The 72,089-nt window shown below is 33.3% G+C and overlaps 5 protein-coding genes across 9 annotated transcripts in view; all 5 read right to left on the reverse strand.

The window, feature by feature from the left end:
* LOC108903430 overlaps positions 1-3,563 on the reverse strand; it is an 11,253-nt gene extending 7,690 nt beyond the window's left edge. Inside the window, exons 1-2 of the mRNA XM_018705603.1 lie at positions 3,408-3,563; positions 1-59 (exon numbers count right to left, since the gene is read on the reverse strand). The exon at positions 1-59 is cut by the window's left edge and continues 73 nt beyond it. Of these exons, the coding sequence (XP_018561119.1) occupies positions 1-59; positions 3,408-3,524 (176 nt within the window). The 5' untranslated portion in view covers positions 3,525-3,563. The remainder of the gene's footprint in view (positions 60-3,407) is intronic.
* A 7,980-nt stretch (positions 3,564-11,543) lies between these two features.
* LOC108903418 (protein yellow) lies at positions 11,544-36,839 on the reverse strand. Its single transcript, XM_018705587.1, has 3 exons — positions 36,570-36,839; positions 19,542-19,809; positions 11,544-13,284 (listed from the first exon to the last, which is right to left on the reverse strand). The coding sequence occupies exons 2-3, from the start codon at positions 19,801-19,803 to the stop codon at positions 12,173-12,175; spliced, it is 1,374 nt and encodes a 457-aa protein (XP_018561103.1). The 5' UTR covers positions 19,804-19,809; positions 36,570-36,839; the 3' UTR covers positions 11,544-12,172.
* A 3,912-nt stretch (positions 36,840-40,751) lies between these two features.
* On the reverse strand, positions 40,752-48,309 carry LOC108903417. Of its 3 annotated transcripts, XM_018705586.2 has the most exons (11): positions 48,165-48,309; positions 44,581-45,585; positions 44,375-44,511; positions 44,053-44,154; positions 43,940-43,993; positions 43,789-43,884; positions 43,563-43,733; positions 43,232-43,405; positions 43,064-43,138; positions 41,562-41,621; positions 40,752-41,043 (listed from the first exon to the last, which is right to left on the reverse strand). In XM_018705586.2, the coding sequence occupies exons 2-11, from the start codon at positions 45,564-45,566 to the stop codon at positions 40,880-40,882; spliced, it is 2,019 nt and encodes a 672-aa protein (XP_018561102.1). In that variant the 5' UTR covers positions 45,567-45,585; positions 48,165-48,309; the 3' UTR covers positions 40,752-40,879. The 3 variants fall into 3 exon arrangements, with proteins under 3 accessions (XP_018561102.1, XP_018561100.1, XP_018561101.1); XM_018705584.2 differs by having other exon boundaries at positions 44,375-45,585; XM_018705585.2 differs by having other exon boundaries at positions 44,375-45,585; positions 48,138-48,309.
* Positions 48,310-52,674: 4,365 nt separating this feature from the next.
* Positions 52,675-68,910, reverse strand: LOC108903475 (BUB3-interacting and GLEBS motif-containing protein ZNF207). Of its 3 annotated transcripts, none has more exons than XM_018705675.1 (7): positions 68,734-68,910; positions 68,404-68,612; positions 68,011-68,266; positions 66,750-66,898; positions 61,675-61,898; positions 61,383-61,620; positions 52,675-54,300 (listed from the first exon to the last, which is right to left on the reverse strand). In XM_018705675.1, exons 1-7 carry the CDS (start codon positions 68,772-68,774, stop codon positions 54,215-54,217), a joined length of 1,203 nt encoding a protein of 400 aa, XP_018561191.1. In that variant the 5' UTR covers positions 68,775-68,910; the 3' UTR covers positions 52,675-54,214. The 3 variants fall into 3 exon arrangements, with proteins under 3 accessions (XP_018561191.1, XP_018561190.1, XP_023310520.1); XM_018705674.1 differs by having other exon boundaries at positions 66,750-66,913; XM_023454752.1 differs by having other exon boundaries at positions 61,383-61,898; positions 66,750-66,913.
* A 441-nt stretch (positions 68,911-69,351) lies between these two features.
* Positions 69,352-72,089, reverse strand: part of LOC108903440 — a 10,992-nt gene continuing 8,254 nt past the window's right edge. The window contains exons 2-3 of the mRNA XM_018705619.1: positions 70,087-70,492; positions 69,352-70,031 (exon numbers count right to left, since the gene is read on the reverse strand). Of these exons, the coding sequence (XP_018561135.1) occupies positions 69,356-70,031; positions 70,087-70,492 (1,082 nt within the window). The 3' untranslated portion in view covers positions 69,352-69,355. The remainder of the gene's footprint in view (positions 70,032-70,086; positions 70,493-72,089) is intronic.

The raw sequence follows: 72,089 nt of genomic DNA on the forward strand, positions 1-72,089 counted from the left end.
TAGAAATTGTAGTGTGTTGATATTGGGGGGTGGATGATCTTACGAACGCACTCAGCCAACTGAAACGTGGTACAAACAACTGAAATATGGATTTATAACGTATGAATTTGTGGCTTAGTTGTCGTTTTTGCCAATTATAAAAAAAATAAAAATAAATAAAATAAATCCTTGCCCCAAAGAAGGCTTTTCCAAAAATTTCACAATGAAAAAAGCGAACAAATACCAGATACACTTCAAGAAGCTGTTGAGAAATCAAAAGATTATATTTTGGCGAAATGCCATTTTCAATCTACTAAAAACTATATCCGTGATAAACCCATGGAAAAATGTATTCATTTTTGTTTTTTTATGTATTTAAAAGCTTTCCGTGTAAAATGGATTAGTGTCAGTCCGAAGTGAACTAATTAAAAATGAAGTGTATTAACCGTATATCCTTAAATAAATTTCATTATTTAATATCTGTTATCTCGTGATTTACACATAATTTTGTTGGCACCATAACAAAAAAAGTACAAACATTGCAATTATACATAGATGTAACAAAATTATACCAGTTCATTGTGGGACATTGAAAATAAACATTCTTAAAGATTTCTGTTTTGATTTAGAAAATGTGTTGTTTAGTTGAAAATTACGGTTATGTTAACACAAAAATAAAAACCAGCCACATTTTCCATTGGTATGCGTTTTGCTGTCAGGAATTTTGATAAAATCACCACCGAACCTTTGTTTTTTATAAATTAATATAATCAGAGAAACGTACAGAAATGCGTTTTCATACAAAGTAATTGCTCGTCAGGGGCTTCTTGGTTAAGGTTTGGAATTCTCCTAATGTCAAAATTTAAAAGTTAAATATTTTTTCAATGTTTTTGCGTCTTTGTTCATTCAAACATCAAAAAAAGTACAGTACAAATTACAAACAAATATTATAATAATAATAATACGAGCCCAGGCTCATAATAGTTCGGCCGGTCAACGTTTTCAACTAAATACTTTAATAATCTATGTGTTATGCAGAAATAACAAAATATTTCTGAAAATCCCTTTAACTACAGTAAAATATAAACTTTTTAGTTACAAAAATGAACATTTTATTCAATACATATATCGACTAATGGTTACACAATAGAAAACTTTATCCGTCTCAGGGGTCATAAAAGTTCGGCCACTCTTTAATATTGAGTTACATCGCCTTTGTTCTTAATAACTGCTTTAATTCTGCTAGACATTGTATTTACNATTGCATTTTTGTTAACTACGTTTTCCTCAATTTGAATTTTGTCAAAAGTGATTAAATTTAGCAAATTGATAGTCTATATTTTATTACAGTGAGGTAGTTTTAAGGAAATCTTTCATCATTTTGGTAGAATGTGTAATTTATTCAAGTATTTAATTAAAAACGTTGGCCGGCCGAACTATTATGAGCCTGGGCTCGTAAATGGTCTTTATTCATTGTCAGTAAGTGTACAATGAAAAGGTGAAGTATCAGCTAAGGCTGCTTTTCAACTTAACCTTATGTTACTAGCTAGAAAATATAGCGTTTGGTTCTGTTGTGAAAATAATCAATTAATTGTTATTTGTTCAATTAATAGAATACATAACTAGTTTCTGTATTACTTCTATGCATGAGCACAGATGGGAAAAAGTACAAATATGGCCTTACTCTAGAAATTAAAAAGAAATATAAACAAAAAAGAAGTAGCTCCTATAAAAGTTGCAACGTACTTTATCTGTTGTATTACTAGGCCAATCAAATTATCAAAAAAAACTTGTTTTTTACTGAAATTTAGTTCAATAAACAAAAACACGTAACAATTAGAAAAAATTTCGTAGAATCGTTTAGTGAGAAATAGTATCCTCACTCAACGGTAGAAATGAATGAACTACTTTATCACAGCTGAATGTTAGGGTTTCATTTTCCAAATGGTGTCCAAAGTTCGCAAAAACGGTTTTTTTCATTTTCATTTTTCATCAAAAAGAAAATTAAACATTTTAGAAAAAAATCTCCTAGACAAAAGTTGTAGAACTTTTTATAACAAAAGTCTGATGTCAACTGATAAAGGAATGTAGTAGTTATTGCAAAAAAACTAGTAAAAATCGTATTTTTTAAAACTTCTATATCTTTAAAAAGAAAAAATATTTTTTTACGAATCTTTCAGAATAAGTAGTCCTTTTGGCAAGTAAAATAAGTGTATTTCTGTAAAATCGCAAAATATTTCATAGTTTTTGCTAAAATTGAGTTTTTCGGAAAATTTACATTTTTTTCAAGTTTCAATAAATCATACAGTAATAATTTACGTCACCCATGTTAGGCTTAAAATTTTCTCTAAGAGATGTACATTCCTGTGCAAATTGTGCGCGTATTGCAAAATGATGTCAAAATATGCGAAAAATCTACCGAAACTTTGACTTCTTTTTTCGAGCTCCTGTTGGTCGTAGGACAATTTTTTTCTAATTCGAAAAAAGAAGTTAGTTTCGGTAGATTTTTCGCATATTTCCAATTATTTTGAAATACGCGCACAAACTGCAGAGAAAAGTACAATTCTTAGAGAAAATTTTAAGTCCAATAAGTGTATAATTTACAGAAACTTGAAAAAAAAAATATTTTTTTCGAAAAACTTAATTTTTGCTAAAACTATCAAATATTCTGCAATTTTACAAAAATGCACTTATTTTACTTGCCAAGGACTACATATTCTGAAAGTTTTATAAAGAAATCTTTTTTCGTTTTAAAGATAAGAAGTTTTAAACAAATGCGATTTTAGCCGTTTTTTTGCAATAATGAATACATTTGTTTATCAATCGATATCGGGCTAGGCTCAAAATTTTTGTTGTAAAAAGTTCTACAACTTTTACCAAACATTTTTTTCTTAAATGTTTGTTTTTTTTTAATGAAAAAGCTGTTTTTTGCGAACTTTAGAAGCCATTTTGGAAATGAAGCCCTAATACTTATTCAGCAGGGGTAAAGTAGTTCAATCAATTTTTCGGAATTTTTCCGGATTTTTACGTGTCTTTGTTTACTGAACTAAATTTTGGCATGTAATTTTTTTTTATCCTTCCCCCAGATTTTTCCGGCAGCAAATCTTCTGTTGTTACTTTCATACAACACGACACAACAATATTGTTAGTACGTACGCTGTGCAACAATAAATTGGACACGAGAAGCTAGGGAATACCCGCATCCCGTTTCTTTTCCGACATACGGACGAAAATTCACCGACTGTGATCGCGAAACTCAAAAAAAAACTTACTTTTCTTTGTATTTAATTAACTAAAGCTATTTCAGCACAAAAATTTCAGTTTTATTAACGCCACTGTAATAATTTTGTCAAAAATATGTTTAATAAACCCGTACTTTGATCGCGACTTATAAAATGTGAAACTAAGCTACACAACTTCTAACATACCTGGTAAATAGTGAACACGACGCACGCCAACAGAACGACGAATTTTATGATCTGCTTGGGCTCTGTCAGGAACTTCTTCTTGAGCACAAGAGCCATGTTTTTATTTCGCGTGACCATAAAACTAATAATCCTTTTCAGATTTCGCTGTTTATCTACGGTTGTCATGATCGTAAATTTTTTAGTTCATTAGATCGGCGGGTAACTTTATCTGCCATCGTTTTATTGCACAGCGCTAATAAACCGGCGAATTTATTGGTATCTATGTACAGACGCAGATAATAAGTGATTTACTGGGAATCCGAGAATTAGGATGCGTTTCGTTAACGAGTTTTTCCCTTGTTGACGCCGTATTAGCTAACTTTGCGAAAAGCGGCCGACCAAATACCGTTTGTCTGCTGAAAAATTCGAAATTAACTGGAATCGATCATGTTCCTGGTAAAACTTGTAGATTAGTGTTACTGAGAATATACAGGGTGAATAAATACTCACCTATACGTGGTGTCCCAATATTCCGTTTACAGTTTCCTGTAAATAAGCTCCTTTTTTTTTGAAAGTTGAAAGTTGTTTGTTTAACTATTAAATTATTCTTAATCTTCTTTTTTCTTGGTCGTAAAGTTTAACGTTTAAATTCATAGCCAACTTTTGAATTTTCGATGATTTTAACACAACTACAATACGTATTATTAGTTATTCGTGTTTTTAAAATGACAACGTTTTTTGAAAACTAACAAGAGTAAGAGAAGTTTTAGAATTAAATTCCCCATAAAATAAAGTAATAATTTTTACCTGCTCCCACTATAGTAAATGGACTATTACTGCATTGTTTTTAAAGAGGTAAGTGGATTTTACCGTAGAAGTGGAAGTTGAAGAGAGGTACCTTACCTCCCTAGGGAAAAAAGCGATTTCGAGTTATAAATGCATATTTTATGAACAAATAAATAGAAATATTTGAAGAATTTTATTATTTTATTATAAATAAATATTTCTAGTAATTGTAGAGTTATTACATTTAGTAACATTTATAAAATCTGGATAATTATTCCCCTCGCGTTTATTAATTATTGTCACTTTTTTCTCAAAATGTTTTAGCCGCTCCATTTCAGTCACCGGAGTCTCAATATTATCTGACTGATGCGACGTACTACTAGAACCTGCAGTTGAAGTGTCATTGTAAAGAATCCTGTTGGCTATTTCATTTTTATTACTTAAACTGTCAGCAACACAACTTTCTGCAATTGCGGCTGATTTCCACCCACCATGTCTCTTGATTGCTAATACATCAACTCCTGTACTAGCCAGTAACGTTGCCGATGTTCTTCGCAATGAATGGCCTGTATATGTTTCAGGATGTTCTAGTTTCAAAAACTGTGCAATCTTATTAGGAATCATAGAAAGGTAAGAAAGTCCCAGACGAGAAGTAATCGTAAACGTACGTGACATACCACTTTCAGAATTTGGAAAAGTAACTGCTCTGTGTTGGTTCTTTTGCGAAACACCCTGTTTTTTGCCATCTTTGATAGCCTAAACAGAGGTTGAGGTGAGTTTAGTTAGTTACTTGCTTATTTTGATCGCAGGAAACTGCGGACACTTTGTATAAGAAATGACGTGTCAAATAATGATTCCTTAAGTTATTCGCAGTTGAAAATAAAAATCATTTAAGTAATTCATTTATTCATGTTCATTTAATTTACGTTATAACTATGCAATTTTAATATTTTACTTAATCAATTTTTGTATTGTCCAAATTATTCTCAAATAATTTGATGAATTCTTAAAAATTGTCCTTAATCGGCAAAGTAACTCTAGAAGAGTGAAACAGTAAGATGCATTGGGTAAATGGGAATATGAACTGAAAAAAAAACAGCTTATGAATTATTATAAAATAAGCACAGCTCGACTATGAGCTAAATATTTAGTTAGGCAGCCTTGCATTTTCTATTTTCATCAGAAGAATCGGGTGACGTCAGAATGTCAAAATACGCTGTGTTGCCAAATGTAATTGCACCTATCTCTTAAATTGTTTTTGATTTCCTCAAGCAACTGCGAAGTTGTAGTGGCACGAGTCAAATAGTATTTTAATACGTCACCTTTGTTCTTATTTGCATTAAACTGATTTTGTCTAGATTAAAACTTGTTTTAGGTATATTTATTAATTTTTGGACCAATAAATTGTTCGACTAATTCAAAATCAATTATATTTGTGGCACTCTTTTTACACGTTGCAATATTTGGACAATTGTTGTTGTTTCTGATGTTGTTGGTGTCGCTGTTGTTGCTGTTGTTGTTGTCGGTGCTGCTGCTGTCAAATCCTGTTCGACAAAACATTGAAGTTTCAATCTATTAGGCCAGTCAAATTGTCGAAAATACCTCGTTTTTTGCCCAAATGTAGTTCAATAAACAAACATACGTAAAAATTAGGAAAAATTCCCTATAATTGAATGAATTACTTTACCCCAGCTCAATGCTAGGGCTTCATTTTCAAAATGGCGTCCAAAGTTCGCAAAAAACACAACAAACGTTAAACTAAACATTTTAGAAAAAATTTTTAAGACAAACGGTGGAGAACAAAATTTTTGAGCCCAACCCATATCTATTGATAAACAAATCGTAAAAATCTAATTTGATCAGATTATATGTATAAGCTTATGCATAAATGATATGGTGGGGCATTTTCAGTATTTGCTATAACATAAGGAAAGCAAATCTTCAAAGACTTTAAACCTTTGCTAATTCGATATATAACGTTTCACAACAATTATATCTATTTCAACTACGTCGTTCATCCTTCTCGATAGTGTCATTAAATCCAAATTACTGCCCCTATCTGATAACAGGTGATTGTAAGGTGTGTCTGTTGTGTCAACACAATAAACATGCAGCCGATAGATGATTATTAAAACTAAATAGGAAATAATGACAGCTCTGCCTAAAAAGTACGTATTTATTTCGTAAAGCAAACATCATTACTACACCGTTTGTAATGGGCACAAAAATTCCTTCATTTGGTACAAAATGTATCTCAGCGCTTGTATATTTTTGGCATTGCTCATCAAACGCAGCACAGAATTGTGCCCAGTGAACGAGACTATCGCCGGAATAATACCGGAACATGTGAAGAAAGGCTTTATATGCCTGGTGAATACAAACTTGACGTTCCAGTTTCCCACTTGTCGGTTTTATGGAAAAAAAAGACTGTTCTGGAACAATCCAGGTAACGTACATTTCATGCCAGATTTGTATATCATCGACTTATCCCAAGGAGACGATTTAGAAGAGGTACTGTTCGATTTGCACAGAAACACTTTGTTCGATCCGAGAGCGACACATCTGCTTGTAGCGAATGAAGTCAATAAACAGTCACTATTGCACGCTTTGAAAAAATTTTATATAGTCGAAACTTTCGTTGTGAATCCAAAAGGAAAGACGTATCATTTCAACAGAAAGCTCTCCAAAATGTCTCCTGTTCGAAAGCAGGAGGTAATATTCCAACAATCGACGAAGGCGCGACTCAGTGACACCACGAATATCACCCTTAGGGTGGGTTATCTGAAGAAACCCCCTTTCGTGATATGCCCAGAATGTCCCACGAACAAAGGCATAGAAGCAGAGGTGTTTGACCTAGCAGCGAACTACTTGGATGTGAAGGTTGAGTACATTCAATACAGAACTACGTACTGGGGAGATAAACTCGACGGCAGTTACAATTTTTTATATAAAGGAATCTTCGATCGCACGTTCGACGTCGGATTTGGTCAAATGTTTGATTACGACGATTACCACCTCGATTTCGATTTGACTCCGATCCACGTCATCGATCCCATCCAATTCGTCGTGCCCAAAGCTAAAAGAATTAACCAGTTCAATATTTTCAACTACATATTTAAAAAAGAAACTGTTTTGATACACCTATTGGCTTTAGCTCTGGTTTTCCTCACGATGTGCATCTTAAATCGTTGGAAGAACAAGTTGGACAAGTTCCTGGAGTTCCTACAAATAAATTTCGAAGTACCTTTTGACATGCGTCGAGTTAATCGACCTTCTACTAGGTGCTTGTACTTTTTTTTAATGTTTTCCATCATTGCTTTCAACACGGCATACAAGAGCAAATTATTCTCGACCCTCACCATGGAACACTTCGAGTACCAGATCGACTCCTTAGAAGACATCGTCCATTCTAATCTGGTGCCGATGTTTAACAATCGCACGGAAGGGTACTTCGACAGGGACAACCCCATTGACAAATTTTTGGACACCAACAGTCCTAGAACGTGCGGTTTTGAGTTAGATTGCGTGGATATGGTAGCTTTTCACAGGAACGTCACCACCATGAAGTTGAAGAAGACTTTGGAATACTACACTCCGAGGAAATACGTGGACAAGAAAGGACGAGCACTCATGCATATTATAAACGAGGACGTCCAGAAGTTTTATTTCAGATTTTTTTTCGTCAAGGGTCATCCCGTTTTTCCCAGGTTTAGTAAGATCGTGAACACTTTGCTCGAGAATGGGATTAATGAATACATCAGCGAAAAACTTCGGGAAGACAATCGAAAGGCACAAATCAAGGCGGAGGGGAATTATCACCAGATATTCGTTCGCAAATTGAAAATTACGCAGTTGTTAAATGTGGTCTACATCTATATCGGTGGAATTATTTTGAGTTTATTGGTTTTCTGTGCCGAGCTTCTGTGGCATTAGATTAAAATACAAAAAAAAATGGATCCCAAATAATATACTGTGGGAAATATCTTTTAGCCTTAAGTAATATAGAAAATGATTAGTTTATACTCCAATTGAATTAGAGTTTGAACTTGAAATAATTATTAGTAGGCATTTTATTGCACTTTATAACGGGGAAAGGTAGGTAGAATGACAATATCAAAAAAGTAACTCGGAAGAAGTGTGGCAAATTAACGCTGTTTTGCACATCCTACTTTATAATTTTGATGACAATAGCGTGTCCCTTATCGAGTCTTATCTATCGAACAGAAAGTTTTTTATATTTCTTGTTCTTCACACCTAACAAAAATAGTTCGTGGAGTTCCCCAAGGCTCAGTATTGGGCCCTATTCTATTTCTTATCTATATCAATGATTTTCCAAATTGTGATATAACTACTGATTTTATTTTATTTGCCGATGATACTACCGCTTTAAAGTCAAATAATAACTTAATTAAACTCACAGAGGATTCGGTGGATACGCCGCCGCTGATAAAGGACTGGTTTATTGCTAATAGATTGACAAAACTCAATCTTTGCTTTTTACACTTCGCCATATCAATACTTGTGATAACTCAAATAGCATTCAATTTCTTGGAGTTCACCTTGACACTAAATTGAGTTGGGAAAAACATGTCAATGATTTATCCGCACGTTTATCTAAGAATATTTTCCTACTGCGTAATTTGGATCGTGTAGTATGGAAGCCTGTACTCATATCTGCATATTATGGTACTTTTCATGCCACCATGACTTATGCAATTTTGAATTGGGGTCATTCGTCTCACAGTGATAAAATTTTTGGTTTACAACGTAAATAACGAGCGTTCAAATAAAAACGTGGTCGAAGTTGGCTCTGACACATTGGATTTGGGGAGTAGCTTATAGCGACCAACTTAACCTCATTTCTCAACGAGCTGTATAGCAGCTGTCAGTTTCAATAACGTTAATGACTATATAACTTTATTTTAAAGAATAATCGTGATAACAATAACAAACAATTAAAGGAGCTGCGGAAAGTGTCCCCCTTCTTGTTCCAAGCACTTTTCACACCTGTTCCTCAAAGAATTAAAGACATTTTCTAAGATGCTCGGGGTATTGTTAATTTCACGAATCTTGTCTATTGTCTAAGTCGAGCCAACAGCTGGTTTAAATCAGGAATAGGCAGTTCAAAAATAGTGTTTTTAAGGTAAGGCCACAAAAAGAAATCACACGGCGTAATATCACATGACCTCGGTGGAAATTCATGTTCAGCATTGAGACTTATTAGTCGATTTTGGAAAACTTCCCTCAACATATTCATCGTCTCGCCTGCCTATGTGCCCTTGCGCCATCTTGTTGAAAGTAAAAGTTTGTAATTTCGTTTTCTTCCAGCTTCATCAGAAAAAAAGGTGATATTATGAAGTTCACCGTAGTTGTTTAAAAACCATTCACAAAATACAGCCCGTCGCGGTAAATCAACTTCTGAAGTTCTTGCTGACAAGTTAAACGTAAATCTTTTTTTAACACTGTGTGGCAGGTACCGACTCATACTCCCACCATTTGTGATAAAATACGTACATAAGTTCTTGGCGCATTTTCCATTATTTGTTGGACATTTTCTTTTAATTCTTCAGTCCGCATTTTAGGTCGGCCGCTTCCTTCTTTTCTTGTTACACTGCCCGTTTCACGAAAAACATTAACACAACGCTGAACTGCACTTTGAAAAATTTTGTACTCAACAACGCCGGGAAATTGATTTTGAAATTCTATGAAACATTCCTCAATAGAATACTTCCATATTCCATCAATCTTGCGTCCATTTCTAAAGTAGAACTCTATGACAAACACTATTTGTTCTTGAGGAAACACTATTTTAAACGCTTTTTAAAACGAAAATATATTAAAATTGATAGCGGCGATATAGCGCTTTGACAGATGACGTTTAAGTTCATTTGCTATACGCTACGCCCTACGTCCAAATTTTCAGAACCAACTTGACCACGTTTTTATTTGAACGCTCGTTATATTAGAATTATGGCTGGAATAAAATACAGAGATGATTGTCGGGAGCACTTCAAACTGCTAAATATTCTTACAATGCCGTAAATTCACATATTTGAATGTCTCATTTATATAAAAAATAATCAGAATAGATTTATTCGACAAGAAAATTTTCATTTTCATCTTACAAGAGAGCGACACAATATTAGGCCTACATCTCATAGATTAGCGAAATTCAGAGATGGCACAAATTATTTTTGCATTAAATTCTTTAATAGACTTCCATCTGAGATTCGATCACTAAATTCAGACTGTTTTAAGGCCAGAATTAGAAAATATCTTAAGAGAAAAACATTTTACAATTTTAATGAGTTTCTTGCTGACCAGTTTTTAGATATTCATTGTATGTTCGTAATATTCACTTTTTTATGCTGTTTACGTTATAGGTATTTATCTGAATGTGTTTTTAGCTTTAGTGTAGTACTGCTTATATGACTGTATCTTTCGTGTTTTTCTTTCTTTGACTTGTGTAAACATTTTAATGTATAGACACCAGTAAATGATTTGATTTGATTTGATTTTTACCAGTTTTTGAAATTTTTCTTTTTCGATTCTATTTGTAAAAAAAACAAAATTAATTAACAAACAGCTGGAGCAACAATTTCACGGACAATTGAATCGACACACTTGTTGGTCATTGGACTGACCGTCTTTTCCATAAATTTCATCAACATCCATCGCTTTTTGCAATAATGCGCAGTTTTCGAAAACTGATATTTCCGCGTTCGGATTTTACAGTTGACAAATTGATGAAATATGACTTTAGATACCTTAAATTGTAGATAATTTAATTGCCTACAACATAAAATGACTAATTATCCGATAGGTTATTTAGATTTTCGTGGGCAGTAAAAAAAGTGAAAAAACACGTAAATATGCCACTCAAGTTTTCAGATTTTATGGTCTAATTCGACTGGAGTATTAACAAGCTTTAAATAATCTAGAAAGGTTAGCTGCTTTCATAACCCAAAATATTTTTATATCACAATTATTGTGACATGTTCTTTTTGTCTTTGAATAGCTTTGATCATACAATTACGAATTTAGAAGGAATATGAAAATGATGAAAAATTAGTTTAAACTTAAAAATAATGTAATCATATTATTCTGTAACTGAGCAATAAACTTAAATTGTTACAATTATTTATCCTACATTATTTTTGTTTGAAATACAATCATCATTTCATCACACAATTTTTAACTCTTACTTCTTTATTGTAAATGTCACCACAGTGATTGTTGCTTTTATACCATGGAGAATAAGTATGATCACATTATTTTAGTTGTCAAATAGATTTCCTACCACAGATCAGTAATATATAAGGATTTCCTACCTTGAACATAGGGAAATGAAAAAAATACAGAGTATAAATATTAAATTTATTGATTAAATAGAAATATTTTACATAACGACTTTACACAGCAAATAAACAAATCATTTTAGATGTTTATATATAATCAAAATATTTATAAAATTGATAAATAGATTAGTATGACACAATTTATATTAGACACTAAGGAAATAAATTAATACTGTTCTATTGGTTGTATCCGTATATCTACATTCTCATAGTGTATTTATAAATACAAGAATTATAATGCACCTCTCTAGATTAGGCAACACCCTACACATTCGTAACAATTCTGTTGATCGCAGGATTCAACAGTATCGCAATAAATCTACATACTATCACGAAATTTTAAGGTTAGACTATTAATAAAAGAAATTTCTCTAGAGATGAAAGGAGAAAATATTTCTTTTTTATTTCAACGCAAGTATATCGCATTCGTTCGTCTTTTTTGCGGTAAATATAATTCTCTCATCCCAATACAACATATCATCCTTAACAGAAACGACTCCTTCCATTGAAATCGATTGCTCCACTCAAACTCGTTCTCGCAGTAGTATATATTAATTTGTCTATGTACATATTTTTATGCTCGATACGATCAAATATTAATTTAAATTATTTACAAATAAAATCGCGAGTACCATTAAGTATCTACCTAGACATCGCAACGAAGGCGAGTGCAACCAGAAGAGGCAGAGCTATCCCGCGAATGTAATCACTAGATGAAGAACTAGGTTCCGATTTGTCCTTTTTCAACACTCCCTTGATTTTCTCCACAATGGTCTTGTTGACCACCATCTTGGAATCGCAGGCGGTGTATTTGATAGCTTCCGCCACCTTCCCATTGAGAATCCTGAAATTATATTCGTTGTAGTCCAAACCGGCATGCAAGAAGACGGGTAGCTTGTTCGATAGCACCCACAAGGTATTGTCGGCGTCAACTTTGATGTCGCTGGGGTACACCATCGTCTCGTTGTTCCAAAACACCCTACTATGAGAAGCCGTGGTGTAGTTGGTGTTGGTGATCCTCCAACAAATAACAGCGTTTAGATGAATCGAAGCGAAGAAAATAACGTTGGACTTCTTGTCCACGTAAGAAGCACCGCTCTGTCCCTTCTCCCCTCTGGTGCCCAGCCTTCTGAACTGGTGGAAGTTCGCTGTCGAGTTGGTGGCAAAATCTTCATCGCGCAGCACCTTGGTGCTGACTGCGAACTCATCAAAGCTCGTTATGGGGTGGAAAAACAACGTGCTGTAGCCTTCCGGATCCGCTCCAGACAAGGCCAAGCCAAAGAGTCCTTCATCCCCCATGAACTCCACACCTCCGACCGTCATTTTCCCCGCCACGGGGTTGATGTTGAAGTAGTGGTGTTTCACCAACCAAGATCTTTGTTCTTTGTAGGAGTAAACCACCAAGCCCGGTCCGAACACGTCGGCTAGGTAGGCGAAGGTGTTCTGGCAATCCTCGTCCTCGACGGCGATGTTGACGAAGCCGCTCTCGTTCTTGTACATCTGACTGTCGGGGATGGTGTAGGAGCGTATGAGCTGGTCCGATCTCAGGTCGTAGATGAGTAGTCGGGGTTTGACCAGCTGTTTGATGGTGGGTTCCAATACGTCGATGAAGCCCGAGTCCAAGACCCACAAGCGGCCGCAGAGGTCGGCGCGGATCTTGAAGGTGGACACTATTTCCGGGGGGTCGTTGATGCGTATCTTGTGGGCCTCCCAGCTCGGGTATGGGTACAATTTTGGGGAGTTCGAAGGAGCTTCTGAAATATAAAAAAAAATGGTAAATAAAAGAGATTATAAGATTTTACACAGAGTTGGGCAAAGGACACTAAAACGACAAAGTAAATTTAATGAACAGTAAATTGTCTTTGCCCTACAGATTTCAATGTGCATATTTATAAAAATCCTAACCTAGTCCTAGACTTACAGAGGTCTTAAGACCTGTCCTTGAAAGTTCCTATCTTTTAACTTCTTTAGGATCAAGACTAATACCGTGACAAGTACGCATGCCCATTTTATGGCCAATTTTTAAGATTGAGTTATGACCAAATTCTTATAAACGTAGTAAAAAAGTAGGACTGTTGAGTCAAGATTAAAATATTTTTATGAACTCATTGAAATAAATTATTATTTTTTACAGTAGAGTAATATTTACTTTGTTTTGTAATCACACACTTCATTCTTATTTGATAAGTAAGGCTGTCAGAACTGAGCCGCGGGACATAGGCGTACGCATTGTTTATTAAAAAGCAACAAATTAAATTGTCTACAATGGATAGGAATTAATTACGCAACATCTGCACGATAACAAAGGCAACAGTATACTAACGTGACATGACCGTGAAAAACATCCTTAATTTACCAATTACCGCAACTAATGGTTCTGGTTTAACTCAAAATGGCGGTTTGACATATCAATTCAATTAAAAAACTATAAAAATTTAATTTTTCCAATATTTAAATCAAAATATTGAGTTATAGTATAAAAATATACTTAAAATTCAAAGTTACATTTCAAAGTTGACAATAGGGATTTTTTTCCAAAATGGCAGTTGAGAACGGTACTTTATCAATATGCAGCGACTTTAAATTAGTTAAAAGTCCCTAGGGATTTTAAATAATAATAATAATAATAATATAACCGTTAAGCTATTTTTCACGACCAACCAATTTTATGGTTAGTTTAGGTTAGCTCTGGGTCGGTAAACTCAAAATTTTGTATTGCAAAGTACATCTTCTCATAATCACAAGGATTAGTCCTGAAGTCGTAGCCTTCTGCGATAGAGAAATGTTTCCTAAAATTATACAATCCCTGATAAAAATTCAGTTTACAACAAACTAATTTTGGGTTACATTCATTTGATTTCTAAGAATGAATAAATTATTACTTGACAATTTAACTAGCGGAAATAATTGCTGCAACTGAAAGACATATACACATACATTCACACATAAAATAACCACCCTGGTAATATTTTTATTTTCAAGTAAGTATAGGGAAAAAAATTCCCACAAAAGTTCCATGGTGTTTTGAAGACTTCAAAAACTTAGAAAAACAATTGAACTTGGCATATAACGAGCGTTCAAATAAAAACGTGGTCGAAGTTGGCCCTGACACATTGGACGTAGGGAGTAGCTTATAGTGACCAACTTAACCTCATTTCTCAACGAGCTGTATAGCAGCTGTCAGTTTCAATAACGTTAATGACTATATAACTTTATTTTAGAGAATAATCGTGATAACAATAACAAACAATTAAAGGAGCTGCGGAAAGTGTCCCCCTCCTTGTTATAACAATAAATTAAAGCAGCTGCTGAAAGTGTCCCCCTCCTTGTTCCAAGCACTTTTCACACCTGTTCCTCAAAGAATTAAAGACATTTTCTAAGATGCTCGGGGTATTGTTAATTTCACGAATCTTGTCTATAAGTCGAGCCTGCAGATGGTTTAAATCAGGAATAGGCAGTTCAAAAATAGTGTTTTTAAGGTAAGGCCACAAAAAGAAATCACACGGCGTAATATCACATGACCTCGGTGGAAATTCATGTTCAGCATTGAGACTTATTAGTCGATTTTGGAAAACTTCCCTCAACATATTCATCGTCTCGCCTGCCGTATGTGCCCTTGCGCCATCTTGTTGAAAGTAAAAGTTTGTAATTTCGTTTTCTTCCAGCTGGTTAACAAAAGGAGCGATAATTTCTTCTCTATACCTTTGCGCAGTAAGAGTACCATTAAAAAAAATAGGTCCATAAATCCTCCTTCGATTGAGAGCACACCAAACTCCAATTTTTTGAGCGTGTAGAGGGCCCTCGACAAAAAAGTTATCTGGTTTTTCAGAAGACCACATTCTCATATTCTGTGAGTTTACGTAACCACTTAAATGAAACCAGGCTTCATCAGAAAAAAAGGTGATATTATGAAGTTCACCGTAGTTGTTTAAAAACCATTCACAAAATACAGCCCGTCGCGGAAAATCAACTTCATGAAGTTCTTGCTGACAAGTTAAACGATAGGAGAACAAACGCAAATCTTTTTTTAACACTGTGTGGCAGGTACCGACTGATACTCCCACCATTTGTGATAAAACACGTACAGAAGTTCTTGGCGCATTTTCCATTATTTGTTGGACATTTTCTTTTAATTCTTCAGTCCGCTTTTTAGGTCGGCCGCTTCCTTCTTTTCTTGTTACACTGCCCGTTTCACGAAAAACATTAACACAACGCTGAACTGCACTTTGAAAAATTTTGTACTCAACAACGCCGGGAAATTGATTTTGAAATTCTATGAAACATTCCTCAATAGAATACTTCCATATTCCATCAATCTTGCGTCCATTTCTAAAGTAGGACTCTATGATAAACACTTTTTGTTCTTGAGAAAACACCATTTTAAACGCTTTTTAAAACGAAAATATTCAAATTGATAGCGGCGATATAGCGCTTTGACAGATGACGTTTAAGTTCATTTGCTATACGCTACGCCCTACGTTCAAATTTTCAGAACCAACTTGACCACGTTTTTATTTGAAAGCTCGTTACAACTAGAGCACTGTGTTTTACGTTTTTATTTATGTTCAATTTTAATTCTTAAAACGAATCTAACGAAGTTTCATTTACTTATTTACGATTTTCGATTAGGGACCGATTACCAAAATTGATCGGGTATCGATTTCGAAAGTCATTTTCGAAACGCTCCACGCTCACAGTTGTAAAATTACAAAGTTCATTCGTACCACATTAGAAGCGACCTACTTTTGGCTTTCGATTAGTAGTTGTTCTGCCTCGATTAGTTCATGCATTCGGAAATTATGAGTAGAAAGATCATTTCGTGTTTTGTTATACTGATTTTTCGGAATGATAGGTTCTGCATGAACGATTTTGCAGACGTATCCACATCCACGCTCGTCAAAATCTATTTTTTGCTTACGCGACCTACAACTGACTTTTAAATGACGATCAGACAACATATAGGTTATTAGCAGCTGCAGATGACATTTAAAACTCAAGAAAGAAAAAGAAGTCAATGAAACTGTAACAATTGTAACACTGTTTGCAAATACGGCTTAAGGATAATGGCTATGGACGAAGTTTTCTCACATTAAATAATCACATTTGTTTTTATGTCATAGTTGCGGCAAGGTAATACGTCTTGAAATAGCAGCAATGATTTTACATTTATGTTAATCAGTCTTTTCCCCTGGACAACACACGTAACTATCTTTTATATGAATCACGAGTTTATCATTCAATTCAGTTGTCAAAGTATTTGAAAATGTAGACCTGTTTTCAAGAATAATTTTCGTTATTAGTATAATATTTTAGACAATGAAACTGATTTGTACTGTTAAATTATAAGTTGTATTTATATCCGTTAATATTATTAAATTTACTGTCAAATATCTTGATGAAAAGGTACCCTTACCAAAGTTAACAACCAGAAAAAAATTTTGAAAATATTGCTCTCTGAAACAGTGCTATAGTTTAAAAACTAAACGCAAAATAGATTTCTTACAATGAAGTCAACATTGCAATTTTTATACATTTCTAGAGACATTTATTACCTACCACACCATTAAAAATTAAACATCTATCTGAAAGATGGCGCCTGTACTGTTTAATCAACGAGTTAAAATATGTTATATTTTGATGAAAATTTAATAATCCTCTTTTATCTAATGTCCGTTGTCTATGCGATATGGAGGACAAGCGGGCCCCTCTAATTATTGGCATTGCACACTGTTTCACGATAAGTTAGTTCGTCCGCGGCCAGAGGGCAGTGCGATCGACACCGTCAAATCTTCGAAACAGAAATTTGTTGCTTAAACTGTTGTGATAAGGTAATAAAAGTATAGTCCGGTCAAATTAGTCATAAAAATAGTGGTCAAATAACAAAAATTCCGACAGAGCAAAATTTTGGTGGAGACCTTGGGTACACCATTAGAAATAAAGTGTCAAAAGTCCCCACCGATCCCATGTGTGCTAAAAAAGTTATTCGGGGTCAAAGGTCAAAATTCGAGGTTTTTTGGATTTTTTTCGAAAACGCTAAGTTTTATCAAAAAAGTAGCTGGGACAAAAATTTAGATCTTAAAATTATCTACAAAAATGGTCCTTATATTTTTTTTCTAAGAGCCACCATTCCTGAGATATCGCGATTCTAAAAGTTGAAGGAGTCACTTTCTACATGATATGAACATATATGCAACGTATATACATAGTCAGGCACTTAATGCAAGTAAAAAATGCATATTTGTGTCTCTTATATGTATAAACTCTGAGAATATACACTCAAAAGAAACTCAGTCCCTTAGTCGAAATGATGCAGATTGCAGATGTCCGTATAATTGAAACAGCAATAGAACAATTTAATGCAACAAATACAACTATTGTAGTTGGTGAAAATGTTGACTTATTAATACTACTCACTGCAAGGACTCCAGTTGATAAAATTATATATTTTTTAAAACCTGGAAAGGCTCAACAGCGAACAGAAATATATTCTTCAAAAAGTTTATCTGCTTATCCAAAACGCCAAAACCACATCTTATTTTTACATGCGATAACCGACTGCGATACTACATCAGCAATGTTCAGAAGGGGTAAAACATCAGTATTAAAATTATTTGGAAAAAAAGATTTGATTGATTGCAGAAATTGATTCTTCACCTCAAACAATAATCACAAAAGGAATTCGCTTTCTCCTTGCTGTTAAGGAGCTCCAAAAAAAATTGATTGTATAGATAAATATAGATATTTAACTTCTGTAAAAAATACACGAAACAAGAAACAAGTACAACTATCTTGTCTTCCTCCAACATCGGCTTCTGCTAATCAACACTTGTATCGAGTATACTATCAAGTTCAGACATGGCTAGGCAATCAACTGAACCCAGAAGACTGGGGTTGGAAATTAACAGATAATACTTTGGAACCGATTCAAACTTTACTTCCACCTGCTCTGGAAAAACTCCTAAACACTATTTTTTGCAATTGCAAAAAAGGTTGTAGTGCTAAATGTGGCTGTAGAAGAGTAGGGTTACTGTGTTCTCCAGCGTGTACTAATTGCCAAAGCCAGTCTTGCTCAAATGTCCAATTGAATACAACAGACGAAGATTCATGTGATTTCGATGAAGAGACAGCTGATTCATCTTCATTTGAACAATTTATGAACATCCAGCAAGAAGAAGAGGAAGAAGAAGAAGAAATCGAAGAAGACATGACTGTTGAAGTCGACTTTGAAGAGTATGAATCAGATTAAAATATCAAAAGAAATCAGAACTACAGTTAAAGTCAATAACCAATATCAATATCAATAATCGTCATACAGTTAAAAGAGTATCTGAAAATTCCATCATAACAGTTCGTGGAGTAGGCCTACCGGGGAAACCACGTTAAAAAAAACGCGTCAAAGTACACTACCTCACAGGTGGTGTGGAAATGTGTGCATATCATGTAGAACGTGACTCCTTCAACTATTAGAATCGCGATAACTCAGGAATGATGGTTCTTAAAAAAAGTATAAGGACCATTTTTGTAGATAATCTTGAGATCTATAATTTTCATCAGCGCTACTTTTTTAATAAAACTTAGCGTTTTCGAAAAAAATTAAAAAAACCTCAAATTTTGACCTTTGATCCCGAATAACTTTTTTAGCACACATGGTATCGATGGGGACTTTTGACACTTTATTTCTAATGGTGTACCCAAGGTCTCCACCAACATTTAGCTCTGTCGGAATTTTCATTATTTGAAATGTCTATTTTGACCGGACTAAGTAATAAATGTCCTAAATTAAGGCGACCAGACGTTTTGCTTTGACGAGAATTTCATGTTTCGACTAAGCAATAAAACTTTAATAGCAATTATTGTTATTCGGATCATTTATTATAACGGCAGCACTAGCGCCATCTAATTGTTGTTAGAGTTAGTTTTCATATAAATGGTACAGAAGAATCTGCGGGCACAAAATTTGTTCTGATAGATTTCTCTCCATTGCATTTTTTGTATTACTTAACGGTATTACCTGATATATTTAGATACGCTAACGAGGCTGCTACTCCTCGTCTCAGTCTTGGTATGGCCACGAACAGCCTGTCTTCGAACACCTCCAATCCCGTGGGAATGTTGTGTTCGGGGAAAAACCTCCTCGACTGCAGCGCCTCCTGTCGCTCTGTCTCTGTAGGGTATACGTAGTCCAGCATTTTCCATTGGTACGCTACTTTCAGATTGTCCATCACCATCCCACGTGTGGAGGCTAACAATACGGGAAGTAGTAGACGAAACATTTTTATCTGGAAAAAAATCGTACCACTCTTATTGCGATGTTTGTCTAAATATGGCATCGATTAAACGTGCGTAAGAGGGTCAGTGTATTGTTATCACGTAGATGTATGTGCATACGTTCACGAACTTTTATTAATAATATGTAATAGTAAATATTTATAAGTAAAACATGTTTTTAATATCCGTATTCTGTTAATTATTTCGCAAGCACATCACTTTATTTATATCTTGCCCTTGTGAACTCTTATTAATTACAGTTGAATACTTAATTTTTTCCATTACTTACAAGTGATTTGTTTTATTTATAGAGGAATTACCTTTTTAAGGTGATGACATCTGCTTCGATATCTTGCTACTTAATTAACAGAATATTCGTTCAAATTAAGTTAACGACGAAATAAGATCATTCTCAAAAGTTATTTAAATCGTTATGTTGCATCAGGTCAAGAGACAGTTTTGTTGTTCTTTTTAAAAACACATACGAGTATTGTTCAGAAAATAACCCACTAAACACGAAACGTAAATGAAACGTTGCAAATGAGATGTTTTACTAAACATTTGAGACATTAACTAGAAACGTTTCTGTTTCATTACAGAAATGTAGCACTTGAAAACTTATTTAGTGAAACATAGCCGAAACGTTACAATTGAAGAGAGTTTGAAACATTACTCGAAACATTCCCTTTCGATCTCGGAAACATAACAGACGAACAACCCTTTGCTATTTTTGCTTATCTTATGGAACATTCGGCATTAGTTAAATTTTGCTCTCAATCCCCAATCCTTCTCAAGCGTTAGTTCATTTGCCTTTGTTATATAAAGACATAATTAGAAAAAAAAATGTGGTAGCATATTTATAACACAAGTCTAGAAAAAATGTATGTTCGTGACTTGCGTAGACTGCGCGTAACAGCCCGAGTTTATTTGTTTCCCGTGTGTCGTTTCAATTCGTATTATGTTAGGTTAGGTTTGCGGTTTGCCAGTTTGCTTGGTTTCGTTGTTCTTCATCTTTACTTTGACGCTATTTTATGTGATAATTTGTAGTGTGTGCAGTTGTGGTTATTGTAAGGTGCATATAAAATAATGAATATTGATGCAAAATGTTTAAAATGATATGTGTAGAGATTTCCAATTTTGCATCACATCTACCTAAATATAGTTATACCCACTACCTATTACAGACAAGAGGACAAGGGACAAGAACTAAGAAAATGGAACAGCAGTTATACGTTTCGATATAAATTTGAAGAGCAACTACTTACTCAGTGAGAACTATTTGAAATATGGATGAATTAAGTGAAATATACGTCTTTTATTTTATATTTTGTACAATGTGTACATGCTGAAATAAAAGAGTTTAAGTATACCTACAGATATTTACTTTGTCAAGATATCATTTTGTATCCTTATTTCTGCTGTATAATTTATTATTATTAAAAGGATAGATGTAATATTGACCATGCGTTGAAGAAATTATAACTTTATGTTATTTTCCAGTAATGTTATTTGTTTTTCATGTACCTACCATTTCAAGATTCATAATCATAACTATAACTTTTTCTAATTATCAGTTCGTCATTGTTACCATATTCATGATGGCCTCAACATTAGAAAATTTCCATTTCAGAAGCGTATTTGAACAATATAAAATGTGTAGCTTTTTTAAATGCTTCTGATATTGTTTTGTGACATTTATATTTGTACGATATATGAATGGCAAAATTCGTAATCCTATTAGAAACTTTTTTCAGTGGCTTCTCAAAAAGAAAGAAATCCTTGGTAAAAGTTGCCGCATCCCAAACTAGAAGCGCATATTTATTTTTTTTTAATATACAATGTAACTTATTTTAGTTCGAATTAAGTCATTCACAATACAAATAAAAATATTACAAAAGAGTATTAGAGATATTTAAAAAAATTCTCACACTAATTATACTATTTCAAAAACACTTGAAATGAAAATTATCTAAAGTTGAGAGCATTATGAGGACAATATGGTAATAAAAATATTATGTTACTCAAACATTTCTGAAAATATACTGAAACGTAAAACAAAAATATCGAGGGCATAAATGGAACATAAAAAGAATGTTACTGAAACCAATTTTTTGAAACGTTTCATTGGAAACGTATTTTGGGGAGGACATCTTGGGCTTCTAGAACGTTACCAGAACGTTGCATGGATTTTTTATGAAACGTTTAAAGAAAAATAGAAACGTTTCTGAAACATGTCAGAAACTGAAAAATGTTTAGTGGGAACCGAACTTTATTTTTTTAAACTTTATTATTAATTTTATACATTATTAGCCCTGTTTGCTACAAAGTACTCCATTGTTTCCATTCCAATGTCAAGTTATTTTAATTATTGTTTTTGGAGTGTTTCTGGCCATGGCCAATTCGATAACAGGTCTGATGCGAGAAAAATTGTCCAAAAAATAGAAAATTGCAAATATCTCTAAAAGTAGCAACAGCAACCCTAACAATGCTTATATGGCTTGAAAGGAAGTTTCGATCAGAATACGACAGAGTAAACAAATATAGGGCGTTCCAGTTAAGCTAACAAAGTTATAGCTGTTTGAAGTTATCAAAATGTAACAGCAAAAATGCAACACCTAGTATTAAATGTTTTAATTTGTTCATATACCATGATTTAGTGTTACCTATGCCCTTTACAGGTACCGAAAATCCACGTGATATCACGCTCCTGGAAAGAGTTCTAACACGCGGACCTTTGCATCTCTCAAATTTTTCCTTTCAAAATGAATATCTCCAAATCTATACCTTCTACTATCGAAATAAATGAAATATACCTCTGAGTTTGGAAACCGATATTAAGAAAACGTAAAGGCTAAAAATTTTGAAATTTGGACAGGGTATCCCGTTTAAAACTCCCCAGCTGGATATCTCGAAAACGGAAAAAGATAAATGATTTCTGAAAAATCCACTGTATAGTTTCAATAAATGGCTTGACTTGTGAGTACAAATCCTGTTCCTCTCAGTGCAGGTATAGATGTCGCTGCGATCCGAAAACATATATTGTTGACAGCAGTTTTGAAAAGTGGCGCACATGAAAAATCTCTAAATTATAAGCAACTTTTGTGATATAAACAAAATTTCGAAAAGCCACTAGTTCCCGAGATACTTGGATTTGAGGTAATTTTTTTTCTAGGAGGAAGATTTTTTAAAGTTAAGTTTTCAGGCATAACTACTGCAGATTTTCGTCGTATTAGATTGCTTTGAATAATACAGTAATGAATTAATTTTATTTAACTAATAGATATCACAGGAAATTATTTCATTTAATCTTGTTTACGCAAATCATAGTCTTTTCGATCAAGACGGAGTAATATTTATTTAACAAAAACTGATGCAAAATTAACAAAAATTACAAATTCAGAAATCATTTATCTTTTTCCGTTTTCGTGATATCCAGCTGGGGAGTTTTAAACACCCTGTATAGCCTCACTATTATTCCATTGTGTGCTAAAATTTCAGTTAGTTTCGTTATCCCATTTTTTTAGTTATTAATTGAAAATGTTGAAAAATCACGGTTTTCTACTTACAAAATTGATACTTCTCAGTTTAACTCATCGTAAATTTTTTGTTAATTGATAAAAAAATTCCAAAATTTTACTGACGATAAGTCGAACTATTGTCTTTAGTACTGTGAAGGTCATTTGTCTCAAAAGCTCTTCTTTTTAGATTAAACGTTTAGAAAAAATGAGATTTTCAGTGTCAAAAATGATTTTTGCAAATTGTTTTTTTATTCAATAATTTTGTTGTTTAAAATGGAGTACAACAGTTTGTTGTTTTTGTTATCATCAGTATTACTTTATTTTTTAAGACTAATGAAAAATTTATTGTAGAAATTTCAGTTAATTATGCGTCAGTTAATTGAATCCAATATCAACAATGTACAATGTAAGCGGTTATGTTATTTAATGTATTGCACTATCTATGTATTAAATAGACATAGTCGTGCAGATTTAGTTACAATTTACTAAAGATGCTTAGATAGCTCGACGAACTAGATATAATAATATAAGATTTAAGTGCATTTAAAACCAAAAATGTGTTTTAATGGTACTGACGAAATATTTGTCCAAAAATTGATTCTCAGTTCTGTTCCTCATCTGGAAAGATTCTCATATTAGATACTCCTCCTGAAAAGTAAATCAGTTGGATATCGTCCAATGCCTAAGAGTTTGACGAAAGTAGTAATCGAAACATTAATAGAAGGAGATCTTGAACAATTAGTTTTTTGTAACCGAGGTAAAAAATTTCAACAAATTATTATATTTCCTTAATGTTTTTATATCGGTATACAATTTAAGATGTCCCAAAAGACAAAGAAGAAAATAAAAAAATTGTCACTGATTGTGAGTTTTATTTCCTATTACAACCTTGCCGCATAGGATTTGCCCTCGGGCACGTCTATGTTAATCAGCCTCATTGCTTTTGATTAAAAAATTACGCAGGCAACTCGGTTGTCACCACGATTTTAGCCTGACCTTGCCCCGTTAGATAAAATGGCGAAATGCTTCCAGTTCCAAGTGATACGATTGCAAATTCCATCGCACTAAGGGACACTTAATTGGCCCAATAATAAAAATACTTCTTGTTCTCAGCGTCTCACCTTGAATTTGTCGCCGTAGTTGCAAAAATTGTTTATACAGGGTGTCCAAGAAGACCCGAACCCTGCAAAAACTTTTCAGGATTAGGTGGTGTCAAAAAAAGTTTCTGATAACAGTTGTAGAATGTTAAGAAATATGTATGCTGATGACTTTTGGGACACCCTGTATTTCTGTTACGAAGTGCTATGTAAAAATGGAGTTTTCCAAAAAACCTACACACAGATATCCTTCTTTAGGCGAGTGTTGGCGTTGTTATTTATATTTTTACGCAAGAACTGACGGAATAAAAAATTATCGCCAATATCATCAGACATTAAATGTTAGAAATTGTTCCCCAATCTTTGAGTAAAACAGTAATCTACACATCGACGAAACAATTTTAAATTGGCAATAGGTAGTGACATGATGAATAGTGGGTATGTACAGGGTGATTCACTATATTTTGACCCCCTTTAACTTTTTTGTTTTAAGAGTTATAAAAAAATGTGAAATACAAAAGTTGCACGATTTTTTATGAAATTTTCGAAAAACAAATGAAGTTCAAACAAAATGGCCGCGGATGTTAATTTTGTTAATTTAAACGGAACACCCTGTATATTTTTACATATTTGGATAGAACGTTCATTGTCGAGCATAGTCATATAGGGTTTGTTGGGTCCATCTCTAATAATAGGCGAGATAATATTAAAAAACGAAATGATGTTTTTTTATTAAGAAAATAAGACATCTTGTAATTGTTAGACCTCTTTCAGGCATTTCTGCCTTTTTTCCAATTACGTAAGGATTTAGATTTAGTTGTAATATATTTTGACATATCGGACATTGATATAGTCCAAAATGCGTTTAGGTATTTTAAGTAAATCTCACTAATTAGACCAATTACTCATGGACAATCTTATATATGGTAGGTCGTGACAGTGACAGGTAGTAATGTCATGATAACATTGTTATTGTTTGACAGTTTGTATTAGTATTTAATTAAAATGGGTTACACAGAAGTAGACAATTGAAATATTATTAGGAATTAAAATAAACTATGGAGAATATCTTAACTACTCTATCATAATTCCTACAATATATATAAATTTTCTACTTATGTGTAACCCATTTTAAATAAATAATAATATAAACTGTCAAACAATAACAATGTTGTCATAATGTTACCTGTCACTGTCACGGCCTACCATATAACATTGTCCATGAGTAAATAAGTCCCTCACGGACTAATTAGTGCGATTTAATTAAAATACTTATACCCATTTTGGATTATATCGATGTTCGATATGTCAAAATATATTGCAAATAAATCTAAATCCTTACGTAATTGGAAAAAAGGCAGAAATGCCCGAAAAACGTCCAACAATTACAAAATATTTTATTTTCGTTCTTTTCGTTTTTTAATATTATCTCAATTATTGTTAGAGATGGACCCAACAAACCATATATGACTGTGCTCGACAGGGAACGTTCTATCCAAATGTGTAAAAATATACAGGGTGTTCCATTTAAATTAACAACGTTAACATTCGCGGCCATTTTGTTTGAACTTCATTTGTTTTTCTACTATCATATCTGAAAAATTCATAAAAAATCGTGCAATTTTTGTATTTAACATTTTTTTATAACTCTTAAAACAAAAAAGTTAAAGGGGGGGTCAAAATATAGTGAATCACCCTGTACACAGCTTAAAGAAAATGTGGAATTATTCACAATTATAAATTATTCGTAATTGGTTAACATAAATGCATATATTAGACATATTTTACTTACTTTTGAAATGATTAAAGTAAACATAACCGCTAAATGATCGAATTTGCAGTCCTAATAACAGTCTCTAGTTGTTGTTTTGAATACAAATCAATTTCACTTTGGTTCGTGTCAGTATAATTGCTCAATATGTCGGAATTTATAAAAGAAAGTTGTACTAACTGTAAATTATATGTTTTTTTTAATAATGGTTAATTAGATATTGATAAATGTGCGCGAGATTTTTTACTTGATCGTTTGAAATTCGGAAAATTTTCAAAATTGTAATCGAAATAATCTCCGAAATATTCTAATGGATCGTCACCGTAAGACTACCTTTATAATAGTTCGCCTAACCTACGAAAGAGGTCAGATGTGTAATATTTTCGACATGTAGGAAAATAATAAATTTCATTGTTGTTGTTTCATATTAATATTGGTCAATTATCGATTATTGTTTTTTATCAACATATTAAAATTAGTTAGCACAGGAACAGAATAATTCCGAATTGTTTAAAAAATCACGTCATTTCATCGCCAAAAAATAGGCGATGGAGCTATCACGTGAATTATTCTTAAACTTTTAGAGAGTTGATGGACGAATTCTGACTCGTCAAATTAGCAACAGGCGCATCAAAAAGTCTCTAAATGAATTCCAAATAGAGATTTCTCCTCGTTCAACGGTAGAACCAACGCGAAAGTATTATTTTATCAAGCAAGCGTTTCATCGGTGTGCAGCACTTTCTTTTGTGTCTCGAGATGAACTATTTTGTAATAAATAATGTATGACACATGTAGAATTCTTCCTTTGTCTAACCACCGCCTGTTTGTTAAAATAATAACATTGTTTCAATAAATGCACAATGAAGTATGCGCCAGTGTTTACAATTACGATTATCATTGAATAATTGCAGTTTGTTTTGTTTGTTCATCTTCGTGTTGCATCGAAAACAAGCATATTATATTATATCCACGTGTATTTTGCCTGCAACTAATCAAATGAAACGTTGAAGCCTTTCATTTTTAATGATAGAATTGTCTTCTGGCGATCTTGGCCTATTTGGAACGACATTACGCTTGTTTAGAAAGGGTCTGTAAGTGAAATAAATCAGTACCTAGTTGAAGACCTTGTTAGGAAGGTAACATACTTAATTATGAGTGTTAATATATCTCGCAACTGGCCACGAATTATTTTATTAGATGGATAAAAATGGACTGGTATACAGAAATTAAATTAATGTAAAATATTGTGATTCAGGTTTATCGGGAGATAGCTGTTGAAATCCTGAATGAGGGTTAGGTTAAACCGAAACCGAAAGGTAAATATGTAAACTAATTTAATGACTTTTAATTTGCAACTTGCAACTAACGAAATGACACTAAAGATGTTAATTGTTAAACAATAGTTTTTCACAGGAAACGTCCAGCCGCAAATGCAAACACGTATAAAGAACTATTTCGCAAATTAAATAAGGAAGGAAGCACTACTTCCTATGTTTGATAATTGCTTATCATATGTTTATATTTGTAATACCACATATATGTTGAAATTCCGCGTAAAAAGATTTTTCCGTAGTCATTCTATTATATTTTTTATGTACATCTTCATTATAACGAGCGTTCAAATAAAAACGTGGTCGAAGTTGGCTCTGACACATTGGATGTAGGGGTAGGGAGTAGCTTATAGCGACCAACTTAACCTCATTTCTCAACGAGCTGTATAGCAGCTGTCAGTTTCAATAACGTTAATGACTATATAACTTTATTTTAAAGAATAATCGTGATAACAATAACAAACAATTAAAGGAGCTGCGGAAAGTGTCCCCCTCCTTGTTATAACAATAAATTAAAGCAGCTGCTGAAAGTGTCCCCCTCCTTGTTCCAAGCACTTTTCACACCTGTTCCTCAAAGAATTAAAGACATTTTCTAAGATGCTCGGGGTATTGTTAATTTCACGAATCTTGTCTATAAGTCGAGCCTGCAGATGGTTTAAATCAGGAATAGGCAGTTCAAAAATAGTGTTTTTAAGGTAAGGCCACAAAAAGAAATCACACGGCGTAATATCACATGACCTCGGTGGAAATTCATGTTCAGCATTGAGACTTATTAGTCGATTTTGGAAAACTTCCCTCAACATATTCATCGTCTCGCCTGCCGTATGTGCCCTTGCGCCATCTTGTTGAAAGTAAAAGTTTGTAATTTCGTTTTCTTCCAGCTGGTTAACAAAAGGAGCGATAATTTCTTCTCTATACCTTTGCGCAGTAAGAGTACCATTAAAAAAAATAGGTCCATAAATCCTCCTTCGATTGAGAGCACACCAAACTCCAATTTTTTGAGCGTGTAGAGGGCCCTCGACAAAAAAGTTATCTGGTTTTTCAGAAGACCACATTCTCATATTCTGTGAGTTTACGTAACCACTTAAATGAAACCAGGCTTCATCAGAAAAAAAGGTGATATTATGAAGTTCACCGTAGTTGTTTAAAAACCATTCACAAAATACAGCCCGTCGCGGAAAATCAACTTCATGAAGTTCTTGCTGACAAGTTAAACGATAGGAGAACAAACGCAAATCTTTTTTTAACACTGTGTGGCAGGTACCGACTGATACTCCCACCATTTGTGATAAAACACGTACAGAAGTTCTTGGCGCATTTTCCATTATTTGTTGGACATTTTCTTTTAATTCTTCAGTCCGCTTTTTAGGTCGGCCGCTTCCTTCTTTTCTTGTTACACTGCCCGTTTCACGAAAAACATTAACACAACGCTGAACTGCACTTTGAAAAATTTTGTACTCAACAACGCCGGGAAATTGATTTTGAAATTCTATGAAACATTCCTCAATAGAATACTTCCATATTCCATCAATCTTGCGTCCATTTCTAAAGTAGGACTCTATGATAAACACTTTTTGTTCTTGAGAAAACACCATTTTAAACGCTTTTTAAAACGAAAATATTCAAATTGATAGCGGCGATATAGCGCTTTGACAGATGACGTTTAAGTTCATTTGCTATACGCTACGCCTTACGTCCAAATTTTCAGAACCAACTTGACCACGTTTTTATTTGAACGCTCGTTATTTAACTTTAACGATTGCGAATTGACAGTATTGGCATATATTATTTAATTTACGTTCGTGTTTCCGTTACTTTTTATTGTCTACTCCTAAAAGGACACTTTCACAAAGAAACATTTCCGACTGCATTTTCTGCATAAGAGAGTTCATTTTGGATCTATATTACACTTTTTATATTTTAATAACTAACATGTTAAAGATAATATGCAACTAAATAAAAGATTATATGCTAAAAATATTTTACGTAAATTACTGAAATTTGAGGTATCTTTTATTTAAGTAAAGAAAAAAATCACTGAATTGGTATATAATTAATCATTCCGTAGAGGAGATATTTGGGGGGGGGGGGTACTCTCGCTAAAAGAATCGAAGTTTGTACGCCATTGAGTTTTATTTAAAAAAAAATTATCAGTTGTTAATTGTATGTCAAAGAAAAAAGATATTCGAAAGAGTTATTTTCGAGTTACATTAAAAAACAAAAATCAAACGGTTTTCCAGATTCATTCAGGCACAGGTCTCTCGCAATTTAAAAAATCCCTTTTGACCTCAATTTTCCATCTGGAAAATGGGATTTCCAACAAAATACATACTGGACCATTCACAGGAAACATTTCTACAATTATTGATGCAAAACAAATATTAACAAAGAACCATTTTAACTGTTAGTGCAATCGTATAAACTGTTTAAAGGCAGGCGGTGGGTGATGGCGATGCTGCTACAATTTTTGCGTCACTCTTTCTCCACGCCGTAGTTTACTCACCTGTTGGCNCTACAATTATTGATGCAAAACAAATATTAACAAAGAACCATTTTAACTGTTAGTGCAATCGTATAAACTGTTTAAAGGCAGGCGGTGGGTGATGGCGATGCTGCTACAATTTTTGCGTCACTCTTTCTCCACGCCGTAGTTTACTCACCTGTTGGCCGCCTCGTTGCCATGACAACCGCCGTAAACAAAGCTACGAAGTGAGGCGGAATACGAACTGATTTCGATCCGCGTCAATTGCTTATGCTATACGTTGTATGGTACGAGATTGATGTTCGCGCTTAACGAAGGCAATGTCTTTTTAGAAGGCGTTCACCGTACAACGATTCTGTTTATTTCTGCGTATAAAACAAACACAATACATTTTCAACATAGAATTAATACCTAAATTATAAAATTTATATAAAATTAAAAATAATTTTAAATTGCACAACCAGCGGTGTGTCACTTGCATCATCTGGCGAGCCGCCACTGGTGTAACGATCAAAAATCGAAAACCGTCATTGGTGTAAGCATATTAAATTTTTTGGAAGCGCTCCTAGCCAAATAATGAACAAATTTTATGGACTTTTTATTTTTAACTGGATTTCCGATGAATGCATTGTATTTCCTGTAAATATTTTTTGTGAATCGAATAGTTTTGGAATTATTTTAGATTTATTTAAGTATATACTAAACTTATTTTAAATTTAAAACAAAATAACTTGAAAATAACGTGTTTTTTAAAACAAAATGAAATAAGTGAGCTGATCGAATAGCAAAAAGCTCAGTGGCGTAGAAATTCTGAGTTTTGAATAACCGCCCCATAGGTATCTCCGCCCCTGGTTGACATATTTGTATATTCACCGAATTTTTAACCAGTACTCCAAATTTCAACACACTGTATCTCGGGAACCAGCGACTTTAAACCTCTGGTTCATAATAATTTTTGGCCTAAAATGATCCTAGCAACACGGCTCTGATGTTTTTTTTTAACGGGACAAAGTCAAACTTTAACTAAATTTTAAAAGAAAAAGACAAACTAACATTAAATATAAAAATGACATGGACTTAAAAAAATACCCTGTATGGAAGTTAATTCAAGTATTTATCTAAATCCATTTTATTTTTCTAAATAATCTTTACAAATGAAGTCACATGTTCTTCGATACCACAAAATTAGGTTTCTTTTGTTTTTATTTTGCATATTATTTCTTAACTAGCTATCGCTGGTATAATTCAATGATTGTTGAGGCATATAGCCCACAAAGTAGTTGATTCCTGCAATATCAGCAGTTAGGAATCTTGTATATGGGGTTAGATATATTTTATGTTTATGTTGGTACACATATAAACATTTTTTTGACTTTACATAAAATTTTTTAGAAAAAAATAAATAAATATGCATTACNGACGCAAAAATTGTAGCAGCATCGCCATCACCCACCGCCTGCCTTTAAACAGTTTATACGATTGCACTAACAGTTAAAATGGTTCTTTGTTAATAATATTTGTTTTACATCAATAATTGTAGAAATGTTTCCTATGTATGATCCAGTATGTATTTTGTTGGAAATCCCATTTTCCAGATGGAAAATTGAGGTCAAAAAGGATTTTTTAAATTGCGAGAAACCTGTGCCTGAATGAATCTGGAAAACCGTTTGAATTTTTTTTTTTTAATGTAACTCGAAAATAACTCTTTCGAATATCTTTTTTCTTTGACATACAATTAACAACTGATAATTTTTTTTTAAATAAAACTCAATGGCGTACAAACTTCGATTCTTTTAGCGAGAGTACCCCCCCCCCCNACAAACCTAGGTTTCTTTTGTTTTTATTTTGCATATTATTTCTTACTAGCTATCGCTGGTATAATTCAATGATTGTTGAGGCATATAGCCCACAAAGTAGTTGATTCCTGCAATATCAGCAGTTAGAAATCTTATATATGGGGTTAGATATATTTTATGTTTATGTTGGTACACATATAAACATTTTTTTGACTTTACATAAAATTTTTTAGAAAAAAATAAATAAATATGTATTACCTTAATTCATAGAATGATACTTTTTATGACTAACTGGTTATATATATTGCGTGGAACATCTTCAATGCCAAAGTCTAGGTCAACATAACTTAACCACCTACGACTAAAACGACAAAACAAACTGATTGATGAAATTATGTGTCTAGATTCATATTTTATTAATCGGTACTAGCTGGGTCCTTCCCTAATCTTTTACGAGTCGAATTTCCAGGTATTTTAGAGTGCTTAAGGTAGAGATCCATACTTCATAAATGTCATTCTACTCTCGTGACCTTGTGTTTTGACCTTGCGAGACCTTTCTTAAAAAAAAGAGTATCCTATAAACCGTAAACACTTCGTGATTCACGCTACCGGTTAAATTTATTCGATAAGGTTAGGCGAATATTGGAAAAAACCAACAACCTGTGCATTTAAATGGGCAGTTACTACTTAGACATGTATTCCAAGAACTTTGAATGAAATACACTTCTTTAGTCGTCATTAATTATTCATAACGTTTTTTAGCGTGATTTTCTAAAACCATTCTATTTCCAATCCGCTCAACTTCATTATAATTTTATTAATTATGCTTCTGATTGCGAGAAATAATAATATCGATCGATATGGCGTTTATATATTCGAGGAAGTAAGTTTATCAAAAACGTTCTTCAAGGAAACTACAAATGAAAATATTTCCCAGAATCGATTACTTAATGATGTGTCTCATTTAAAAGGATTCGTGGTGATAATGACACCTCATTGTTAATGTGAAATAGAATAGATTGTCAATCTGCATACTTTGATATAAAACAGTAGTACGTGTCTAATTACTAATGGCTTCCTATGAAATGTCGAAAAAAATCAAGTATATGTCTATTTTAATTAACTATTTTTAATTAATTCGCTTTGTGGTCGCAAAGTCAAAAATGATGTCACCGCCGTGGTGAAAATTCAATTATTTATTATATGTATTGAATTTTCGAAACCGAGAGAGTTGCACTAATTAAAGGACAGGACATAGCTACTACAATGCGAAACATCGCCTTGCTATCAAAAGTGATGTCACAGCCGTTCTTGGCGGTGAAAATTCAAAATATTTGGAATTATTCAAATTTCGTGGCTGAAAACGTACATAGGTATTGTATATTTGAAACGGAGAGAGTTGCACGAAACTAAGTTTGTACAGGACGTTAGCTATTACAATACGAAACATCGCTTTACTGTCAAAAATGATGTCACCGCCGTACTTGGTGGTGAAAATTCGAAATATTTGTATTTTCGTACCTGAAAACATGATAGGTATTGAATTTTTGAAACCGAGAGAGATGCACTAACCAAATTTGGATATATATGTTTTTGTATATTACTTGCAAAAGTATCTAGATCTGAACTAGACTTTAGTTCACTTGAGTTAAGGTAAATGGAAAGCCTCTAATAGGTTTAACCTAGAAATTGACTGCTCCGAACTGAATATCTATTAAAATGAAGATTTAGACTTTCCTACTCTTAACCTAGGCCAAAAAAACATACGTTATAGTCTCTACTTAATTAAATCGTTTTAAGTTTTACCGAGACCCGTCCAAAGCCAGTTCAATCCATGGCCGCACCAGAAGGTCAAAAATGTAGATTGCAATCGCGTCGAGACTTAACCTACATTTCGGTTTGATTGTTTTCAGTGAAATAAGCGTACGAGGCGGTGGAAAAAAACACAAACAAGCCGCATTACCATAAACGCCTCAATAAAGTGCCCACAAGGGACTGTCGTGCAAGACGATAAACAAGTTTGTTCCTCCGGGCAACACACCTGAGTTGCATAACGTTTCTAGGTCGGCTGAATAAGAATGAAGTTGCGGCTGCCCGATTATGACCAGCAGTGGCATACGTAGAGTCCAAGAGGTGAAGGGGCTTTATTTTATTTATTCAAATGTTAGTTTTTAGGTAAAATTAAGTACGTTAAATTTTCCCGAAGGGAATTTAATCGAGAATATATTTTTTATGTGTCTTAAGTAGCGTTAATCAATTTCTACATGTCTACTTATGGCTAAAAAATATTTCCCTCAGTGGGAAAGATACAATCGCATAAATCGTGAGGGAGGGGGGTTGTTGTCAGTTTTAAAAATATTGATAATACCCTGCTATTGTCAAATTTGTCGTGTTTTTTTGCACAAATCTTACAATCTTAATGTTTGAATTATCTATTTATTTTTACAACTGTTATAAAACCATAAATTAAGTTTTTAGTCGTAACTTTACTGGCTTATATTAGTTCCTCTATAAATTTTAATGAGATAGGTAGCTTGCCTTACAGATGTTGTAAATAGAAAGTTTAGTAAGTAACTAACAAGTTGAAGTTTGAACTTTAACAGTTCAATAGAATTGATAGAATCTGATAAAAATGTTCAGTGAGTACAGCCTTATAACAAAAAATATAACATGAATACTTAAGGACGTGATCTTAATGAGACATTCTGTATTTAAGTAGAAAAGTAGTTAATATAAATGCCTAAATATCTTTATAACTGCAAGAGAAAAGTGGGTAATAGGTACTTTATAAAATGAGAGACAATACATAACACTTATGTTGCAGTTGAATCATATTGTAAATGTTAATTTAATAATTCCGTGATATGATGACTAATTTGTGACATGGTCAATATTAGCACAGAAGCGATATTAGCTGAATATAATTCTAAATATATACGCAAAATACACAAAATGAGTCGCACGCATTTGAAGGAAAAATTTGCCACATAAAGCGAATATAAAATTTTGCAAAACAAGGAGGGGGAAGCGAGACATGGAGATATCTGGATTAAAAATATTAAAATGATAAATTAAATGCATATTAGTATACTTAAAATAAAGTTAAGTGAAATAATAAAACAGAGAGTTGAAGAAATGAAGTTATTGTAAAATGTAAAATGGTGATGATTGTTGGCGTTTCATTATGACAGATTACTGAACAAGTTGAAAACTATTTAAAAAATGTAGACAAAAAATAAAACACTATTTTTTTCCTATGGACTTAAGCCGTTCGTTTTTGAGATACAGGACGTAAAAAATGATTTTATAACATCAAAATTTGATCATATCTTTTCCAAAATAAAAAAAAAATAATGAATGAAGTGAATTTTGGTGCAGGTAAGTTAAGTGCAGGTATAATACGTCAGTGTTTTTAGTTTTTAATCCACAGATAGAGGGCGCTAGTTACTATCTCTGTGACAGTTTATAACTAAATTGTGTTGAGGTTAGTTTTCTTACAGTGTGTGCATTGTATTGAAATATAAAAAAAACGTAGTTGAGTTAATAGCAGAAAATACTTTTTTAAGAAAAACTCAAAGTCAGCCAGTCTCTATCCTTAATATACAGAATGTTCGCAAACGAGGAGTGATATTTCAAAGGCAGCTTCTTTGGATGAAAATTAACCGATTTAGATTCAATTTCCCTTAGTAGAATTGTACCAAGATAACAAACTTCTATTTAAATCGATTTCTAATAAGTAAGTTGCCTCCAAGAACTTTCGATCCTCGAAATATGTGCAATATCTGTAATTTTGGAAAAGTTATTTAGAAATAATGAAAATAAACTTTGTATTTTGACACCCTGCATCTTTTAGACTAAGATAAGTTTGGTTAAATCGTAATATTCTAGTGTGCGTTCTATGATTGTACCATTACTTATGAGACACCCTGTAGATATCATTGTCCAGATAGACTTGAGTAGAAAAAATTAACGTCACAATTATACATATTTTTTTTATTTTTGGGCTCACCCTGTGGAGTTATTAGCTGTTGAAGTCGTCTGTTGAAAACTGATTGTTCGTTATAACGTTGTTTGTTTAAAAAATAAATAAAATAAAAATTAGTAATTTGTGCAACTTTTGACGTTATTTTGCTTCAAAAGGAACCAATCATTGTTTTTGAGTGTTTGTTACAAGTAAGATATGTCGGAACTTTTTCGTTTAATGCGTCTATTTTGAAAACAGTTCATTGCATCGATAACAAACAAGTAAACATTTTTCAACAAAATTATACAAAAGTCCTAAATTTAAAAAGTAGACCGTTTTTGAGGGCCAAGCGTGCTGAGGGGACCTTGCCTGTAGAAATAGCTTCAAATAACAAAGCTGTTATCCAAAAATTTTCTAAATTTAAAAGGAAACAAAAAAGTTACAACAAAAAATCCCTCAACTTCAACTTTACAGCGTGATTGCAAATGAAAAACAAAATTAATGTCATTTTCTGGACACCCTGTATGTGTTAAGCATCAGCGACATTACTAAAACATTTGTCACTGTCATTAACATGGTTTTGTTTGGTTAATACCAAGTAAATATTTGCAAATTCGTCCGTTGAAACCACTTTTCTGGGATATTTGACGAACAAGGTGAAGCAGTGGACACTTCTACAGTACAGAAGTGTTAATACAGTTGAAATTCTAAGAAACGCCGACATACATAACAATGTCGCGATAACACAACGGCGCGTGATACCGGCAAACCGCTTTCAAAACGTACATAGGTACCAATAAATTTCTTCTTACCACGTCAAAACTTGTGGCACTTAAGTACAACTGGACGAATCGCGACGCTCGCACCTCTCTTTCATAATAACTGCCCCCAGGATTCCTTTCCTAGTGTTTATATGTGCAGAAAAACGTTGGAAAAACAACCGCAAACACTCGCGAGCGCTTCCGACGACAGTTGACTGAAAACTAAAGTCAACCAGACGGAATCGCTCCTAGGACCTCATGGCCTAGCTGTGGAGTTGTCTTCAACGCGACTTCGACTGACCTTCGTCTTTCTTACGACACTCGGCGGTGCAGTGAAAGTGTAAAAACCACCGCGAAGTGGAGTTCCAATCGACGGCGTGTTCTAAGAAACCGCGCGGCACATGCGTCAGAGTATTCTGCATCTGCTCGATTAGGGACTGATTGATTGTGATTGATGCGGTCTTCGCTGGTCCTTGTCAAGGATGTCGGCAAGATCCCGCTTGGAGGCGTCGAAGGGTCAGAATTTTGGGACGTATTTTTGAGTCTAGAAAGTGAAGAAGTGAAGTATAAGATATAGCAGACAAAAATAAAGGCACATGTCTACTCAGGGGACATTCATCATTCCAAATACAGGGTGACTTCACTTTAAATACAGAAACCGCAGGACTAGGTTCATTACCAAAAAATAAGTAGAGTTTACTTAAGATTTTTTCCTGCGCGTTTCGGTATTGGAGATACAGGTTGTTGAAGTTTATAAAAAAATACATTGTATCCCAAAATGATGGAACAAAATTCATTTTTTTCCAGTTGAGATTTAAAAAAATCGCTGAAACAGGTTAATTAGTAAATAGAAATTGTCACTTTTCTGCAATATTTTCTATTTTTTTTTAGCCATGTTGTGCAAAACCGTACTTATCGTATCAACTTCGACGTCACCTGTTACGTGGGTGTTGTATAATAATGAAAACGTAATATTGACAGTTGGTAGAAGGAAGCGCAAAAACAAGCGCTTAGATGAGGAATTCTGGAAGGAAGCCTAGATAGTGGAAGTGAGAATAGCGCAGAGTGAAAAATAAGACGATCGGTGCACGGTGAAAATATATAAGTAGTGAAAAATCAAAGTGTTTAACCCGTATTAATTAGCAGGTAATTATTCTTTAAGTACTTTGTTGTTAATTGTTCTATGTAATCTTATGATCGTGATGGTTATAGACGTTTTATGATAATAATTCTATATACGTTTAGCCTTCATTGTCTCATGCTCAGGGGCGTATATTTTTCTCACGCAAAATTGTTACAATTATTATTAAAGATTGCTCATTATTTATTACATGTTAAAATATGTATATATTGTCGTGACTGCCCGGATATTGCAACAACTCCTTTGTTTCACATTTAACTTGTTTCGACATGATTACGTTGTTCGAAAAACAAGTAATAAAGCGTTTCTTGTACTCACTTTATGTCATACGCATATAAGAGCCTTGTTGAATTTACTAACATTTTCGCCCGTGAGGAATGAATCTGTAAAAAGAATAATTAAATACAAAAAAAGAATTGCTAAAACAGATCTTCCGAAATCTCAACTCATAGCTGGATTGCCTCCCGTATCGGACTCCAGTACCTTCCGGCCCTGCCGGCTAACTAACATCAAACCTCTTCAGTTTTACTTGGANGTTTCCAGTGCCGTGCAGAAGTGTATTTTTAAATCATTTTCGAACTGCCCTTTTTGATTTTTTCTTTACAAAATTGTATTTGTAAGGGTCCCCTGTACATCCAGAATTTTTTTTTTGGATAAGTTCTGAATCACCCAGTATATATTATTTTTATGTTCATGTTTTATTTTCCAGGTATCATTAACTTCTCTGCTGTAATAACTAGATACAAAAGTCAGCTTCCTTATCTTTTGCTGAGAATACTTTATTTTATTATATAAAAGAACTGCTTCGCTTATTCTATTCAGTGTGAAATTTAACGTGTAATTGTGAACTCGCTTCTTGTTGATTAATACATCATTTTTTAAAGTAATTTTTATTATTTCAACACCCGTCCGGCGACGAGATAATTAATTAGCTATCCTCGCAAGAAATTACATGATTTTAGGTGATTACACAAAAAATACTAGAAGAGATAGGTATGGGAAACCCTGATACCGTTCGAAAGAGTAAAATTGTGTATCAGAATATAGAAAAACATACATACATTTAAAAAAAAACGACTTATGAAGGTTTGAAGTTAACTAAACTCGGCATCAAATTTCTAGCACCCTGTACGCAGTTAAGCCACTTTGAAAGTATGGATGGGAAGCTTAGGGGTCTAGCTGTCCACCCTATAAGTATTGTTGATTTATCTTTCTTACTATAAAATACACGTCGTTTGTAGCTAGTCACTGTTTCTCTCCATTTTTTTGAAAAAAATTAAATATTTCGAAAACGGTTAATTTTAGGAATAGGGAAACTTCATAAAAGTCCACCTAAAATAACAAGTAAAATCCAAAATTGCAATAATATATGGGGTGTTCCATTTAAAATAAGAAAGTTGATGGCGACTTCCGGTATAACCGGTAGTGGTACGTGGACGCCGTTATTTTAGTTGAGAAGGGGATGCCCGAAAACACGGTATCCCAAATTTTCAAAATTCAAATCGAAATAGTCTCTGAAATAATTCTAATATGCCGTCACCGCGAGACACCCTGTATAATAAAGTTATACGCGTTCAATATACGATATGATAAGAATCGTATTGATAGAAATGAAACTTGATATATTGGGACATCAATTCAATGAAATCAAATCAACATTGCGTCATAATAATAATAAATATGAATTAGAGCTAATAGAACTTCAAAAAATAAGACTTTTCTTCCCATTGTTTTTTTGTTTTTGAGATACAGGGTGTTAAAGACGGTGTTTTTAATTCACGTTTTAGATTTTAGCTATATATTTTCCAAAAAATAATGACGTGCATTGAAATTTGCTACAAGTAGGTTTTTGAGTGTGTTTAATTTTTAGTGTTTAACCATCTGCCAGATCAGGGTTTCCCAAACTGTTTGAGTGACGGAACACGATATTCATTTTCTAATTCTAGCATTCTGGCACAGAGGTAGAGTTCCAAATTAAGGTGTTTAGATAGTAAAAACAATTTTCAAATATTTCAATGCCAAGTTGCTGCTTAGCGACCGAGCCTGGTACATACCCTGAAATTATTGGTTCTTCAATTGACTTCGGAAAAACTTATAACCCATAGTTCCTTCCACAAAACAGAAAAAAGAGTTCCTTCCATTCCCTATTCCAGTACTTTACCACTGCTCATCCTGCCCACAGGGCTGAAGTTAATTCGGTTTACCCGTACTAAGAAAACTAGTTGACTTTACTACAGTCAACTGCGTTTTTCTCTGAAAAACGGCAAGTTTAGAGGAATTTCAACAAGAACCATGGTCAAATGTAAAAATACTTGCTTCTTGATACTCTATGAGCTACTAAATTTATGGAACCTTTTTCGAAAACACCCTGTGTGCATGGCATAACTCTAGAGATGTTTCTTTTTTAGAAGTAATAGTACATAGGTATTCTCCACACTAATAACCTAGTATTGTATTTTTTTATTAAATAGTTTGAATTACACTCTTGTCTACGCCGTTACTGGGCAACCCTGAACTCCCTGTTGTACGTGCGCATTTATCAGTATTGCCGGTTGTTGCCTTTTTAAACCAATTGCATGAAACTATCGCAGTGGCAATTTTGAAAAACAAGTTACTTTTGTATGACTTTGCAACAGGTTATTTTAACGTCATTATATCTTTTTATGTCAACTGAACAAACATAAGAGCACGAAATTCTTTTAAAATATTGTTGAAATAAAAATTGTGAAATAGAAACGAAACCCAATAGCCGAAGAATAAAATTACGCATGTAAATTATATTTTATACACAGTTTATATAGGTAGCCTATTTTTTTTTAATATATGCAGAGAAACTCCTGTGAAGCCAGCTGCGCATCCGAGTTAATTATAAATTTAATTATTGTGGTTGCCACAAGTTTATTTTGTAAGCTACGCTGCATTTACATCTTAATTAGTCAACTGCTCCTTGCTTTCGTAAAATTAACAATTCTTATCGTAATTGGCTTGTTATTAACTTATTTACAACTACCGATTCCTATGAAATGCGAAATATCCACACGTCACCGCTAGTTTTAATCTTATTCTTATCTTAGAAAAAAAATGAAAGCCAATTAATGGTAATAAATAGGATACAGGGTGTTTCTAGCATAGAACACACCCAGCAGGGTAATTTATTGTAAGTAAAAATGTAAAACACTTTTTTGTTACTTAAAATTAGTTTGTTTGTAGAGTAATGTTTTTATTTGCCACTTTGAGAATTTTCTAAAAGCTTCTCGAATTCGTCGTCGGCGTTTATAAGATCTTCCGGATTTACTACCAAGTCTGCGTTAGCTAGAGTTTGTTCCACGTCGATTTTCTCTATAACCTCGTCAATAAGCGACTGTTCCCTCTCGTCTTCCAAATCTAAAAGGAAAAAGACAATTAACATGAGTGCAGCCTGAATTGGGAACATCTATATACCCCAGGTGCAAAATAGTAGTCTATTTGTTGTTCTATATTTAATAATTTTTAGAACCCTCTAAAATGATACGCCCATGGAATCTCTTCCCTCACGCCTTTCCTAAGGGTGTAAGGTTGAAAATGAGTCACTATTTTGGACTTGGAGTATAGTAATAAAAGTTGTAAAGTTTCTTCTTACGGAAGTCATTAAAAAAAATATATGATGTTTCAGTTTTATTCTATTTTTTATGAGACTTCGGGAGCAGTATTTTATGGAAACTTGCGCCGATATAACGTACACCAAATTTAATTCAAATACCTCTATTATTTCAGAAGATATTTACAGTAAATGATTTTTTTTTTAATTATTAACACCCTATTTTCGAAATAAGTTTGACAAAGTACCATTATTTTCCATTGTACTATCTCGAAGTCTCATAGAATAAAACTGAGACACCCTGTATTTTCAAGTACGATCTTACCATGCAAACTACTAAAAATGGAACTATCTTCAGTGTTTTCACTAATTTGTTCTTCAGCCCCTGAAATGAGAGAAAAATGTACGAGACAATACACTTTATTTTGACGTATATTTGTGGAAAGATGAATTAATGATTTTTCGAAATACACTAATGCAAAATGGGTCAAACGATTTTCCAAAATTTTTCCGTGATTTTGACAGACTGTATTTAGGTGAAAAATGGTTGTATCGGAATTTAAAAAAAAGTATTTTGAAGCACTAAGATTCTAGTTTATAGATCTTTCGGTCGAAATTTTTTAGGAGCTACTGTTATCATGCAATTCTAAGAAATAGCGCGACAAAAAAATATTACAATTTTCTACGGACTTGGAAAAAATTTTTTTTTGTTTTTTTGGAAAACTTTCCGGACATTGAAGAAAACAAAATCCAATTGTTTCCAACACGATTCGGCTATTCCGTCCTGTGCTTCTGTTCATCAACTTTTACTTAAATTACAATTGAAGTTGATGACCCAACCAGATTTCGATTCATACAAATTCAATCGAGACAAATTTCTAATTAATTTTTTTGTAGTCTGTAATCACTTAAAAGCAGTTCATTTTCAAAACTATCCTTTTTCTTTAAACGTTATTTGCGGTAAAAATGTGAGAAAACCTCAAAAAAAAACATTTTTTCATTTAAACAACGCTATTAGCTCAAAAAATTTATTAATTAAGCTCAAAACACGTGACCCTTTAATTTTTTTCAAAAGTTTGACTTTGAAACAAAGAAACGGTTTACTAGATCGAGATGAAACGTTACAGGGTTCTTCTGGGTATGTCGAAATGTAAAAATAATGCTTAACATTAGTCATTTCGTGAATATTTCTAATTTAGCCATCAATTTTCTAAAAAATCATAAGTTACCTTTTTTCCGAAAAATGTCGGCAGCATGTTTTAGGAAATTTATTCCAATTTCCGAAACTGCTCTTCAATTGTCTGTACGACCATTTGTCGTCGAGATATCGATGACTGAAAGTCCGATATTTTGATGAATAATGGTCGTATCGAAATTTAAAAAAAAAGGAAATTGGAGCTGAATAAACAAGCTATCTGCTCCGTGCAATGGCTTAGCTGAAAAAAAAAATTCCAAGTACGTGGAAAATAATAAAAAAAAATTTGCAAAATTTTTTTGTCGCCCTATTTCTTAAAATTGCATGATAACCGTAACTCCTAAAAAATTTCGACCGAAAGATCTAAAAACTAGAATCTTAAAGCTTCGAAATGCTTTTTTTTTAATTTCCGATACGACCATTTTTACCTAAATAGTCTGTCAAAAATCACGGAAAATTTTCGGAAATTTGACCCTTTAATTCTTTGCATTAGTTTAGCTACACTCTCATATAATATTGCTTATTATCTCTATCCTGGTATAAATTAATCTATTATAAAAAAGATGGCCTTAAGATAACGCGTGTGTGTGAGTACCTAATCCATTATTAATTCATTTGAAATGATATATTACCTTGGCTAACGTGGTATTCATTCGATTCTAATTTGTTTGTATTGTCTTCACCTTGGTCATCGTTCATTTCGATTTCTGAAACAAACAAAAGGGATTTTTTATCTTCAGTTTGCCTTATTTGCATGTGTTACTGTACAACGTATTGTTATTTAGAACAAGGAGATCTACCTGACGTATATGTGGATTGTGATAGATCATCTGTTGCAGCTTCAAACTTTGCAACAATTTCTTCAACGTGAACATTTTTAATTGAAGTTGTTCCTTGGTTTACTTCTTCTTCGTCGTAACCTTCAAAGCTCAGTTCGTGGGTAGTTTCGTTAATCTCAACCTTTTCAGGATTGTCTGTCGAGATATCAAAAATCGTAATTAAATACGTCACTTTTTAGGTGACTAATACAGATAAACGCTTAAGATGTTTATCAATAAATTACTTGGGTAAATGACATTATCTTACTTTGAACTAGTTCAAAACAAATTTCATGAAATATCTAACACTTACCTGAAGTTGATATCGGCTGCGACACGTCTTCTGCATCTACCTGTAGTGTTGCGATATTTTCTTCCTCTCGTATATTTTTACTGTCAGCCATTCCGCCACTTACTTCTACTTCATCAACACCTTTAAAAGTCAGTTCTTCTCTTGTCTTTATCTCATCTTTAATAACATCCTCTACAAAAGTAGGAGTTAATTGTATGTCTGTTTATTAAAATACTTACTATTTTACCTGTACTAGCTTCAGAATAATTAACTTCTTCTTCCTCGAACCCTTGCAAATTTGAAACATGTTCTTCTTCTGCGTTATAGTTGTCCCTTTCGGAAGCTGAAAGGCAAAGCTTTATAAACTAAAGAGTCATAAAAACCGTAAAAGAACTTACTAAATGTGGCTTTACCATTTGGAACGGTGTCTTTCGTTTTATTTTCTTTCCAATCTGCAATTATAAAAATACTAATTCTGTTCGAATTTGAATAGTTCATCAGTCTGTCTTACCTACAATAGAAGCATGTTTTGCTCGAATATCCTCGAACTCCTTTATAATATTATGTACGTGTACGTGTTGTTCTAAGTTGTTTTCAACTGGTTCCTGGTTATCTGTAATGAAAAACAATACACTAAGCTAAGAGAGGAAGGAATCGACTTTATTACGTCTTTAAAAAGTAGAAACTGGACATCTGAGTTGACTAAGTTCGATTAAGATGATCAATAAATAAAGTACTGTATTTTTATTACACTTAGACTAAGCCATTAATAATAATAATTGCCTATATACTATTTTATAACTTGTTTAGTTTATAAGCAAGACTAATCTTACCTGTCGAAATTTCTTCAATCCTGTTGGATTCATCTTCATTTTCCGAAGCAACGTCGCTCTCAGCAGTCGATTCCTCTTCCGAGTTATTCTCGATGACAGTTCTGCTTCTGCTATTCTCTCGACTGAGCTCTAAAACACTACTGCTTCGGTTAATATCAACGCGTTTCAGTAGTCCGCTGTAATTCATGTAATTCCCTGAAACTGACCTCTTCAACCTGATGTTTCCCAAGTTTCGTTCCGTATACGGGATATCGCTGATATTTTGAACAGATCCACCGAAATTATCTCTTGTCAGCTGGTGATTCTCAACTGTTATGATTTCGAGGCCCCTGGAGCTGGATCTTTGCTCGAAAAGACTACGTAGCTTTGTGACTGAGACAGACTCGACTTTTTCTCCGAAGATTCTATTATTCTCTACTTCTTCCGTAGATTGTTCTTCGATTTTTTTCTCTTCTGGCTTTGGTCGTTCTCTGGTAACGCTTTTGGTCACGGCGACTTTTTGGTTGACTTTGACCACTCTCTCCTGTTTTGGTGGACCGTCGGTTTCAGTTTTAGTTTGGTGTTGGAAAGTTTCTTTGAGCTTCTTCACAGAAACGATGTACTCTTCGCCTGAGTCTGTAACATCTAGAGTACTGTTGCTTTCCACATATAACTTTGGTTGCGCACTTGAGTCAGTACTTGATTGCGTATCCACAGACCTCAAAGTCTTTGTTTCGCTCTTTGGACTCGCTTGAATGTGATCAGCGTAAGTCGTATACTTGTACTGATTGCTTGGTTTAGTTTCTATGACTTGATTTATGTTTGTTGGTAGTTTCTGGTTCAAGAAGGAAACCAAAGTCTGTGTCCTTGATATCAACCGCTTCTTCCTCGTCGGTGCATCTTCATCGTCGTTTTCAATATTCGCTATGCTCGTCAATATATTGAAAAATTGTTCTTGAAAAGCAACGTGCTTGGCCTTGTTGTATACTTCGTAGAAGTTCAAGTCTGTTTCTAATTTTATCAGGCCCTTTTCTACGTCTTCCAGCGTGACGAATTCATTAATGCGGACTATTACGTTTTTGTTAAGGACGTTTCCAAAAGATCTCGCTCTTGGTCTGGAAAACTCGACCCTTACAGTCTCGCTTTTGCTTTCGAAAGCTGAAATGAGGTCCTTAACGCTTATCCTCGATACGAATTGAGTGGTTTCAGCCATTGTTTAAGGAATGTGGAAGCTACGATAAATTATTGAAAGTAAATTACATTTTGTATTATGAGTAATTTGATTATCTACACCAATTATCTATGAAATCAATTCTGATTATCAACATTGGAGGTCGTAAGGAATTTTAAATAAAAAATAAGTGGTTTTAGTGAGACAGGGGTACTTTTTCAATGGACGTTCAACCGGGAACAAGATGTGACGAGCAGGGAATTTCAGTGTTCTTATTAAAATACGTCATTGTGTACTGGGAACTTTTAAAAATGCTAACCATGTGCTCATGGTTCATTGTGCATACAATATTGTGAAAGGAAATAAAACTATAATGTGAACTGGTCAAAACACTCATGATTTCGAATGTAAAATTCTTTGAAAAGTAAGATATTTTTCTTGCAATTTCGTATGGGTGTCCCAATAATAAGCAGGTTTAACAAAACTTAGCTCTATACTAAGTTGCCTCGTTTAGCGGCTAAAGGTTGCAATGTGGAAAAAAATGCTTTTTTCAAATATGGGGTCTGTTCAGAAAACAACTGAATTCTATTTCTTTAAACTTTATTATTAATTTTATACATTATTGGTCCTTGTTTCTTTTAAAGTAAAAATAAGGAAAAGTTCCGTAGAATTTAATGAACTACTTTATTCCAGCCGAATATTAGTCAAAATGGCGCCCAAAGTTCACAAAACAATTTTTTTCGTTAAAAAATAACTAAACAATTAAAAAAGTGTTTTAGATAAAAGTTGTAGAACTTTTTATAACAAAAATTTTGAGTCCAACCCGATGTCAATTGATAAATGAATGTATTAGTTATTGCAAATGAATGGCTAAAATTCGCTTTTTTTTAAACTTCTATATTTTTAAAACGAAAAAAGATTTTTTTACGAAACTTTTAGATTAGATAGTCCTTGGCAAGTAGAATAAGTGCATTTTTGTAAAATTGTAAAATATTTTATAGTTTTTGCAAAAATTGAGTTTTTCGAGAAGACATTTTTTTCAAGTTTCAATAAATCATACAGTAATGCACTTACGTGACCCATCTTGGGCTTAAAATTTTTTCTAAGAGTTGGACTTTCCTGTGCAAATTGTGCGCGTATTACAAAATAATTGAAAATATGCGAAAAATTGACCGAAACTTCGACTTCTTTTTTCGGGTCGAAAAATGTAGATCTTTTTCTTATCGTCGAAATTTAATCGGAATGACATTATTGCCATTTGACAGCTGACATATTTCCGCAAATTTAAAAAAGAAATGTCCTACGACCAGCAGAAGCCGAGAAAAAAATTTTTTTTTCAAAAATCTGCTACGGCCTCATTTATTAATATTAAGTTCCGAAATTTACACATGTTGTAGTTGAATACTTTTACTTTAATATAAAAAATAGTCCGCAGTAATTGACCCCCATTTTTTTCACTAAACTTAATTTTGTTGGGCTCCGTAAAAGTTTAGTTAAATCTGCTTATTTTGGAAATTGTGGCAGCTCCATGTACGCGGAATTTTGGGACACCCTGTATAACGTCAACTTCATTCAATACATCTCTTTCGATACATTAATGACCTATAAATTTTAGAGTTTGCATAATTCAATTAATGTTAGGACTTTTTGGACAAACCCAAATCAAAAATCCACTTAATTTCATCATTCGATTAAATTTAATTGTTGTTCACTATAAATTCACTAAATCGTGAGTAATATTTCCAGAAACAGTGTGCCGATATTTGTTATTTATCTTCATTCATATGTGAAAATAATATAATATTAGATCAGGTAACAATGCTTGTGGTTTTTAAAGGATATACCACCAGTGTGGGACATGATACGCCTACATTTCAGGAAATACAGAATACTACTTCCACTTAAGTTGTTCATCAAGTTATAAATTCTTTTTTTGTACATCTTCAGAATTATTTTCATGTTGAGGCAGGCTAGGTACTTTGTTTTTTAAAAACGCCACGTCGTTTGTACTCTGTCTCTATCTAAAATAATTCCAACACACACTTTTACCATATAAATTCCCCGCAATATTTTCCTCGCATATATTAACCATTTGAACACGACGCGCGCATACTAGATTACCCAAATATCCAATTTTACATTCAGCACATGACTTTTTAATAGATTTATTCGTGATTGTCAACAAACAATGAATTCCTTCTAGCTATTTGTGATAAACTATAAATAACCAACACAGTAAAACTTGATAAAACCACCGGTGGATTAGAAGACCATAAATATAAAATATTAAAGCACGAGAGACATGTTTTTTCATATCAAAAAATAAAGCAGAGTAAAACAATTCAAGATATCAGCGCACACCATGTATCTAATTTAACGTTACGTTACATTGTTACATTATTAATTTTCACCTGACACGGCATTTTATTGTTGCTTCTACAATATATAGTACATGCTCAGGTACATTGTTATTTTATAGACTCATCTATCAAACATATCTACCTTAGATTAGTGTGTTTGTAATCGTAACCGTAATTAATATCTAATACGGCACAGAAACATTAATTCTTCATGAATTATATAAGCTGCGGTAAAGTGTATTTCTAAACTTACGGTTTTAACGAAGAAAAAATCACATACCTAAACCTATCACTCAAATTTTAACACTTTATTACACTGTTTCTGCAAGATGATAAAAAGTAATTTCGTAAATTACGTCGAACATTATCGGGAAAATATCGGTATAATTGGTTATAAAACAGCATGTACTACACGTTAAGTAAATCAGATGTAAACTCTGATATCCATTTCGTGAAATACTTGTAAATTTTAATGATAAGATAGGCGATTATGAGATTATAGATCTTTGTTGACTTGTCCGGCTTGATCAGACACTATTTGGGAGAAAAAAAACAAGGTACTTGGAGTTTTCATCGTTTAAAACGCATAGTTTTTACATTGTCTTGGCCAAACAGGGTTGGCTTTGGTTTGTCAACTTTTTCACTAATTTTCTCAAATAACAAAATAGGATTGGCAAGATTCAATAACCTTCTTTGATTATTTTTAGCAAATTTAATGATAGGAAAGATTGGATATAGCAAAAATAAAATTCAAGTACCTACCTACACTTCAAAATGCACAAAAACGCATCACGTGTACGGAATAAGAATCTGCAACTAATTTGTTTATATATTAACGACATAGTTCAAATTGTTTAACTTAAATACCTATTTTTATGACTTGTGCATTGACCGCTTCGAAAGTACTAAAAAAATATTTATAAATCGATGTAAATGAGTAAAGGTTTTTTTCCTCTATTAATTTTCGGAAAATATGGACTAATTATTTATTTAGCGATGTAAAAGTTAAAGAACTTCTTATTTATATAACTTTCTGTATAAACTACCACCTTTCAGCAGTCGAATTAAATTACAAACATTCAAAAACTTTTTAAAATTTATTGTTTAACCAAATTTTATAAAAAGAAATCCTTAGATGTTCGTCAGCCTCTTTCATCAGGTTTGGATCTGCTCTCCTGAACCTAAAATTATTCGAAACCTTGCACTATTATTGTTACGTCACCAATAAAAGTCCAGTAGTAGTTTATTTTATTTTACGCTTATATTTCGATATTGTAACTTTTAAAAAACCTAAATATGATTTACTTTCGTCTCATCACCATTTTCCCAATACACTTTTCTGTTATTTGGCATTAGCACATTTTTTAAAACAGTTTCCCAACTTTTTCATCTATTTCTTTATGCTAAAATCGCTTCTGGAATTGGTAAGTGACAGGAATTAGGTAGGTAAATAAATTATATAAATATGAATCCTAATTTAATTTTAATCTAGAAAGAAATGTTTCCGTATAATGAAAACCACATCAGCGCTAGAACCACAGTAGAAGGTCGCTTGGTGTTTTAAAGATTGTCTATATTAGCATATGGCTTGACAATTCAGGCGTTATTTTGCTAATATTGCCTTAAATATGGGCGAGGTTGATGCTCCTCTAATGACAGAGGAATTAGATGAGCTCAGACTAAATTATTTAATTGAAGATGCACAAATTCCGAATGTTCAACCCATAGATTTGACAATACGGAGGATTGAGCCAAAGCCGACTTTGTTTGTGCATTGTAATTCTTCCAAGATGAACTGCAAAAGCGGCAGCAATTTGGCCAGTCACGTGACCTAGGATACAAATCGCACGCGAAAAAATTTTTTTACTGCTTAGGAAAATCTAGACGACTTGTCAGAAAATTGGTCATTTTATGTTGTAGATAATTAAATTACCTACAATTTAAGGTATCTATAGTGATATTTCACCAATTTGTTAACTATAAAATAATGATTTAATGCGGAAAAATCAGTTTTCGAAAATTGCGCATTATTATTGAAAAAAGCGATGGATGTTGATGAAATTTATGGAAAAGACGGTCAATCCAAAGACCAACATGTGTGTCAAAGACCGATTTGACTTACAATGAAATTGTTGCTCCAGGTATTTGTTAATTAATTTCGTTCGTTTTCTTGCAAGTACCTAATTATTTAATTACTAAACGTTAATTTTAGAACTTTAATATCGTAGATATAGATTCTAATTCCAAACAAACGTATTGAAAAAAGAAAATTTCAAAAAGTTGAAAATAAGTAGCTCTTCACAACTTACAAAGTAGATCGTGCAAAACGGCGTTATAAACAAATTGTCCCAAGGTCAGGCAAACGCCGCTCGGGAATTCGCTCTTTTTGCATTATATAGATATTATTATTACGGTAATTAAAAAAAAAGGGAGAAATCACCTACGCCTCTTTGTTCCGAAGATAGATTTTTTATATGTTAATTATTAATTAACTATTAGACGTATCAGACTGGGATTTTAGAGACAATTAAAGAAATGGTTAAACTTTCATTTTCACAAAGTTTTACATTGCTAGTACATTTAATAAACGCGTTAGCATAAGTAAACGTTAACGTTAATGAATCGTCTACACGCGGGAGGAGCACCGGGCCCGCGCATGCGCGTGAACATTGCTCTCGTCGCAAACGAGATTTTTGACTTGAACGTTTCCAAATTTGGTTCAGTGCAATTATCGAAAACTTTTCTGCATTTGTTCTTTATTTTACAGTTAACAAATTGGTGAAATACGACTTTAGATAGGTACCTTAAATTGTTTAAGTATTTTAGTCGTCTACAATATAACCAATTTTCCGATAGGTCGTCTAGATTTTCGTGGGCAGCAAAAAAGTGAAAAATATGTAAAATTTGCCAACTTCGAATTACTTTATTCATATTTTATCATTATATCCTTCCCTCAAGCTTGCAGATTTTTTTAATCTACATAAATTCGACTGGAGTAAAAGGAATTATGTCTGATCAGGAATATAAATTCTTTTTTGGAAATAATACAATTTCAAAAATTACAAATACTTAAAACCACGTAATGGACATAACAAATCGCGCATGATAAGCCTGCAAATGCCCTAAGTCAAGTGATGTGAGACTAGCTTCACCCCTCTAACATTTTCTATGCTTCTCCTGATTCCTGCTGGAACACTTTATCAATCTTACATTACAATATTCTGGTAATTCCTTACAAGTTGTAAGACTTTCAAGTTTTCCGCCGTTGAGAAATTCGGAACCGGTACTCTTTTATCAGCCATTCTCAAATTTGCAAATAATAAAAACAATGGTCGTCTCCGTTATCGCAAAATATTATCAATACAACTTTTAACAGGCATGCTTCACCTGCCACTTCAAACGCTTTCCACCGATTGATCCTGTCAACCGTCACAAATCATCTGAAATAGCACTGCCGACAGTGTCAATGAGTTTGATAAGTTAAATTTAATGAAGTGCAAAATTTCTTTCTATTCGACGTGATAAGTAATCTCCGATAGTGCAAGCGACCATAAAAATAAATCATACTCGTTATGTCGTCACTGAAACGTCCAAAATTATGTGGTGCAGCGACATCTATTTCTCCACATCGAAAATATTTTCAAACACATATTTCCTCTAACTCTGTGCAAACTATCGTGCCCGCTACTCAGTGCGGCATTCGGAATAAAAATCCACCGACAGGCAAAAGAAAAACCGATACAGATCGCATCGGAGAGCCAAAAAACTTCAGTCCTCTAGTTTTGGCTCGCCAACACGACCTGTACCTCAGCGTTTTCTAAATAAACCTTTATTTATAAAAACAAAAAAGATACATTACAATATTATAAGGAAACTACGTCTGAACATATAAATACATTTACTGCGGTGTAGTCACAGGGGTCCAGATCAAAAAATAAACCTCTCCCGAACGTGTGTCGACCGAAATGCAAAGAGGTCGGTATTGTTCGATCTGGTCCAACAGGCGTAGGCCTGTGATTGCACTCGGTCGGACCGGGCACAATCGCCTGTTTGAAGCCACATTATTCTGACAGGGGACCGGTGGGCCCAACAGCACGGCGGCACCGATTGCGCCCGCCCAAGCGCTGTGACCAAACATCACCTGTACAATTAATATATTAAGATGGAATGCAACGGTAAGTCGAAAAACTAATGCAAAATTACAGGGGTCATCCCAGAAAAAAATGTAATTTAAACTAAGCACTTTCACATAAAGGAAAGTTTGTCGAAATCATCTTATTTTTGATCCCGGGAGTCTGTGGTTGCGAGACTGCCCTACTTTTCTGGAACACCCCGTACATAAGCGAACGATTAGATGTCTTTTTCCTGAGATGGGACGCCGCATCCTAATATAGTATCATACAGGGGGCGACACCAATCCAACAGCTGCAAAGCTGTGACAGTCGATCGCCTGTCGTTCTACAAATCCCTCTTTTTTTTGTAAATCATGGTAAATTTTCATATAATTGCATCGATCGGGATCCGTCGGGTTATATGAAAATTTATTCGGATGTAAACCATACACCATTTAAGTCAAATAGAGAAAAACAAAAGTCGCCGTACCTTTCCACAATTTTATATTTATAATGGGGTCTCGACAATACTACTCGATTATCTTTATTATTTATCTAATATCTCTAAAACCTACCTTTTTTTTGTAATACATTGGCGAATCCACAAAACAGTTTTAAATTTTTTTAAAACCAACCGTAAATATAAACAAATGATTTTGAGTGTTCGTTATTCATTATTTTTTTTTTTTTTAAAGGAAATGTATAGACAACAATGCTTACCTTGAAACTATTAAAATTAGGTAAAAAAAATAATTGTACAAACCTGAATGTCTGGCCCAAATTATTGAAAAACTGTCAAAATTCGCTTTTAACGTAAAAGGAAACATGTCGTTTGCATTATCGATTTTAAAAGTTACGATCTAGGGGATAATTTCTAACCCTACATAAAAACATTCAACTGTAAAATTTCAAACGAAAATTTGCAAAATAAAACTTATTAATACAGGTGGCTCGCTCTACGAATGAAGAGACAAAGTTCGGCAAAAGTTATGGAATTTGATAGTGAACAGAATGACGAGGATAATTGTTTTCGAGTCATCAAGAAAACCTGCAAATTTTTATCAACGTTACTGACAAGACTGCATTTTCACATTTTCCTGGTTACGATGAACCATTATATGCTTCGTTTCTACCTTGGATATCAAATTATTCACATTTACAAAAAGTGCTCTGAAAACAAAACATCCGATTGTTACTTCAAGCAAAATTTTGACAGTTCGGTTAAGATTCCTTTGACACTCGAAGTTTAAATGAAATAAAAATGCAATTTTTGCATGAAGAACGAGAAATGCTCCAAACATGTCGATTAATTAATTTGAAGAATATCTGGCTTCATTTCATGTGAAAATTGCGCTCTTAATCATCTGAACTTTGACATTACCATGAAAATTTAACTGAACTGTCAAAATTGCATTTGTTTTGTTTTCAAAGCACTCTTTGTGAAAATAGATAGATCAAGAGAACAAATGTGTATTTTCTTTATTTTTCACAAAATTTTATTTTCTTTGTGGTTACAACTAATTAAATTTTAATTTGATACCAATATTCAATTTTTCAAACTCCTGCAATTTTAAGAGAAATTTTTTCATCACAAAAATCCTTTATTTGAGCCTAAAAATTATCCCCTAAAAGCGAGAGTCCCACGCTGACCAAATTTGATCATTTTCTCTATTTTTGCTGAGATTCAAAAATTTTGAATACGTAAATTTTTACTCAGCAAAAAAAAGTTTTTGATATAAATTTTGAATTTTGACAGTTTGTTCTTGGGCGAAAATCCGTACATCTCGACGGATAGAAAAATAACAGTTAATTTTCGTGCTCTAAAAGGAAAATCGGTTATATGATGTAAATAAAAATGGACCAACCTTTTAGGAAGGAAGTTTCCCTCTAATCCGATAAAAAATAAAAATTGTTACATACCGTGACGGCAGGTATTTGTTATAGTTTGTACATTTTCAAACCTGTCGAAAATAAAACAAATGTAAATACACATGTAGCGGAGGAAACAAGTCAAATTTGTCCATAATCATGCAAACAGTTTGAATCTTTACGTTTTATCAATTCTTTCCCTAACGCTTAACTCAAAAATGTACTGGAACCAACAGTCAACAAGTGAACGGAACAAAAATTATAACTTTTTTAATCTTAAGCGATTAATAGATGAAAAAGATGTTAAACTTAGTTAGACTTGCGGATGGTACACAAGATACACCGGAGATCATCTAAAACGGGGCTGCATCAGTACGGGGCCAGTCGGGAACATCGGGGCTCCGTACATCATCCCTGGGGGCATCCCAATCATACCTAGCGACAAAAAAAACAATGTTGAACAGGACGTTTTAACATGTGACCTGTCGCGACATGGAGTTCTTTGAATATTGTCATTTTTTCGCTCCTTTCTCTCCTTTCCTTTTTTATTTTGTCAAGTTACAGGGCCCAAATTTTTTTAAAACTAACATGGATACTTACCTTGCTCGGGATATAAACGTATAGTCAAAGAAAAACATTGATTATTTATTAAGCCTAGCAATCGGGACACACAGCTAATAAAAAATCTACAAAAACCACACATTACAAAATAGTGTCGATTTTCTTTAAATCAATTTCATAGCTAAAGGAAGAATTTTACTGCTCTCTAATCGAATCTAACTTGTGACCTGTACTATAAGTTTGTAAATTTGAAAATACCCAAAATTTAATGTGGTTTACTCTGCCGTTAAAGTTCTGGAACTTTAGACTTGTAACAAAATCATTCACCTGGTTGTTATTTTACTTGTTCACTAGACGTTCATAGTGGTCAGTCAACATTTATTCTAAATGTTTGCAGAAAGTTACAATCGCAACAATTACAAATACATCAATTGTAGGCAACCTACAGTGCACGTGAAGGGAGATAGTGCGGGTCAACGGTGACGAAACGAAGGCCGTTGGTCATTGTTCCGCATTTGGAGACAGTAGGTACATCTAACTTTTTTTTATTCAAAATCTGATAAGGTGGTGTTAATCAGGACCCATGTTAAATTTGAAAAAAAACAGCAGCAATCGCCACCTTAAAAGTCGTAGTTTTTTTTTAAATTTCACATGGGTCCTGATTAACACCGCCTTATCAGATTTTAAATAAAAAAATCGCCAAGTGAAATGCCATTTAAAATAAAACAAATTTTGTTGAATTATCTTGAAGAATAAAGTTTTTACGGATATGTGCATAAATAAAAGTAGACGCACTGTATATATTTTTTAATTCCACATGTAGTCAAGTTATTTGTTTTTTAAACTGCAATTTAATTTTTGTCTATAACATCACTGGGCAGCTCCATAACTCTTGTTGCTTGTTAATGCAACGAGAAGTAATTTTGTAAAAATAGAATGCTTTTGTATAACTTTCGGCAAGTGTTATATTAAAAATCACCATATTTTTGTATGTCAATGCAAAGGAAACTCACTAATTCGATAGATTTTGAATATTTATTAAAATCATTTCGTTTTTAATAAAAAAAAATGTTTGTCATAAACTTGAATTAGGTGAACTACATAATAACAATCCACGTGATGTGATGTGACAACAGGGCACTAGTGGTCAAAAAACAAATGTCCAAAGTTAGTTCGGCGAAACGAGAAGAGCCAACTTCGCGATTTGTTACATGAAGTATAATTTTACTTGCATCAAAATAGCACAGTATTTAGTGATGGTTTCATGTGTTTGTGTATCCTCATTGTTAAATTTGTGTCTGATATGAAAGTATTGATGAACCAATTCGTAAAATGAAAAATTTTACATATTTGATGATGTGAAAAATATAATTCATTAGTATTGTGATAAAAAAAAAGTACAAAACATTTTGGAAAAAATGTTCAGATGTTTAAGATGTTTAAAAATTTTTTTATACGTAAAAACTTAATAATGGAAATCTTTTGCAAAAAATGTATGAACTTAATTTTTTGTTTTCACATTGTGATTGCAAGAAACTTATAACATCCTCTGCGATTTTCATTTTCTTATATTTTGGCAGCAAATTATTGATTTTTTTTTTGTACTTATGAGGAAATCCCTAAATTCAACAAACATCTAAGTTTACGGCAGAATTCTTTGTACTTAGCATCACAATTTAACATCATAATTAGCTGAATCCAATTCTGTTACAAGCCAAGTGTCCCCAAACTCTATCATCACATTTATAACGAGGAAAGAGTGGAATATTTTGTGGAAGCTTGGCGAAATCTTCCATATACTCGGCCTCTAACCGATTTCGATTTTTGGTGGTGGCAAAACTTATAGCGCAGGTCGAAAGAGAGGAGTACCAAGATAACAGCTCACTACCTACGCCAAAATGACAATATTCAAACCTACGTTAATTAATAGAGTCGGTATGAGTGATTAGTGATTAAAAAATAGAATACACGGTAAATGTATAATAAATTACGCAGTCAGGATGATAAATGCAATAAGTTCAATCAAATGACAGTAAAAAAACCAACCACTGCCAAAAAAACTAAGCGAGTGACAAATATCTGATGCAGGCATGCCAACACAGAAGTGCGTGAGTAATACCTGGGCATAGGTTGGATCGCACCATCTCGAATTGTCTTCAATAAAACACAAGATGCCAGTAGTCAGAAAGTTATGAACTAATTTCACCTTTTTTTTTTAAACAATCATTCTCTCGTATTTGCTGACGAGTTATTTGAACAGTAAAACGAAACACAAGATTAATAGCTTAACGGAAAAAAACGTTAAACAAAAGAATCTAGAAGAACCAAAATTAACATTTTTTTTTTTGGAAAGGTATAATTCTGATCAAAGAAAATACCATGTTCCAAATTTTTTTAACAAAATAAATCGCCAGCAAATGTCACTTTGGTATTAAATGAAGCAAATAGGTTTAATGTTACAAATTTTGATTCTGATTTATCAGCACATTTTAAAGAAAAATTAAAAGTAGATCCTTCAAAATTAATATGCCAACAGTCGTTTACAATGAGGTTTTTAGTAGATACGGATGTGCCCTTTGTACCGGTGAACCTTAAATGTATAATAAATTTTCATAGTAAAGACATAACCTCAAATTATAGCAATTTAAATAATAACTAAAAAAAATTTATTGCGATAACGAATTTTAGGTAAATTGAGAAATACGTATTTTGACTTTGTACAGGCATGCTTTAAATAACATTTCCCATTTAGTACTGGATAATCTTTTGTACCGAATAATATACAGGGTGTTAGAAATTTGACTGCCTTAATGTTAACAGACGATAAAATACATTAAAATAAACAAAAAAAACCTTATATGAATGACATGGGTCCTAAACTCAACCATTTCCGAGAAAAAAATTATCAAAATCTCCAACTTCATGTATGCTTAATTCTAAAAAATAATCAGCGTTGTAATAAATTTAAAATTCGATAAAATTCATATCGACAATGTGACATCAGCGCGGCGGATAACACAAGGCACTAAGCTGTCTAGCAATACGCAATTTAGTTGGTATCTGGAATTTGACCGTGTCGGAGTGTTTTTTGCGTACCACTATTTCCTTTTCTTGAGGTGTTTTCCGAGTGTGCGAAAATTGGATTCGAAGGTGCCGTGCGTGTATTTAATTATGTTGTACACAACAAACTGTACCGCTACATAAGCATTTAAGGTTCACCATGAATGTAATTGATGACATTATCGGAAAGTAGCTTACTAAATTGACGCTAAGCCACATATTACAATGTACCTGATTTTACGGTCATAGATCATTTGTTTAAAGCGCAACCTCATCATTACTGACGCTCTTATCAAAATTTGTAACATTATTTTTTTTTTTAATTTAAATTAATCGATTAATTCCATTGCCCATTACGTCGGATCTAAAGAGTTACTAAGGCGGGAATCACTACCATCTCAAGTAATAAATATGCCAGATAGTTGTTAACTGGTTTTATTAAGAACTTCATTAGAGAGCACAAGTTTTCTTCTATAAAGATTAAAATGTAAAACTTCTAAAGAAACGCGGATCTCTACTTTATCTCCTCTAACAAACATAATAAAAAAAAGAAATGAAAGTTAATCAAGACGGCTAGAGTCCACAGACAGAACTTCTGTTAAGTCATAAACTAAAAAAGAAATCTATTACAAATCTACTTGAAAGAAAAAAATATATATATTTACAATTCTAAACACAAGGAACTACGTTCATACTATGTTAATTTTTAAAATACTTGACCAGTTTAAGAACTGAGTGTGTGTTTACACAAAAAAAACAGTGAAAAGTGAAAAACATGTGGAATACCTCAAGGCACTGTTTTCAGCCCACTACTTTTCCGTCTTATTTTAGTTCAAATTCCACGATCTAAAAATTGCATCAATTTGAAAAATTATTAACGGACCTCAGCTCTTAAAGAGGTCAAAACGCGAGCGCGTTATCTAGTGAAACTTTAGTACAGTATATTTACAACTAATCTTTAAAAAACGCCTATAAGCAATACTGTTGTGTCTGTTTGTATTCGACGTACTTAGTTATAAACAAAAAAGAATCTCAGCTTCAGTCTCTTGGTACTAATAAAAATTACATATACAGGAAGAAATAACAAAACCTTGATTTCCACTGCAAGTTAAGAAAAAAATAACCTTCCTTTGAACGTTTTATCATTTACTCTGGCATCAACGAAAATAACCATTTAAAAATACAATATACTCGTCCTAATTCCTTATGATGTACAACATAAAAACGAATATACTTTTACATAATGAATGCGACAAATGTCATTACTATCGTTTATCGACTCTTCTTCGGAGACTGAGAATTATGGTACGTAAAACATATCTGAAGCGAATATGTGATCATTTCGGTACGTCGCCTCTATTTTGAAAATACTTGTACAGAGTGCGGGCGAGATATAACCTATACGAGATGTCTCAAAACTATAAGTGAAAAATTTAAGGTATGATTGTATTCATACGAATAATAGAGGAACAAATCAAAAGTGCCATTACGCTCTTGATTTTTTTTTTTGTAGGTACAACTCGTTAATAAATGTATCAAATAAAAAAAAACTTAAAATAAAAAAAAAATTAAGACACTAATAAAAAAATTATGTTAGATTATGAAATGCCGTTACTATTGAGCTTTGGAAAAAAGGTCTAAGAAACTTGTTCTATGAGTAGAATCACTCCTTAAACTTTTCGCTCATAATTTGTAGAAGACATTCTCGTGTTAATGTTTTGGTATAACATCACTCTCTATACTTATACAGGGTGTAACTTTAAGCGTGGGTCAGTTTTTTTAAAGGAAAATGTGGGTGCTCCCCAGGATCCAAATCTGAAATTATTATTTTTTAATCAAATAGTTGAGTTATGATACATTTTTGAAGTATGTACACTCTTGTCTACGCCGTTACTGGGCAACTCCCGACCTCGATTGCGTGCGTGCGCGATTATCACTATTGTCAGTGGTTACCTTTTTAAACTAACTGCATGAAACTGATAAGAGTGTTAATTAATTACTATTTCAAAGCAAAAAGGAATTTACGTTCTAAAATAATTATACAATCCGAAAAGATTTTAACCCAACAAGGTGAATATGCTTTCCCAAAGGATTTTCGTGTGCTGAATTCGAATCCGAGATCCAAATTACTCAATTGGCTCCGGTTTTCATGATTTCCAAACGTAAATGTGCCAAAATTGCAATTTCTTGACATATTTGAGGTTATGTTACACGTAAAGGTAAATTGTTTGCTGAAACCCAAAATGGAGTCTTAAAGTACTATACTTACTTTTTAAAATGCAGTTGGATTTATCACGATACCATTTTTCATCTTTGAAAAATCGCATGATGAAATTTGGTAGTTCGACTTATTTCTCGATTTTTAGAGATTATGAATTCAGGATTGAGCATATTTGCCTCTTTCGTGTGTAAACGTATTTCCAGATTGATATAATGTGTAAAATATTGGCCATATATCAAATTTTTAGACATTTTTTAAAATTTATTGCAAAATTCGACGTGATAGAGTGAGTATTTTCTCATGAACAGTGATCCTAAAAACATGCAAGATCTTTACTTCCATGTGCCGATGAATTTAGGTTTGTGGTGCAGTGTTGAGTATATGCAAAAATCGAGAAATAAGTTGAACTACTAAATTTCAACATCATTTGAAAGACGAAAAATGACCGAGATAAATCCAAGTGTGTTTTAATAGTTTCAGCGAAAAAATTACCTTTCCATGTAACATAACCTCAAAGATGTCAAAAAAACGTTATTTTGGCACTTTTAGGTTAGGATATCGCAAAAACCAGAGCCAATTGAGAAATTTGAACCTCGGATTCGAATTCAACGCACCAAAATCCTTCGGAAAAGTAGGTACATTCTGGTTTCTGGGTTAGAGGGTCGACCAAATTTTGTCGACTTGTGTTATTTTTGCCGTTTTATACATTTATAATAAAAAAAATAGATGAAGATGTTAACATGATAGATTTCAAATGTTATTTACAATAACAAGATTTTAATAAAAAAAAAAAAATGTGTGTCATTACTTTTTAAAAGCACTGTGTTTAGTTGGTGAATCTCAATGTCGACGATCTCTGACATTGACTTGAATTAGGTGAACTACATAATAAAAATCCATCTCGTGATATGACAATATGGTCCTAGGCGGGCAAAAAACCAATGGCTACCGTTAATTTGGTGAAACGAGAATGATCAAATTTTATTACATTTACATTGTAATTTCTTGAGTTTTTGCATGAAGTGCAGTGTTGTATTACCTTATAACAGTTTTAAATAGTGAAAGATACAGACAATTTTTTTTTTAGTTAAGTAAAACTGCTATTATAAAGTGACGATACGGTGTTTGTGTGTCATCATTTTTAAATTTCTGTGTGACATTATGAAAAAAACCTGTATACGAATCAAGAAAGATGAGAATTAATAGCAATGCACGCCGTAGTTCCCAATCGGTTATGCGTTCGCGTTGGCTTGTACGGTTGTTTCAGTTTACACTGATCTGTCCAGCGGTAAGGTATAAAAATTACGAAAAGGTTTCACAATGGAATTTGCGGAAATAAACTTTTAAGTTTCTGAAAGTGACCCCCATTCAAGTTACACCCCGTAAAAAATTAACCGTTACATTTCCAAAGTCCGTCGTTATCCGAGTCGGTAGACAAATTATATGGCAAAATAACAAAAAAAAACCTAACGATGTTCCGTTTCGACCGCTGCAAACGTAAAAAAGTAACAAAATCACAGTCCGTGTTGTGCAAATGCAAAGTTCCTAACGCTCTTGTATAATATCCACTGAATTCGAATGCTAACTAATCTATGAGGTATGTCCGTGGGATTATTTTAACGATATCCATGTAACGTTACGGTATCCCCTGGCCTTAACGCTAGTCCTTACATACCTGGCGGCATGGAAATTGGGGGCGGCCTCATCAGTGGTCCTCCTATGAGCGGTGGCCCGGGTATCATCTGGTGGTGACGCATGGGGGCCATTATGGGCCCGCCCATCGTCATGCTGATGGGCGGCCCCGACACCCTCACGGGGAACCTCTGCATCATAGCCGCCTGCTGGTTCATCGCCTCCACCTGTTTCTGCTGGTGGGCTGCCGCCTGTTGCGCCGCCGACACAGCCGTCGCCAACTGAAAAATCGCGACGGATGAAATCGAAGAGGCGTTACCGTTTGTGTTACTCACCTCGGAAGCGGCCGTGCTCGACGTCGAGGCCCCGTCGTCCGATTTCAACGGCATTGTCTTCGCATACTTGGGATACCGCGACCTTATCTCCTCCAAGGATATGTCTTCACTGGGGTGGACGATTTTGCTCGAGGCCCCCGTGGTGGCTATCGTCGCGACTTTGGAACCGTCGCCGCCGCCGCCGCCAGAGGTGTTCGTGGTGGGCGGGGCGCTTATGGTGGCACCTAAAAACAAATATTAAGGGTGTTATGAACAAGAGAGTATAGTAATTCTTTGATACAGTGGTAGGGCGATTTCCTTTGATCTCTCTATAAAATGCGATTTTACGAATTTGTTTTCAAGCGAAAAGTGTCACTGTTTTTTCACAAATACTTCACTGACTCTATTATAATTGCAAAAAATGAATCAGTAGTAGTGACGGAAAAGTGAACATAAAGTAATTAATATTTATTTATTTATTTCCCACAGGCCTAAACCCATTTAAGTTTAACATGCAGCATTATAAAATGTATTCACAAAAAAAAAACAAATAATGATTATCACAATTACATGATTTCTCCCGTAGAGAAACATGTTATTTCATATTTCTTAATTATAAATCTAAAACAATTACAAACATATTCAAAAATCTTGTCGAATGAAGCCAAAGAATGTTCCTTGATACCTGAAATCTAGGGGTTACGTATATTTTGCATACCTAGATTTCACCTTTGTAAGGTGTACTGGGGATTTTAATGCAAGACATTCAAAACAACATGTAATATTTGCAACATAAATAGGGTTTTATGTATTTTGGTCCATTTAGCTCAAAAACCCTCAAAACTTTGAGTAAATGGCAAAAAATAGTGAAAAAGCACCAAAATCATGTTAGCGAACCCAAAAAACTTCGAAAAAATTTGTTCTGAACTTAATCAAGTAGGTTTCTTTGTATTTCGATATGCTGAATCCAAATCTGAAGTCTTTTAAGCTGTATCCCCCCAAATTTTGTAAAAATAGATAATAGTAAAAAATCACCAAAAATAGCAAAAAATCGCTAAAAATCACATTAATGGCCCCAAAAGAACTGGGAGAAAAAAATTTTTGACCATCAAGTGTGTTTCTTATGTATTTTAATACGCTGAATTCAAGTCTGAAGTCTATTAGTTGTATATCCCAGTTTTGCAAAAAAAAAACTCAAAAAATAGTTCAAAATGGCACAAAATCATATTTATGAGTGAAAAAATTTAGAAAACGGTTTTCATAAATTTTATCGAGTCGAATCTAAAGTCTGTTGAGCCTCATTACCCAAAAATTAAAAGAAAAAAAATCGCAAAAAAATGGAATTGTGAATTTCAAAAAATCTTGAATAAATGTCATGGATATGGATTATGTACTTCCAAATAAATTCAACTGACTCGACCAGGCTTTTTTTGCGATTCACGTTTTCCATTTTTTTACAATATTCCAATCTAGAAAACCTCTTTCTAAATTTTTTCTCTCTCAATATTTTTTGCCATTTTCAGTAATTTTTTGCATTTTTTTGCAAGATCTGTGAGGGATACAGCTAATAGACCTCAGAATCGAATTCAACGTATCAAAATATATAAGAAACATACTTGATCAATGTAAGAAAATTTTTTTCGAATTCTATTTCACTATTATTTTGCGACTTTTGCAAAATTTGGGATGAAGCTTAAAAGACTTCAGATTTGGGGGTGTTTGAGCTAAACACACTTCAGATTCAGATTCACAACATGAAAATACATCCCTATTGGGTCAAATCAAACCATTTTTTTTATTTTGTGTGCCGGTGTTATTTTACTGTATTAGGTTCAGTTTTTATTATAAACGATTATTGCCATTATTATTACTAAAAGAAGTAACAGAGTTGTTAATAAAATTCTTTTTTTTAATAATTAAATGAAAATTGAATAAGGAAAGTCTTATTTTTGACTAATCTAACTTTTTTCTAACAAAACATCATTTTTGACAAAAAAATATTGATCAGTCACGCGTAACAAGTAAATATCTCTTGATAATGACTAATTCAGTTAGAAAAATAGAGCGTATCGTAATCTATCAGTTTACCAAAGTCCATAAATCGAAGTGCAATTTTTCTTTTTTTTTTAATCAGCATAAATAAACCGAAGGTCAACTTATACCAGTTAATTTAAATTTAACATACAAAAAATAAGACGTACACGTAGAACATGATTGTATTTGCTTAAAATAAAGGAGTATTAATACTCGGCAAGCACGTTATTTTTATTAAAATATGAGAAATTGCTAAGGCATTTATGATGTCGTTTCAAATATAAAACTGTGCCAGTAACCGTGAAACAAATTTATAAGACACAGATATACACAAATACGTGCGATGAGAGACGAGTTTGGCTCAAACGGAATACATCGGAACTTCCTTGACGTATTACAGCAGACTCTAAAAAAATTCAGCACCCACACGAAAGCTATTTTAAAACGTTATTACCCATCAGGCAGACTTGGGATTCGGAATAACCTCAAATCGTGTCGGAGGAAGATAATCAAAATTTTAATCGTGTAAGCAACAACCGATTTGTTTGGAAATTCAAGGCAAACAGTAGAATTCTTATTAACAATTCAATTATGCGGTAAAATTACTATTTACAGACACTGTTGTGTAGCGGGTACCCCTAAATTATCTGTTAATAGCAACAGAAACTTAGGGCAAAAAAGGAAATTTCCAAAATCTGTGGTTTTTAGTTGATGAAACTGTTAATTAATTTTTTCTGAAAGGTATGGGACAAGATTATTTATTACACAGACCCACTGGAAAAAATATTCAATGTGTGATAGACTAAACCACCATACCCATATGTTTTTGGGGCTCGCTGAATCCGAATCCACGGTTCATTTGACAAAGTTCGCTCTTGTTAAAGGTTATTTGAAGGTCGTTATATGAACGGTAAAAAAACTGTTGCCTAAAATGTTGATTTAATCAGTGTGAGTGTAATATAAGCGAATACGATATTGGAGATATCACATAAATGTAATTATCTAGGACTCACAGTATCTGATAAATGTGACGAAAAATATGAAATACAGGAGAAAATAAGAACGAGAAATAACTGGAAAGACTGCTAAACACAATCCAATAAAAAAAATTCCAGTAATGTAAAAATGAGAGTCTATAAGACAGTAATTATTTGTAGTTGTTAGACTGAAATTCAATGCAAAAGAGAAAGGGTCACTAGAAATTTTGGAGAGAAAAGTACTGAGAATATGTGGAGCGGATAAAGTAAGTGAAATGTGGCAAAGAGAAACGATGAGTTGCTGGGAATGTATGGAGAGCCGAGCGAGAAGAAATGGGTATGAGGGACTGGAGCAGAACAACAAATAAAATACACTCAGCAGGGAGCAGAAAAATTTCCAAATTTTTTGTGTGGTTTTTGAAAGGCCGTAACTTCATGATTAATGGTCATATAGAAAAATAAAAAAAAGCATCTCGAAACTTGAAGATTCTAGTTTTGAAATCTTGAGATGAAAAATATTTTTGATCATCACTGTGGGCACAATCAAAAGAAATAATGCAAGCCAAAAATTTTATAAATTTTCTTTCAAAACCGCCCATAGGCTCAGAAAATTAATTTTTTTCTGGCTTAAAATCAATGTCAGGATCATTTAACATGATTTCTCAGCTTCATTTGTTATTTTTTTTATTTTCTGCACGATTATTTCTCATTGAGATATCAGCTATTGAGTGAAGTTTCGTTCAGCGGAGTGAATTTTGGAAACTTGAATCAATCTTCTTCAAGGGTCTTTTGATACGTTTGAGAAAAAAAAATTAATACAGTATTATTTTGAAAAAATGCAAAAAATGACTTTCTGCTGATTTGTAAAAAATACCTATGTTTGTAGGTTTTTTTTTAGCTCAATACAATGCCCATGAGACCTATATTATAAATTTTGAAATCAATCGGTCGAATTATTTTTCTTTGTTGAATTGTCGAAAGTTTTATAAAGAATTAAAGGAGCAGGTTTATTGCTCCTTAAGCATCATGATTAAGATTTAAGATAAAAAAAAATTTTGCATTATTTTTCTCACAATTTAACGTCAATATTGAAAAAAAAGTTTGAAAAAAGGAAATCAAATATTTTAAAATTTTTTGTCTTATTTTTTTCACATTAAATACTTAACAAATATAAAAAAAAAGATTTTTTTTTAATGAAAATTGGTAGTTTTGAAAAAAAACTTGAGAACTTTTGAATAAAGGATCAATAAATTGTATAGCAATGTGTGTAAACAAATGCAAGAAGATTCACTTAGGAGTAGCAACTTAAACTAATGCAATTAATTTTAACACCATGAAATACGGCATATAAAGAAAAAAATTGCATCAAAACTGAACAGAAAATGATTCAGTATAATTTTCTGAATAATTTGAAATTTAATTTTTTTCTAATTTCAACATTTGGACATTTGAAATATTCAATGTGAAATTGTAAAAAGGATAACGGAAAAAAATTTCGAAAAATTTAATTTTTTTTTAAATAGAATTTTTTTTTTAAAATATTGAAATTTTATTTCAATATTTGATGAGTATTTAATGCGAAATTGTGAGAAAAATAACGCAATTTTTTATTTTTTTTTTTCATATTAATCATGATACATTGATATTTAAGGAGCAATAAATCTGCTCCTTTAATTTTTTATAAAAGTTTTTTTTGTTTTTAGATATTTTTAAAAAAATCATCATTTATTATCATCTCATAATTCAATGTTCTGTACATTTAAATGCTTATTCCACAAAAGATAAAAGTTTACTATCAAAGTACTTTCTAAGAAATTATAACCAAGATTTGCGGGAAACGTTTAAGTAATCACACACATTATTCCTGTAACGCTCCTATATCGCTTCTGTAAAAATGTTCCTCGTAATCTTGTTTTCATTATTTTTTAACCCCACTTTTAAACGGGCTCTGTACATTTTAAGATTCCTCGTAGATGTCCGCTATTAGGTTATACCGTATTTTTAAAAAGCATTCCGTGAAACTGATAATTATTGTGCGAGCCACGAAACTCATCAACGATCCATTATTTTACGAAAACAACTTACCTGAGGAAATTGGCTTGAAGTCTGCCCCGACGACGGGGGCCGAAGGGCCGCCGGGCGAGGAGGTAGGAATGGCGCTGGGAAAGAGAGGTTTAGCAGGGCCCCCCTGTCCCTGCATCATAGCCTGCATGTGAGGCGGCATCATTTGCATCCTAAAAGACAACAATCTGACATACCTGTATTATAAATTCTCTACAAGTCGTTTTTTTTATGTGAAATGGTCTAACGTGTATGATAGCAATTAATGAATACTTGCAAATAATTATTTATTTAAAGATAAGGTCATTTGAAAGCTTACTAAATTTAAATATATTCCAGATCCAAGATTCTAGGCAGTCATAAATAAATCAAACCACAATTTTCGCTACTTATTAATCTGCTAAAACGATTTTAGAAATTGTAATGTGTAGTTCATTTCGCATAGTGTTCCGGTAATATGTTCAACAAAATTTTACAAATCAGTCGCACTGTCTACATGTTGAGAATGAGTCACTTCCTAGTATTTTGGACCTGGACTATAATTGCTTCTAACAAGAAAAACTCTCACAAGGACTGAGCATTGCAAAAAAATAAATAACTGTAAACACCTGACACTGGTGATTTTTTTATGCGATGCAAGGTCAAAAGAGTAGTTAACAGCAACAACCTGTTTTTCAAATTAATTCCTATGCGCGGTAAATAAATAGAAACAGATTTGCATAACTCTGACGGAAATTTACATTGCGATAACCTAGAAATTGGATAATTTAGTGTTAAGTAATACGTTTAATGGTATTTTTCTTACAAACGTTTGCTTCTTGTTCATAAAAGTTTTAAGCAGATTTACCAAAACCGTAAAAAAAGTTTTAATTGACAATGATTAAATGTTGTAAAAAATGTAGCGATTTCTCAAGTATGGGAACTAAAAATAAACTTTACATGTGAAACATGATAATATAGTACTCACATCAAGGTTAAGTGAATAATAAATACAATAAATTACATTTTAAATAAATTTTCAGGTTAAATTATAAAATTTACACAACAATGTTGCAAGTTTTCACAGAATAAATGCCTGCATTAGTTGTTTACCCTTTAATTTAATTATTTTTAAGAAACACGAACTCAAACAATTTCGCTATAAGAGAAAAGTAGGTCAACATACAAACGAAAGTGAAACCTTAAAAACCCGACACTAAAAATATGTATCAGTTATAAATAGCCGGTTTTACGTGTGGGAGTGTATTTTGTCACTTATCTCGTTAAAAAAGAAACGACAACTCACCCAGGGTGCATGAACTGTGGTCCCATAGGCCCCATTTGCATCATCGGCCCCATAGGCATTCCGGGTCCCATCCCTGGCGGAGGCATCATGCCAGACATCATACCGGGCATCCCTGGCATAACACCGGGTGCGTTGCCCAGCAGTCCTTCCGGTTTCGGCCTTTTAGCAGTGGGTTCGTCATCGTCGGATCCCGAGTCGTTGCCTCTGCTGCCTTGCTTCTGTCTCTCGTGTTCCTTTAGATCGGCCGAGGGTATTCCTGGCAAGTAAACAAAAAACATACTGTGTTACCGGATCGATCAAACTGGTTTCCACAGAATGATGTGTTTATAGCAGATATTCGCCGTGGAATAACTTCCAAGTTTATTTTTAGCAGAGTTTAAAAATAACCCTCACCTTCCATCCCATATATTTCAATATCGATATTCGAACGGTTCGGCATGGAATTCGGAACTTTGTCTATGGTTTCCTTGTGGACTTGCATGCAATGTATTGACAAACCTGGCCCTGTGTACAATTTCTTATGACATATATGGCACTTGAAATGTTTTGCCTTTTGGTGCTGAATCAGTATCTTCTCGTCCTCGAACTCCCGGTTGCAATACCTAAATCTGGTTAAGAAAAATGTAGGCTAAAAATAAATCGATCACATGTTAATTATAGCATTTTGCGATCTGCAAGACGCAGTTACAGGCGGAAAGCCTGTAACTTTGAAAAAAAGGATACCAGCACCAGGGTTTGGATTGCTTCTTCTTCTTGCGACCCATTTTTTTTAAGTTATAAACTAATTAAATATGTACAAGATCACAGATAATTTATTAGCATAAAAACTACTTTCTTTTAATTGATTTATCACAAGCACTTTGGCTAACCCACTATCAAAGATGGCTGACAAAGTGCGACACAAATTCAATGAAAAAGACAGATTTGTACGTGAACAAAGACGCCACAATAAAGTCGGTAACTAATCTCCTCTCAGACGGTAAAAACTTAGGCTATTTACCACCAGGGGGGTCAAGGATTGCCCCTGATGATTATACAGCCACGAATACAAATATACGCTTAAAAGGTTGCTTAAAATGAGATTAAAATATTAAACTTGGTTGAAGTTCTGTACTTCACCAAAATATCTGCGTTCTTAATTTGAAAGAAAACATTCGCACTTTAATATGCTGTTAAGATATTAAATTTTTATATTACATATTTTGTTTGTAGATTATGGTTACTATTCTTTTCAAATTAGTATTTTCATTTTTTATATACAGGGCGTAACATATTGAAGGGTAAAAAATTGAGTGTTGTTCGTAAAAGAAAATTTATTTATTACATACTGTACAGGTCACGATATTTACATGAAAAAACCTAATTTTTTAAACAGTAAAATTCTTTTAGAGTATTTATACATGAAAACTTTTTCATATCTAAAAACTAGTTTATCCTTAATTCTAGGACTAGAAACGTACTTAACACATTCGGGAAGTATCACAGCATTACAAGTCTCTTTGTAGTGATTCAGTTGTGCCACGTTGGAAGGAACAAAAAACGTCCTACTAATTCCTGGTTTTAGAACATCTAGGGCGTAGTGGTTGAAAACCGTCAGAGTGTTCTTTGTACTTATAAAGCTCTTCCCGGATTCACCAGGAGGGCTAAATCTGCTCCTAAGAATATTCCTTAGAAAAAATATTTTATCTGTTTCGTTTTTCGGTAACTCTCCAAAGAAGTATGTGTTGGGAACCATAAACGACGCAAAGTTTTCTTTGAGTCCTGGAATTGTGGTATATATATCCTGCAGGACGTTTTTCCATGTAAATAGATGCCTGGGAAGAATTATTTCGTCTATATCCAAGGGTATTATAAATCGTGTTAATCCTATATTCCTGTAAAAGCAACTGTTGTAAGTCGCCACTTCGTATCGTCGTTTCTGCCACAAAATCCAGGAGAAATTGTAATTTTTGTTGGTATCAGCGTCTTTTACAACGTGAAACTTTCGTATCGTAATTTGATCTGGGTAATTCGAGTCATACCTGAAAAATATGGTTTTTACAATATCAAGATTTTAATACTTTGCAAAAACCTTACCATTTCAAAATTTTCCACACGTTCCTCTTCACCTTCTTGACATATATTTCAATTTTTTCAGCACCTAGTATCCTGATCATCTCAATCCATTGTATCAGACGTTCTGAAATGTCCTCCAAAAAATCCAACGGCTTCACACATACCGTAAATGTATACTGGCTATTTCCTGTATCGTTTGTTAACGAAAAATGTTTTCCTTGCTTTCCGTCACAGGGTTTCGTGGTGATAGACACGTTCTCTGGTGCCAAGCCCAAAGGTATCCTACAAGAGAGCAGTACTGGGTTGAAGTAAACGTTGGTATCGTTTTGGTCCCATGCGTCTAACCAAATGGGGGTGGTGGTAACTTTGGTCACGACTGTCTCGGTAGGGGATGAAATTTGGCAGTAGACAGTTTCTTGATAAATGCCTATAAAAAGAATTAAATTGTATGAACGTCTCTCACTGATTAATTCAAAACATAGTCAATTTTTGTTGTCGAAAATATGAAAAATTCATAATTTTTTTAAGAAATGAACTATTATTATAACTGATTCTAATAATACACGGTCTTTGGATTCAGAAGAGTGAAACAAGAAACAACTATGCCATTTCTAACTAATTTTTCTTTGGCGTGATGTACTTCCGTTACTCAAAATTACCCGACGTCGTGCTATTATATCCAATTTAAAAACAGTTACCGTCAAGTAATTGCTGCGGTTTTGTCCTCTAATGTTCGGGTTGCGTGAAATTTCATCGCTATTCCGCTACAGACGCTGGTAACGACCAGCATACTAAGCAGGATTCACTTTAACGGGTAAGAGAAGCCAATTTTGATACATCGGCGTCAATTAGGCGTCTCTAAGTTAGTTACCGGGTGCAGAACGGCAGAAACCCGATAATAAATTATATAAAAATTGACACGACTGGGTTCTAAATAGCCGCGGAGCAATTCGAATGTTTTTATACATAGATATACTTACCATCTATTATTTTTGTTAGAATCTAAAGATATAGGCATGGAATAGTTTTAAATTCCAAAGTGTTAGAGCTGAAGAAATGACGATTTTTATGGGCAGCAAAAAAAGACTTAAATTTGCCGCTTATTTGCAATTTGCCAACTTAGCCTCACTTCTTTAGAGTTAATTTATTGATATTATCATTTTACATACCCTTTCCCGTTGTCGTAAAGTCTAATTCGACTCGAGTATAGTTTTTTTACGTAATAATTTCTCTTTTACTGTTACCTCCAATTAAATCAGAAGTTGCTTTGATAAATCTCGTCTTATTCAATTATGGCATGATAGCTTCTCCGAAGACTAGTCGAAGGAAATGAGGAAGAAGCATAAAAAACAAATTATAGGTTTGTATTCCAACAGATACGTACTGTCCAGCAACTTGCAGAGAATAAAGGTGCACCAAATGTACATAAAACATTTCAGTAAACCTTTGAAACGCTCTAAAGATGTCAAGAATACGTTGTTGTTTATTTAACATGGATTTTGGAGTTTATTATTGTTTTAAATAAATAACAGTTCCCCAATCCCCAAACGAAATCATATTCCATTTTAAACAAACCTCATCGATTCTATTTCACGCCGATAGTCTCGGTTAGAAGTACAAGAGGAAAAAACTTGTACCAAATTAATCCAGTGACCGCAAGATCCACCCATCGATCGATCAATATATTTTACTTGTCATTACACGTAGTAAAACAAAGAGGTTTATTATGATGTATAGTAACATTATACTGCTGCGGCTTATATAAGGAGGAAATTACCGTATTAATTAGTATACCGTGGTGTAAATCACTCCAATCAATCGCGAAATTGGTTTTGTATAGTTCATTTCAGATGTGTAAGAATCGGCGAAAGCAAAAATAACACGATTGGTTTCATGTAGCGCAAGAAAAAGATTAAAGTTTGGTGTACTTTTAATTTAAATCTATTAGTAAATATTGTTTTACAATATTTCAGACTAGATTAGTGTAAAATTTTATTTCGGTTAAAACAAATTAATAATTTTGT

This window comes from Anoplophora glabripennis, unplaced genomic scaffold (assembly GCF_000390285.2).
Source record: "Anoplophora glabripennis isolate ALB-LARVAE unplaced genomic scaffold, Agla_2.0 scaffold82, whole genome shotgun sequence".
Taxonomy (NCBI): domain Eukaryota; kingdom Metazoa; phylum Arthropoda; class Insecta; order Coleoptera; family Cerambycidae; genus Anoplophora; species Anoplophora glabripennis.

Coding starts and splice junctions, on each gene's coding strand:
- LOC108903417 (XM_018705584.2), bottom strand. CDS start 45,566: ATGGCTGAAACCACTCAATTCGTATCGAGGATAAGCGTTAAGGACCTC. Junction 43,885..43,939: donor AAATGGTAAAGCCACATTTA/GTAAGTTCTTTT, acceptor TTTGCCTTTCAG/CTTCCGAAAGGGACAACTAT. Junction 43,139..43,231: donor ACAATCCACATATACGTCAG/GTAGATCTCCTT, acceptor TGTTTGTTTCAG/AAATCGAAATGAACGATGAC.
- LOC108903475 (XM_023454752.1), bottom strand. CDS start 68,774: ATGGGTCGCAAGAAGAAGAAGCAATCCAAACCCTGGTGCTG. Junction 68,613..68,733: donor CAATCCAAACCCTGGTGCTG/GTATCCTTTTTT, acceptor AACCAGATTTAG/GTATTGCAACCGGGAGTTCG. Junction 66,914..68,010: donor CCACAGTTCATGCACCCTGG/GTGAGTTGTCGT, acceptor CAGGTATGTCAG/ATTGTTGTCTTTTAGGATGC.
- LOC108903418 (XM_018705587.1), bottom strand. CDS start 19,803: ATGTTTCGTCTACTACTTCCCGTATTGTTAGCCTCCACACGTGGGATG. Junction 13,285..19,541: donor AGCGTATCTAAATATATCAG/GTAATACCGTTA, acceptor TTTATATTTCAG/AAGCTCCTTCGAACTCCCCA.